This window comes from Myotis daubentonii, chromosome 3 (assembly GCF_963259705.1).
Source record: "Myotis daubentonii chromosome 3, mMyoDau2.1, whole genome shotgun sequence".
NCBI lineage: Eukaryota > Metazoa > Chordata > Mammalia > Chiroptera > Vespertilionidae > Myotis > Myotis daubentonii.
In genome coordinates, this window is record NC_081842.1 from 107,885,890 (window position 1) to 107,957,978 (window position 72,089).

The 72,089-nt window shown below is 39.1% G+C and overlaps 1 protein-coding gene across 1 annotated transcript; it reads right to left on the reverse strand.

Moving 5' to 3' along the window:
* Positions 1 to 4,178: 4,178 nt before the first annotated feature.
* CPB1 (carboxypeptidase B1) lies at positions 4,179 to 49,425 on the reverse strand. The gene is made up of 11 exons (XM_059688199.1): positions 49,292 to 49,425; positions 49,102 to 49,177; positions 40,236 to 40,360; positions 24,801 to 24,900; positions 24,613 to 24,714; positions 23,651 to 23,752; positions 20,710 to 20,820; positions 20,531 to 20,621; positions 19,672 to 19,874; positions 6,204 to 6,288; positions 4,179 to 4,536 (listed from the first exon to the last, which is right to left on the reverse strand). The coding sequence occupies exons 1-11, from the start codon at positions 49,360 to 49,362 to the stop codon at positions 4,349 to 4,351; spliced, it is 1,254 nt and encodes a 417-aa protein (XP_059544182.1). The 5' UTR covers positions 49,363 to 49,425; the 3' UTR covers positions 4,179 to 4,348.
* Positions 49,426 to 72,089: the final 22,664 nt, after the last annotated feature.

Consider the following 72,089-nt stretch of genomic DNA (forward strand, 5'->3'; position numbering starts at 1 on the left):
CATAATTCAGTACAACTTTATCTTACTGCAGCAAGATTATCAAAGATCTTGGCAAATATATGGGGGTAGGATAGCTGTTGGATATCATATCATTTCAGGATTGGCTATGTAAGACAATATGCTTCATAGGTTAAATTAATCTCTTTGAAAAGAGATGTAAAATTGAATGCTTAACATAGCAATAATTTCCTATCTTTCTGGATCTCTATACTCCTAGGATTTTTCAGTAGTATATGTCTAACCCCGGTTTAAAAACCACATTATTTTTTTAAACTATGCTTTTCTGCATATTTTAGACATTATTGCTATAAGAGAAATCTCCTAAAAAATAAAAGTCAAAATTGTTTTGTCATTATTAGAATCCTTCAAGTAATTATCTGTCTTCAAATAGAATCCAACAAACTTCTGGAACACCTTTAGCTATTTCATAAAGGATACGGTGAAAGAAAGATTTGTTACCTGTAATTGTGGATGTTTGATTCTTAACATTGAAACAAAACTGCCCTGCAAAATGCTGGAGAGAAACTTGCCTTTGTTTGTTGCAGCAAAGGTAACATCTCTGGACAGAGGCCTGTGTGATTCATGCAGAGTGGGACCTGGCTAGGGGAGAATGACTACCTTATTAAGTGAGATGACCTGAGAGATCATCAAGACCCCAACTGGTGCCCAAATAACCTCACTAACTGAAATTCTCCCCCTACCAATTCCTATAGGTTAGCTGGCAAAAGCAGATGAATACATGGAGTGTGATTCCAAGAATGTAGAACTTCAATAACCCAGACAGGAAAACCAGTCTTGCTATTTTGTAGCCAAACCATTTGAGAAAGGAAAGATTCAGAGGCCGTTCTTGTGCTGTTGGTTAATTGCTGCTTTGGGAAAGATGAGAGTGTGGAACTGAAGGAGAGGCTCCATGCTGGGCTCTCAGGCTGGAGTAAGTTAAAGAAGGGAGGAGGAGAGGCACCCCACAGACAGGGGCCCCTGGGTGGGCAAGCCTGGGCTGGGACCCTCAGCAGTCGCAGGTCAGCTGTGCAGGCAAGCATGCAGCACCAATGCATTGGGAAGAATTACAGCAGACTCCTCTTTCTGTTTTCATTTTCATTTTTTTTTCTAGTTTAGCTCAGGCAAGTGACACTCTAAGCCATTAGCTGTTAATGTTGGCAAGAGACATAGCAAAAATGTCTCCAGTGCAGGAAATGTTGGATACATGGGATTTAAAATGAGAATATTTGTGTATTTGCTTTCCCAATCCTTATTCTTTTTAAAAATTCCTTGTAATTTTAGAAAAGCCCATTTATATTCATAATTTCTATTTTAGAACACTCAATTAGAGACTTTGGAGGGTTCTTTGTAGTTTACTCACATGATTTCTGAACTTTGGGCTATGGCATCCCACAGAGGCAGGGTAAGGGAGCATCTTGGGGAACTATCTGTGATTCAATGACATACCTCCAGCAAGAACACTCCACTCAGGTAACTGCGGTTGAGTTAGCTTTCCAATTCACAACATGGATACGACTTAAATATAGAATGGGGAAAGATAATTTAGCTAATTACATCTGTTTTTAAATTACCATCAGTATTGTTTACTAATTTATGAGAATTTCTTTTTTTTTTTTGCCCTTAAAAATGTCTCTCTCCCTCTCTCTCTTTCTTTAATCCTCACCAGAGATATGTTTTGTGTGTGTGTGTGTGTGTGTGTGTGTGTGTGTGTTTATTTTTTATTAAATTGACTAGAGGCCTGGTGTATGAAATTTTGCACAGGGGTCTGAGGGTCCCTCAGCCAGGCCTGCACCCTCTTGCAATCTGGGATCCCTCTCACAATCCGGGACCTCTGGCTCCTAACCACTGTCCTACCTGCCTGCCTGATCGCCCCTAACAACCCTGCCTGCCTGCCTGATTGCCCCTAACCACTTGCCTGCCCGCCTGCTCGCTCCTAACCACCTCTGCCTTGGCCCCACCACTACGGCTTTATCCAGAATGACATCCGGAAGGTTGTTCAGCTGCCTGGTCTAATTAGCATATTATGCTTTTATTATTATAGATTAGAGGCCCAGTGCACAAAAATTTGTGCACGGGGGGGGGGGGGGGGCGGTTCCCCAGCCCGGCCTGCCCTCTCTCACAGTCCAGGAGCCCTCAGGTGATGTCCTACTGATGGGGAGCGGGCCTAAGCCACAGTCTGGCCTCACCCTGCGGGAGGCAACTGGGATGATCAGGGGAAAGCGCCGTCCCCATCACCCCGCTGCTGCTGCCACTGCCGGCCGTGGCGGCTGCAAGGCCTGAACCCCAGCCTCGCAGCTGCTGGGTCTCGTGGCTGCCTGAGCCCCGGGCCTCACAGCTGCTATGGCTTTGTCAGATGGATGTCCACTCTAATTAGCCTATTACCCTTTTATTAGTATAGATTCTTATAGAGAGAGGAAGGGAGAGAAAGAGAGAGAAACATCAATGTGAGGGAAACATTGATTAGTTGCCTCCTGTATGTTCCTTGACCCAGGACTGAAACCTGCAACCTTTTGGTGCACGGGACAAGGTTCCAACCAACTGAACCACCCAGGGAAAGGATGTCTTTTTTTACCTTCTTCTTCTTTTTGTAAAAACTATTTTTGTATTGATTTCAGAGCAGAAGGGAGAGGGAGAAAGAGATAGAAACATCAATGATGAGAAAGAATCATTGATTGGCTGCCTCCTGCATGCCCCCTACTGGGGATCGAGCCACACCCTGAGCATACGCCCTGACCGGAACTGAACCATGATCTCCAGGTTCATAAGTTGATGCTCAACCACTGAGCAATGCTGGCCAGGATCTTTTTATCTTTTTATTTAAATAATGTATTACTAAATTATTTTGATGATTGTTTGAGAAATTGTAGCAACTTCACTGCTACCATCTAGTGGACAATGAATGCAATTAATCTTTCTTCATCTTGACAACTTCTAAACAAACTGTGTGACTTCAAAAGATTCTTTTTGTTTTGTTTTCTGTCATATACTATCATTTTTTAAAATTAATTTTTCTATTGAGGTAACACTGGTAAATAACATTATATAAGTTTCAGGTGTACAACATTGTCAATATCTGTATACTCTGTTGTGTGCTCTGGGTGGTGAGCACAAAATAGAATTCTTTTTTTTGAAAAGTACACTGTCATAGATATTTAACATATCCTGTTTTCCTTGAATCCACATAGAAAACAATGAACTAATATTTTGTTCTATGGTTTTAAAATAAGAGATGTTCCCAAACTATTAATAAATACACATTATTTTAAAATTTGCACTTTGCACAATATACTCCACCATTAGCATGACCAGTTCTAATTCTGGAAAACTTCAAGTCTTAGAGTGACTTTTTGTGCAGCCACGGTTCCCAGTACCTCTTGTTTTACTTTCAGTCTGCATTCTACAACTTAGCCTGGTGAGTGTTTTAAAAATTGATCACGTCATTTATAACTTAATGCCTTTCATTGCTTTCCATTGTTTCTAGACCAGTGTTCCAAATCCTTAGGATGACCTGCCTAATATGGTCCCTACTCCTACCTCAGCCCATACACAGGCCTTTCTTTCCTCAACTCTCTTAAGTTTCACCCTCTCTGGCTTCTTCTCTCAGGTTCTGAATAGTCACAGGGCCTGGAAGGGGTGTTCTTTTCATCAGCTAATTGTGACTTAATTCTTCAGGTTTCAGTTCTTCCTGAGAGAGCCTTCTCCCCACATCAGGTAGGTAGACCTTTTAAATTTTTTTAATGCAGTTTGTCCACCACTTACTTGCTTAATGTAAATTAATGGATTATTACATAACAAGTTAAATAACTATTTGTTTCACGTCTGTCTTTCCACATGGTCTATACAACCATTGAGGGCAGAAATGTTATCTTTCTTTTTCGTTGCTCTGTTCTCAATTGCTTAGCAAAGGGCTTGGCACATAGCACACAGCTCAAAAAATAACTTGAATGAGTTGAGTGAGATGAAAACTAAATCAAGATAGAGTCTTTTCACCTATACTATTGTTTATGACCCTTGAAAGCCCCCTTCATAACCTGCGCATCTCTGTGCTCTGCCAGTTTTGGCCAACACCCCAAGGGCTTTAACTCCCATGTGCAGTGGACCCACTTCATTACTGTGCACAGATTACTTAGTCATTTGTTCACTTCATTTTCCCCCAAAGAAGTAGGCAATCTGTCAACTTTTCCGATGATAGTGATTCACTTTTATTATTACTTTTTCCAACTAATTTAATAGACCCAAAAGCTTAAAAGAAGAATTGGGATCTGGAAATATCCAGGCAAGCAGAAATGAGAATTCAGGATAGAAAAGAAACAGTGAGCATTTTGGACTAAGGCTCTCAGATGCTCGACTAGTATGGGTGCTCCAGGACATAGTTGGCAATGTGCTTGATCGCCAGCATTGTCTCTTCGCAGGTTGGCCGAATCTTGGACTCAGGAAGGGCAAAGCCGTATCTGCCTTTATCCCGCAGTTCAAAGGTGAAGGAATATTTGATTCCTTGGTCATAAGCCCAGTCGTCAGAGCCTCCAGCAGCAGGATCTGAAATGTGCAAACAGCAGAAAACAAAATCTTTACATCTAGGAAGGAAATTTTTAAACACGCCAGCTTTCTTTTATAATTAAAAATGTTTCACTGTGCAAAATAATATGCTTGCCTAGTAAACTGGATCATAAAAATATAAAGGCTATTTTAAAAATTTAGACCATTGTTGCCACTAAGCCTCCTTTGTGGGAATGATGTGCTTAATACCCTAGGAAGTATGCAATTGTAACGTACAAACTACGCAGTGTGCTTGTATGCTGTGGTAAACTATGCCATAAAGTATGGAATTTGTTTACAAAATATATATAATTTCTTGGAAAAGAATATGTATCTTACAGGAAAATAAGAAAAGCTGCATGGTGACTGGTAAGAGGAGAGGACTCTCAGCCCTGGGATAGAACTGGAGCAGCCAGAGGGCAGGGCTATGCCTTCATTCTTGTTTCCTCAGGGCCTGGCCTATGTCTTGGCATGGATTAAGCAGTCATCCAGTCATTCATTCAAAAACAGTTATGGTGTTACTGCCACATGGATTATGAATTCATTTATTGATTCACTTGTTCTTTCGTTAGTTCATTCATTCATTCAATCATTCACTTATTTATTTAATTCAGTCAACGATGTACAGCCCCCACTGAGCAGCAAGCCATAGGCTCAACTCTGGTGATATCAGGACAAAGAAAAGCCTCTTCCCTCCCAGACCTTACAGTAGAATCACAAACCTCACTGGACTAGGCTGAATAAAATATACAAGAAGTTCTCAGTATATGAATAGGTGGGTTATTTCTGCTAGAACCCCTTAAGATAATAGTATATGTTGTCTGACTCAGAGCCGTTTTAAAAAGGACAAGAATACAGAGAACTGTATTCTACATAAAGCTTTTTTTCTTTTAAAAAATTTTTTAAAGCCTTAGGATTGGAGCATCTCTCACTGCACGGGGGGCCCCTTGATGATAGGACCTAGTCTTTTTCCTTGTATTTCCAGTCCTTTCGGACCTGGGGCAAAAGAAATTAGCAAAGGCAGAGAAAAATATTGGTAGATTTTGAAAACAGAGCCTGCAGAATGTGCCTTCCTAGTGACTCCAAGGCTCTGGGGTCCAGCCCCCACCTCCTTCTCCTGCTGCATGCATGTCTCTTGTCACTCGTTTGCACACCCGAGTGCCTGGCTTGAGCCTGAAGTAGGCCTCCCTCCTATGCTTTCCTCCAGCAACTGTTCTGTACCATCACCTGGGCAGTCACCCTTGACACAAGGCTGGGCTGGTTAGTCCTTGGGGTGCTCTCCTTGTGCTCCCTCTGGTCAGCTCTTAGCTCACCCCTATCCACAGTTCTTCCTTCCCTGCTGTGGGTACTTTGAAGACTGACTGGTCCCTTCCTTCCCTTCTTCTCTCTTTCCTACTCTCCACCCTTCCTTTCTTCTCCAGCACCCAGTAAGGTCTGGCACATGGTAGATGCTCAATAGGTGTTTATAGAGAGTGAATGTTTATGTGTGTTGAAAGCAATATACTTTTTTCTCTTTTTCTGAACAGAAATTGATGACATATTTTATAAAAAATTCACCCTGAGGCAAAACCACATGGTTTAAATGATCAGAAAGAAAAGGCTCTGGGAGCCATTGTTGCTTTCTTAGGCACAGTCTCTCCCTGGACAGTTCAGAAGCTGATACTCACAGATCGTGGTGGCTCCTGGGCCATAAGTGTACTTGGTGCCATGCAGCGTGGCCAACTCCTTCACAGTGGCTTTAGCCAGGGCATTCTGCAAAAGAACCAGGAGCGAGGGAATAAGAAACCAGCGTACACACTGACAGACCAAAACAAACACCCACACATTGTTTTGAGAACAGTCACAGTTCCATTAACATTTTATACTCCTTTAGCACCCATTCCAGTTTTCCAGCAAACTTGGTCATGAGACCCCAATGACTGCCTTGACAGGATGGCTTTCCCCAATGCCCCAAAAAGTCACTCAGTTTCCCTCTGTCCTACAGAGTGGTCATGCTCTGTCAACACCATTTGCTGGCCTTTAAGTCCTCTGTGACTTTTTCTGTCTTTAACTCAGTGTCCCCAGGGTCTAGTCCAGGGTTTGTCACTTAGAGGTTGTTCAGTAACTATTTGTTGGAACTCTGAGGATGGTCAGCACTCTTCTTACCCAATTATTTGGAATTAGGCCCTTTATTTATTTTAAATCACTGATACAATAAAGCATGAGTTCTAGGAATAAGCTCTGTTTTAGAAAAATCTTTTGCTTAATTTTTTTCCCCTGGAATTCTTATTTAGGCTTGTTTAAAAAAATTTTTAAAACCTTACTTCAGGCGGCTTATAGAGACCTGTAACTGATTCTATAAATCACCCAATTATAGAATTAAAGGCCTAGTGCCCAATTTATCTAATTTCCAAATCAGAGAGACAGGAAGTGGAGTCTATTCCAACTCCTCCATTTATTTGCTCAGTCATTTAAGGTATGAATGGGGATAAGAAAGGGACCAGGAAAAGCTTTTGGCCTAGAGACAAACATTCACAAAAGACCTCAACTTTAGACTTTTGACATTGTTTCCAAATGAGGTTATAAATCAAGTTTTAGACACAGATGCTTCTCATTTGACTCTAAACTTATGTCCCATGATTGAACCATATTACCTTTTGGATGCTATGAATTAAAGAAAAACAAACTCTTATAGTTACTTGTGAATATACAGTTATATGCCATTGTGTTTTTTTTAATTAAAATTATAATTTGCTAATATAAACATTAAAATATACTACAATTTTATGATCCTGTTGTGACAATTCTTTAAAATAATAATAGTTAAGCATTTATGAGGCGCTTTGCAGGAGACTTCACGACAACCTGGTGAAGCAGGAACTATTATCCCATTTACGACTGAGGAAACTGAGGCACAGGCATCCTAAGAATTATGCTCAGGGTCCACAGGTGATTAAGCCCAGAGCGGAGATTGGAGCCCAAGCAGTCTGGTTCTAGAGCTAATGTGTTCAAACCCCAAAATTGCTCTCTCAGTTTTAAAATACTCCACACATAGAGAGGGCTCCTTGTATTTCCTGGAGAAGGAAAAAGAAGGAGAGGACAGGCATGGGGATGATGGCAGAAAGGATGGTCCAGGGTTACCTGTGTGGCTGCTGAAACATCAGTGCAGCACCTGCTGGAGCAGAGGCAGATGAGTAGTCCAGACCCTGCCAGGCCCGGGCCTGTCTTCCTTGCAGTGTCCCAGTCCTGGCCCTTTGCTATGCTCCTGCTCCCTTCACTTTCTCCCTTTTGTTCCAAGCTCCATCCCCAACTTTTTGCCCCAAGATTCCTGCATGTGGGGGTCCTGAATCCTTTCCCCTGGCGTCTCTCTGGCTGAACTGCTCCCCACCCTCAGCTCCTGTCACTGGCCTTGGGCTCCTCAGTGGAGTCCAAGCTGTTGTGCCACAGTTAGCTGTGGGAACCTGGGGCCCAGGGTTTCTGTTACCTCAAGTTCCCAGGAGTGGAGGGAGAGAAGCCTCCCGCAGGAGGCAGGTGGCACAGGAAGCCCTGTCTGCACTCTCAGGGACTTGTAGGAGGGAGTGTAGGAGGGGCATCTGCACCCTAGGCTGTGTCATGAGCACCTACTCACGCAGCATTAGCTGACATTACTTCTGTGTGCATGTGCAGTGACATGGAGACAGTGTCATTCCCCAGAATGCCAGCGAGCCTGGTCCATGCAGACAGGCCTGATCACATCACAGCCATCTGAGTCACAAAGTTTTATTATTGACATTATAAAATGTCATTGTGAAGTAAAAATTAGGTCCTGTGTAAGGATTAGTTTGACAAATTTATCTTATCTCTGGAGCTTGAAAGAGAAAGGAGGCAATAAGGTTTTTATGGCTATTACACACAAACAAACAAAAGTCAAATGCACAGAAAATAACTCCAAACCAAAAACACAAACCACCTGGCAACATAGCAGGTTATAAAGCCAAGATAAAGTCATGACAGGACTGTGGGAGGTGGGGCAGGAGCATCAGAAACTACTCATGTGAATGACTGAGGGTCAATGCTGCGTTCAGTGCCAGGACAGAGATGCTTAGGCATTGGCAGTTCCAAGGATGTGGGGCAGTTCTGGCTTGGAAGAGTTTTAGATTGAGAAATTAGAGAACATTTATTCTATTTCAAAATGCAGAACATTTGAATTCCAGAATAAAAAATTAGGAAATATTAACTTAAGTGTATTCTTTCTTTTTTTTTTTTTAGAAATAGCATCACCCTCTCAAAAGACCTATTGCCCTCCTGCCCCTGCACTCAGTTCCCCAGGGAGAAGGGCTCTGTTCCCAGATCCTCCCTGCACTATAGAGGCCCTAGCATCCACTAATTCACTGCCTATTTAAATGAATCACTTGGAAAACAAGGCCTGCTTAGGCTGTCTGGAGAATACAGGTTTGAAAATCTGACTGTTTACTATAAGAGAATAAGCCACAATTCACTCTAGTTGTGAAACTGGCTATTATTTCACACTTTGGCATCATTATCATGACTTGTACAAATGCTTGGAAAACTGTGAGGTTGGTGATGAAATCAGAATAATTCTATTTACAAAGTAGCAACTTCCCTTAGTTCTTTTTCTATTAAAACCAGTTTAATAGAGTCTGATGTAAAACTGCTGAGGGCACGTCCTATAAGACTTTAAGGATTCCAGCTCCCAAAGAGTTAATGCTTCATTAACCAAGTGGTACATTAGAAAATTTAAAAAGAAGTATAAAATTTAAATCATGATTTTTTGGTCTGGTTGACTGAATTGATGCAATCAGCTTTTTGGAATTAACATATTATTCTCAGACTTTTGGACACTCAGTTGAAAATTTCCTTTTTTCCTAAACTGCTAAACTGATATATACTTTCTCCTACTGCCTGGCCTCGTTACTGATGCGATCTGTCTAGTTCCTGTTCAATCTTATTCTGACCCACACTGGAATCAGGTCTTCTTACCACCTGTTGCCCAATAGAATCGGAATAGTCTACAGACATTGCATCACGCTCCGGATAGATTTCAAACCATCTTTTAGAGATGTGAAACATGGCGAGGTACTCATTCTTTTGATAGGTAAACAATACGTTTTTACTGTTCTACAATTTCTCTAACTTGCCATTAACCAAAGACATCTCTAGTTATTTTTTTGTAAGGCAGAATCTCTGATTCTAAAAACCTTTTACTTCTTCCCTAGTTACCTTTTTAAGGCTTCTCATCTGTTCTGTTTTTCTCTCCATAAGCCTTGAATTACTACTTTTATTTAGTAGGAATATGACTCTAAAAAGTTCTGGTGATCTAAGGTACAACAACATGACTATAGTTAGCGATACTGTATTGAACACTTGAAGGTTGCTATGAGAGGAAAGCTTTAATGTTCTGTCCATAACAATAACTGCAACATTGTTCTGAGGTAAAGGATGTGTTGACTAATGTGGTAAATGTTTCACAATATGTACATGTATCAAATCATCATATTGTACACCTTACACTTACACAGTGTTATATGTCGGTTATGTCTCAATAAAGCTGGGAAAAACCCCCCAGATATGACTCTTTAGGGTTAGTTTCAAATGTGAAAAGTTATGAAGACTAGAGAAGATTTAAGACAAGAAGATCATTGTCATCATCTACTGAACTCTTGTGTGTTGGTTGACCTTTAAGTCTCTCAATATATTTATTGGTATAACAATATTTGAATTATCCAACAAAACCTAAGGGGCCTACTCATGATCTGTTACTTCTTTTGACTTAATTAACTTATCAATTTATCCATAACTATTGTTGGAGTCACACAAAAGTTCAGTTTGCCTTTTCTGAAACAGTTGCTGTGCCTTTGATATTGAAGCACTATCTAAGATTGATGTTACCTTAAAACTGCAGTTATTTTGCTTTGTCACTCTGCACATTGCAGGAACATTTAGTTTGGGCCTCAGCATTGGCTGGCCTAGTCTGCAGTTGCTCTCTCATCTGGACATCTATCGCATCATCACATCTGTCAGTGGCTCTCACTTTCCTCCTTTCTGGGTTTAAGAGTTTGGGCTAGTGAGTCCCTCCCTTTTCTCTCAGGTTGCATCACTGACTGTGCCTCCCCCTGTCCCTTACTAGCTAGGTTCCCTGAACTTATCCCTGCACGCCCTTCCCTGCCTCCCCTTACCTCCTTGACCTTGGGTGTCCTTCTTCCTTTGTTGGACTCTCCTTCCCCTCCTTATTCACATGGTTCACATGCTATTGTTCTTCAAGTTTCAATTTTAGTGTCATCTTCAAAGTTGCCAAAACTCTCTTAGGAAGCACTGAGCCCCCCTCTCTTGTGAGGGCTCATCCTCTATTAGAGTTCCTATCACTCTGTGGATGAAAGGGGCCACATGCTAACCTGATGAGCTCAGGGAAGGCTTGCATGACAATCTTGCAAACTCAAAGATCTAAAGTAACTACAAAGGATGGTCTGAAATTGAACTTTATCTAAAAGCAGTTATGGTGGATAGTCACATCTTAGGCTGGTATCTTCACTGACAAAGTCAACCTTTACCTTAACTAAGCCTATCTGTCTTTTTGCATCTATGATAACATATCCTTGAAATGTCTGGGTAACTTGTAACTTCCCTTTTTCCGGACCCCTTGGGGCACAACCTAATGTGCCTGGGCACCAGGACAGATACACAAATTCATTCATTGTTATTGTTATCATGTTAATTGTTGACTGTTAACTATCCTGCACCCACCTAAGTATGTGTCTATCATTTTACCTTTTATCCAATCCCAGAGGTTTCTCCGCTTTGCTTTCTCCCGCCTCTCTAGTCTATCACCAATGGATTTCATGTAACCCACCTACGTCCCCCTCCTTTGATTGCAATGTATAAAAATAGATGAAAAATCGCCATTCTGTGGAGCATTAGCCAAATCCATTGAGATACTGCTTCCCGGCAATTGTCGACAGTTTGGCTCAAATAAACTCACAAAAATTCTTTACAGGTTTGAATGTTTTTACATTAACAACTCTGCTGTAGTAACTTCTTTTTGGCATTTAATCTCCTTGTGAGGAGGGATTCTTGGCTTTTCATTTTGTATCTTCAGTAGGTTGCATAGCACCTACCACATGGTTGGTTGATTGAGTCTAATTCTGGGACTTTGGGGCATTACAGATGAGCCTGATTTGGAAGGGGGTTAGAGTGCTGAGCTCCACAAAAAGGCTGAACTGTGACTTGCCTGAGTGGAGATTGGGATGCTTGTGGGGAGGGTGTCAGGCAGTACCAGGTACTGATGGCATTGACCTCTGCTATGGACTTTATTTATTTTTATTAATTTTTAAAAATGAAATCTGTGGACCCTAGCCCCTCAATACCAAGAGACAAAAAAGTTGGAACTGACATTAGTCAACCAAAATATCATCTTTTAAATTCCAATGATCATAACAAAAATCTTTGGAATCAGTGTGGGTCTTTTCTTTTAAAGAGTTCAAATACTTTCACAAATGTTAGTCATTTATCTTCTCAACATTATCTGTCCACATTTCATCGACATGGAATTTTCTAGCAGAATAGAATGCCATGGGGGGCAGTGTGCTTGGTGGGGATGTTTCAACTAAGCTAGTAGTGACTGACCCCTTCCAGGAGTGGGAATGTGGGGGGGGTCCCTGTATTTGCTAAAATGTTAGAGTGGTAACTCCTTTTCCTGTCTGGCTCTGTATAAAGGGATGAGGAAAGCTAATGAAAGACCCACAGAAGCAATAGCTCATCAGAGTGTGATCTACATCTTGAAAAACTCCAATTAATGACACTTTCTATACAATCTGTTCTTTGAGGGACATGTTACATCTTTGCTCAATAGGTTCAAAATGAGAACTAACATTTACATAAACCTTAGACTCTACAAAGAACTCTTGCTAAGAGGTAGGTATTTTTATCCCCATTTTTCAGATAAAAGAACTGAAACTCAGAGAGGATAAAAGAACTTGCCCGAGGGCATGCATTCCTGGTAAGTGGCTGACTTGAGCTAGGCTCTTCTTGCTTCAAATCTGTGCTCTTTTTCACTTCTCCCTGTGGCTTTCGAATACTTTAAAAGAAGTGTTGCTGGAGCTGGTTTTACCAATTGTAAAGAACAGAAGAAAGCTAAATATAAACCAGCCTCAGAGAGAACTTTGCTTTCAGCCAAGGCCAAACATGGCCAGCCTTTATTAATCCTTAGATGAATTTCCTACCACATCTTATGCATGTTCTCTTTTGTCACCTGTTTTCTTAGAAAGAGGGCTTGGTCATACAGCAAAAGACAGTGACAGTCCTGAGTGTCACATCTAACTCAAAGCCCAAGAGACAAAAGACCAATTAGTATAATGGTTCCCCAGGCTCTGAGCTCCAGGGTGAGATGAATAGAGTGAGGGTGTTTCTTCCCACTGACCTGTGTCCCCAGGTGACATGTGATCAGGGACCCCCTGACTTAGGACTGTGCTTGTGGTCCTCATTGCGGCCTCTATGCACGCAGCCAGTGTCATGAAGGGAAGCTGCCTTCTAATCTTCCTCTGGTCCTTTATTCTGGTACTAGAAAACAGAGGCCCCAAACTGACAAGGGCTTTAAACTAATTCAAAGGACATTTTCTTCAGAGCCTTGCTTCTCACTTGAATTTAACCATCCCTCTGGGGGAAGACATGTGATAATGGAAGCATCAAAATGATCTTTAACGGCAGTTTCCTTCCTTCTGTCCTGTGATAATGGGGAACTCACACCAAGGGACCAATGAGGAATTTAACTTTTGTAATTTTGGTGCAAAAAGAGAAGCCAGTGCTGAGGAGAAGGCCTTTGGGATTTTAAAAAACAAATGTGTTTCTGGGAAAAACAAAGAGGGTAAACAAGCATAGGCTCTGGTTGCAAAGCCCTGAGATTCAAAAAAGGCAAGGAGTTAGGGATAGCTTGGCTTAGGCGAGAGGACCTGTCCATCTCAGCAGAGCCCACGGGGAGTGTGGGAATGTTTTCACTGATGTAAACCAAATTTTTTCTTTGGCTGATCTACAGACATATTTTTAAGCTCTTTAAAATTCAAGGAAAATGTGAAGCATGAGTCAGCTGAAGTTTCAAAGTCCAGAATTTTTTTTTTTTTGTGTGTGTGTGTGTGTGTGTGTGGAAGGGTGCTTCTTTTAAATAAATATTAAGAAACAAATGCTACAGAATGAGGATGTACATGTACTTCAGATTTGCAGAACACTGTAAACTACGCATGAGAAGGGTGGGAGATGCTGTGAAAGCCAGGAACCTTTGGCTAGAAATGTGACTCCATTCTTATCTCTGTTTAAAGCAGGGTTTCTCAACCTCAGCACTCTGGACACCTGGGCTGGATAACTCTTTGCCTTGAGGTTGTCCTGTGCATTGTGGGATGTTTACCAGCACCCCTGGCCTCTACCCACTCTATGCCAAGCACTCCCACAGTTATGACAACCTAAATTACCCCCGCCCCCCAACATTACCAAATGTCCCTTCAGGACAGGGAAGGGAGCAAAACTAGTTTACAAGGAAAGTCAAATAAAGGACATGATTATGGCAAAGAGTATATTTTATAGAAAAAAATTAAAAAGGAAGATAACTGGTTTTAAAGGTGCTCTGAATCCTTATTTTCCTGTTGACAATGGTATGTGTCTCTTAACTACCACTGCTAGGTCAGTCCTGCTAAAATATCACATTGCTAACAGGGTTGCCAGATTTAGCAACAAATATGGGATACCTGGATTTTGGGGTATCCAAAATATAAAATTCAGGTAAACAAGTAATTTTCAGTATAAGTCTGTCACATGCAATATTTGGAACATACTTAAATACTAAAAATGATCTGTTGTTTTCCTGAAACTCAGGTGTCACGGCGTCCTGTACTTGACCAGGCAATCTTATGTCTCAGGTGCCAACTCCAGGGCCTGGCTCCCACACAGCAGTTATCTGACATTTAAGAGCCCCTGAAGCCTGTTTGCCTCCTACCCACTCTTCTCTGGCAGGAACACACAGCACAGGAGAGCTTCCTCTCTCCCATCACCCCCACTGCCCATTGCACTGTGGTGCATTCGCTGGCTCTTCTCTCTGCCTCAAGTGCTCCTTTCCTTTGCCACCCCAATTCTGCCCTTCCTTCAAGGCTCTGTTTCCTCTCTGTAACCTGCATTGAATAACTTTACCACATATTGCTATTTCCCCGCCCTGAATGCCTACTATTGTGCCTGGTTGGAAACTGCCGTTCTGTCCTCCTCACCATGTCAGTAAGACCTTACACTCTCTATCGCAGGAGCCATGCTCTATGCTGAGCACTCAATAGGGGCTCAATAAAATTTCTGGTCATTGCCTGATAAGCCATGTACTGACTGGGAATTTTAATAAGCCAAGCAGTCACTGAAAATGTATAGTGGTAAGTTAGCAACTAGTTTTTCTAATCAAAGAAATTCTGCAGTTGTTATTTGAAAATTTTTTGTCTTCTAAGTGAGATTGCAAATTCTGTGAAAATTTCTGAAGCAGATGTTTTGTGCCTCAAGTCCTGTCTGCCTCAGCTGCTGGTAGCCTGCCTAACAGTGGGGCTATGGCCTCATTGCTCTTGTTACTAGGCAGAGATGTGGTGACAACTGTGATTGGGTACGCTCATGACCCTGCAGCTGTCCACTCCTAATCACAATATTTATTTCCTTTGATTTTTATGTTTATCTCTAATCAGAGCCTTGCGCTGTGCTCACATGCTTGGTTGGAACACTGGATTTCTATCTCGGTGGCTCATTAACTGAAACTTTAATTAAGAAGTAGTGAGGTGCCACAAGACTGGAAGGAATTAGACTTTAGAAAAATATTTCTATCTTTTTGTTTAAGTTTAATAATTTTTCAGTAAGGCTGTCATTTTTCTCCAGTTTAATCATAAAAACTGGGCTCTGAGAAGTGAGGCATCTCAGCTGACCAGTGTAAATCCTTAGCAAAGTTAGGGGCAGAGGCATGAAAGACTATTTAATGAATAATAGGTAGAAGGGGTACCAACCTAGAACATGGCCACACCAGTGTGTGTGTGTGTGTGTGTGTGTGTGTGTGTGTGTGTGTGTGTGTTTGGAAATTAGGGCAGCCTAAGAAGTTCTTTAGGATCTAATAGTTCCAGGCCCTAGGCTGCCTCTACTACTGCTATTGACTTTGCCAAGCCTTTATTATCTCAGCTGGAAAACAAGAAGATCAGAGATATTCCAAGATTTCCAGCTGTAGAATTCTGTGCTTCTAATGCAGAAATGTGGTGTGAGATGCCTGCCCCTTCGTGTACTTTTGTGGAGTGCACATCAGCTTTCCATTTGCTCAAGATACTTAGTTGACCTGTTATGATGCTGGGTTCCTACTTTTGAACTTAGAAGTGGTGTAATAATAATTACTATTATTAACAGTGCCATGTAGGCCTCTTTGGGAGGAAGGTGTACCAAAGATTGGGAGCTTCTCCATACTCAATAAATGCAAAGATATGAATAAGTTTGGGAGCCTTTTCAATCATGTCTGCTAGTTTTTATTTTCTGTGACAATAAAGAGGTCATACAATTCACTATTTCATTATCCTTTAGAATTTCGAAAATGTAAGTGTATTCTTTATCTGGGCCTTAAACCTTCCTTTGAAGATAGTGATAGCTTTATAGCGAAGAAGTCAACACCAAGGAACCAGACAGTTTATTAAACCATTGGAAACTTACAGTGCACTTCCTATGAAAGTGATTTGCAAACTGGGAAGCAATGCATGTAAGATACTTTTATGATTTATCACACTTTTTTTTACTGATCTGCTGAAGATATATTTTTGTAGCCTTCCATGTCATCCATGCTGTTACTTATGTTTTTCTACCTCATTGGTCTTTTGCATTCCTATCTCTGCCTTTCTTCACTCTGAAAGTTGTCTCATGATATGGGCAACTGTCAGGCAATCTGCATCTAAGATCTTTCAGAAATGAAGCCACATAAATTTTCATCATGACTCAGACATCAAAGAATTGCTACTTACAATATGTCCTAGATTTGGGCTAAGAATGCTAATATAAGTAGAGAATAATTTCCTTCAGCCTGGAGTCTTATTCTCTTTGAATATTTTTTCCCAACAAGTATAATCTTATAAACTTTCTAAGTATATAGAGAAATTAGAATTACACACACTCATGCCAAATTTTGTGTAAGACAAAATCTGCTTTGCATTACTTTAAGAAAATTCTGACTTATCTATAATGTGGTATGCCCATAATTTATCTTATTAATTTTTCCTACGTTTTATTTCCTACTGTGGTCACATTTTCCTAACTGAGAATTAATTTGGAGGCACTAGAGTTGGATGGAACATTCATCTTTCTAGATCAAGACTTACTTTTTCCTTGATATCCATATTACAAATAAAAACCACAGAAAAGCTAATGTTTTTCTTTTTGAGAGACTCAAATTGTCTTTCAGGTACAAATATATTTATAATAACTCTATAGTCATGAGCTGTCCTAGCAAAATGTGCCTAGGAAATAAGTAAGTTGAATTTATACAAAATAAGAAAAAAGTTGAAAGTATCTTTATTTATTCAAAAGACTTAAAGTTGCTTTGGAATGCCAACCAAAATCCAGATCCCAAAAGAATCAGATGATCAAATAACATCCACCTCAGATTTCACTAGTGGCATTTAAAAATTTCTTTTAAGATATGAGGCAAAAGTTTAATTATAGAAAACAATTATAAGAAAAAAAGTAACTTTTAAATGAATGAGTGTGATATAAGTAAAATTATATTTTGCATTTTAGTTACCTATCTGATTATGCTCTGAAAAATATAAGAAGTCACATGTACTTTTCCTTGAATTTATTAGTTTTGTGAATGTAAAAATAAACATCCAACGTAAGATTATTTTGTGGTTTGTGCTCTTTTTGAGAATAGACTGTGAATATTTTAGTTTGTTATAATTCTGTTTATTACACTCCTTTGCTAATTAGAATTTAAAAACAATTTTGGAGGGCAGGATTTCTAATATCTTTTTGTACATTACCTCTCTTTCCTTGATTTTAAATGAAGGGGTGATTGTTAGAGAGGAGCATTAGTGGCTCGCTCTCTAGGGATCGGTTTCACACTGCTGGGGGCATGCATGAACTGGCCCACCAAACCCACTAACTCGAGCCTTGAGTCTGTTTCTGGGTGAGACTACCATAGGAAGAAGCAAAAATTATTCAGGAGATTCTATAAGTAGAACTTCATTTTTTTTTAAAAAAAGGATAATCTGTAGCAGTGGTTCTCAACCTTCTGGCCCTTTAAATACAGTTCCTCATGTTGTGACCCAACCATAAAATTATTTTCGTTGCTACTTCATAACTGTAATGTTGCTACTGTTGTGAATCGTAATGTAAATATCTGATATGCAGGATGGTCTTAGGTGACCCCTGTGAAAGGGTCCTTCGACCGCCAAAGGGGTCGCGACCCACAGGTTGAGAACCGCTGCTAGACTTTTAGAGTAGCCCAGATAGTATGTTATTACTATATGGAGTGACAAAGTTTTCATCTTAAAGGGTTTACATTTATTCTCAAAATAAGAAAAAGCATTGAAACTTTGTGAAGCAGTTCAATTCAAAAGAATACTTTGTCTTAGTCTTAGAATTTATGTTTAAAACTATTTGCTATTAAGCAAACTGGATATCCTGGTTTTTGTTACACTTAATATGGTTTATAATTTTAGTTTTACTATTTTACTTACCAACTTATTAATGCTTAGTTATTATGGCTTTGTCTTTTTTATTTTGATGCGGTACAATTTAAACATATTCACATTAATTAAGCAAACAATACATGCCACCACCTCTCCATTGGTGACCAGAAATCTAGGACTGAAGTGAAGAGCTGACCACACCCATCTCTGGGACAGAGGGCCTTGAGCACCCACTGGGAACACTGAGTATAATTGGAACAGTGAAATATTTAATGGTTCCAACTAGTGATGTTTTCTTTGTTTTTTTTGGCAACAGATAGGGAAAATGGGAAGTTTTTTGAGAAATAGCATTTTTTAAAAAAGAACAACCTTGTCAGCTATTAGCTATCATGTTTTTTTTCTAAGAGCCTGAATTATTTTTCTGTTTTGCTCTTCACAAAACATTTACAGCATTACATGTTTTATTTGGTCTTAGAAAGACTGAATCTGAAAGTACAAAGCAATATTTTTCACTTGTTAAAGTTACCGGGTCTTCAAATTTATGTATGTAGGTAAGCCAAATATCTATGTCATTGTCTAAGTAAAATGCTTTTTTGGGGGGGGAATAACTCAAATGCTTTAAATCTTTTCTTTTAGATCACTGGTCCCAACTTCTGGCAGCCAGATGTTTCACAAATTTAAAAAAATATATTGTTTGAAGAATTCAAACCTCCTTATTTAAAAATAATATGTATTGATGTGTGATATTTGTTAATTTTAATTTAGCTTTTCATGTAGTTATATCTTGATTCTCCAACAAGATTGCTAGTTTTTTTTTTTGAGTCAGGGATATTAATTATTTCCTATATCAAATAAGGACCCATTCACATCATTTTTTCATTGACTGATTTACTTTTGTGTCTCACCTCATCAAACAGTGAAATAAGCAATTTTAGGATCTCATCACAATCCAACGTCAACCAAAATGTACCACATTCCTAATGACATCTGCCACACTCAGCCTATGTGAAATCCAGCTCAAGGCAACTTGACAAAATTGACTTTTGATTAAGATTATACATGACATGAGGGAACTTTGTGGATTATCCCAGATGCCTCTGAAATCGTCATGAGAGTGAACACTGTGGTGAAGCAGGAGGAGGTGGAACTATTGTCATTTTGAAGATGAGTGAATAAACCACATGTTGGGACCATTCCCTGAATCAAATCAGATTCAATTAAATTTAAATTTAATTGAATTAATTTATCAATTAATCAATTGATAAATTGATTAATAAATCAATTAATTGATCAATAAATCAATTAATTTATCAAATCAAATTAGATAATTTATTTAGCCACTTCTAGATTCTCTGTAAATTTGTTGTAAGTCTTTTGCTTCTATTACCAAAAATTATTAATGGAACTTCTAGAAATTGTTCTTATATTTTTTTCCAATAATAGAATTTTAAAAATTTAACAGTGAAATACCATATTTACTGTCAAGACTACTTACCAACTCAACATTGTTTTCCGTGAGTTTGTAATCATAGGAGTAAGGGTAAAGCATCATCTGGGAGTAGGAGTGGATTGTCAGATATGCTTTGATGGAAGACAGGTTGTTGCGGATGAAATTAGCCAGGGCCTTGGTCTCTTTTTCAGACTCTGCAGCAGGCCCACAGTAAGTCTCATCACAGGGGTTTCGAGATGCTCCAAGTTCTAGAAAACATATATTGTTAATGGTAAAGATCATCTACTAAAGTTCTCACAGGGCATATTTCAAACTTTCAAATCAGAGAGTTAAAGATAAGTGGTTTCCATAGGAGTACAAATAATCATCATCATGTATGTACACATTATAAACTGTGTACACATTTAGTCACAAGATTAGGGTAGTGTGTTTTTAAGCTGACAGCATGTGAAACCAGCAATGTTTCCCTGTGTAGTATTATACAGTGAGATCAATATAGTGTATGAAAATTAAAAAGTATGGAGCAAACTAATATCTATGAGAAATTTTCATATTATTGTAATCATTTACTGAGAATTGAATCACAAAATTATAATTCTATCACAATTTTGTTTAAATAGCTATTTAATGATGGTCTCCTCTCAATTATACATTCCATAAGTAGTAGGAGTATGTCGGGTTTGTTCAGTCTTATGTTCCAGCATCTAGCACAGCTGGGAACACAATAGAGCACATAACACATTTTTATGGACTGAATAAACTCTATTGTCTATGCTTTCAGAAATTAGAACTCTAAACTATAAAATTTTATTTTTTCTTGTTTTAGATACTATTATGTTTCCTATTTTATTTTTCCTCCTATGTTTCTTAACAGATACATGCAAATGGTCAGCCAGATACTTACTGCACCAACCAGCATCAAAATTTCTGTTGGGGTCTGTACCAATGCATTTAGTTCCATCGTAGGTGGAGCGAGTCTTTCTCCACATTCGGTTCTAAAAGTGGATTATATGGTTAGAACAAGTATAATAGAAAGTGGTTGGTTTTAATGTGATCAGTGCCTCTAAATAGTAGTTCATATACCTTGGTCCAGGTGTAGACATAGCCATCAATATTGACCACAGGCAAGACATAGAAGTCTAACTTTTGGAGAAATTCTGTCATGTGGATCTCACGTCCATAGGTGCGAACAGCCTGTGATGAATTACAAAGCAGAATTTCATGAAAAAATGGAATGCTGATGCTGCTAAAATTTACATAGATTAGATGATATTGACTTTGGTTAGATATTAATGTTTAAAAATCAATTAGCAAAATACTGCTGATAGTTTTGTTTAAAACACTTGTTTCTAATTTTTCTCTGTTTCCAGGATACTCTATTTCATCTCTATGTATTCCACATAGTTATTATTTTTATTTTAATTTTTTACTTTAAAGTTTAACAAAGATTTAACAAAACTAAAGACTTTTAAATAACATACATACTCACTTCCTTTGCAATAATAACTGTGATAACTTTTTTCAAAGCTAGTAAGATATGAGGGTAAGACCCATTCTAGTAAGCAAGGAATGTCTATGGATGGCTATGCCTGTTTCTCACAATATCATCTAGAAATTTATTTAATTTCTATGAAACCTCCTGTAGATGGTCTATCCAGTGTCTGTTATAGAAAAAGAATGAGAACCTCTTCCACTATAAATTGAGTTCACACTAATGGACTTTGGGGAGCATCTCACTGAGGCTCCAAGCTGCACAATGATGGAAGTCTTCTTTGTATGATTGTTTCTTAAGAAGGGAACTCTGTTAAGGGACTGGACTAGTTCTCCATGCTAAGAACACTTATCTGTGAATAAGGGCCTCATGCCCATTTATTATGTTCTCGTAGTCACAGTCCCTCAGGCCCGGAATTATTTTAAACTTAAATTTAACTCTCTCCTAAGTTTGCTTGAATAGACTTTATGGCATTTGAGGCTTTTATGAATTAATAGTTTTTATATACTCTTTGTGACTCTATGCATGTATGTTCATTACAATAACATGATAAAACATGGGCTTTTGAGGTTAGAGAAGCTATAGAACCATGTTTTTTCAATGGTCTACAATTTGGAGATAATCACAGTAATGATAAAAGTTCTTTCCCTAGAGGACAGATGGGGAAACATTCACTAAAGTTAAATGGTGGCAATTGGATACATAACATGTCTAGAAACCAAAACCATACAAATAGACACAAAAGTGCTTCACAGAAAAGAAATTATATTGTATATAATAATATTTTATATATTTAAAAACACTTTAATATTTTAAACCTTTATCTATATAAAACCCTAATATGCAAATCGACTGACCAGCAGAATGACCAGGGGAATGACCAGTTGCTATGATGCACACTGACCACCAGGGGCAGATGCTCAACACAGGAGCTGCCCCTAGCCTGCAGGCCCCGACCTGGCAGTGGTGGTGGGGGGTGGGGCCAGCGAGTGATCATCCCGCCAGTCACCCCACAGATCGGCCCTGATTGCCGGCCAGGCCTAGGGATCCTACCCATGCACGAATTTCGTGCACCAGTCCTCTAGTTTTGTAATAATTTTATAAGAGTTACAAGTACAGAGAGTTCCCATGTACCCTCCACTCAGCTTTTCCTAATGTTACCATTTACATAACTATGTTACAGGCATCAAAGTGATCCACTTTGGTACAAAATTTTTATTCATATTTCACCAGCTTTTCTACTAATGTCCTTTTTCTGTTCTAGGACCCCCACACTGCATTTGGCTGTCATGTCTCCATAGTCTCCTCTTATCTGAGACACTTCCTCAGTCTATCTTTGTCTTTTGTCATTTGGCACTTCTATTGAAGAGTGCTGTCTAGTTATTTTGCAGGAGGTCCCTCAATTGGGCTTCTCTGATATTTTTTTTTATATATTTTGTTGATTTTTTACAGAGAGGAAGGGAGAGAGAGATAGAGAGTTAGAAACATCGATGGGAGAGAAGCATCGATCAGCCGCCTCCTGCACATCTCCTACTGGGGATGTGCCCACAACCCAGGTACATGCCCTTGACCAGAATCGAACCTGGGACCCTTCAGTCCGCAGGCCGACGCTCTATCCACTGAGCCAAACTGGTTTCGGTGGCTTCTCTGATATTTTTAATAATTAGAGAAAGATTATGCATTTTGGTGAAGAATACCACAAAAACCATGTACCTTTTCAGTGCATAACATTAGAGAGCACATTGTATTGATTTTGTCTCATACTGATGATGTTAACTTTGATCATTGTTAAGGTAGTTCCTGCTAGGCTTCTCCACTGTAAATTTTATAATCTGGTACATATCTTTCAGTAGGTACTTTTAGGATGGCAAATATTTTATTTCTCTTTAAATTTTACCCCCAAATTTTTGTGCATATCCACTGATTTTCCTGAAATTATTATTACTATAGTGTTCTAATGGTAATTTTCTATTTTGCTCATTCTTTGTACATCTGTTAGTTGTAATTCTGTAAGAAAGACTTGTTCCTTCTTTCCTTTTTATTAACTTATTTAATAATCTATTTATATCAATATGGGCTCATGGATATTTAAGAATTTTAGTTTTTAAAGGACTTTCACATATATCTTATAATTAGAATTATAAGGGTTGAAAACAGTACCATTTATGGTAGGGAGCTATACGTACTATTTTCTTTTATTATAAGGCATGCAGTGATTAGTATCCAGAAGGTAAAGATCAAGTTAGTGTTTATCTACAATCATGAACTTTCATCCACTATACTACCTATTAGCCTTTCCACCAAAGGTGGGTGTGAAATTCAAGTAAATACAATTTGCTAACTGTTTTTATTTTAAAACTTGCTTTATGAAGGTCTTTTGGTGAGAGTTGCAACTAACACCCAAAAATAAGAACTTGAAATTATGATTTTTCTGTTATTATTCTCTTCTATTATAGCTAGGTTGTAAGGAATTGATTGAAGTAAAGTAATGCTTTCTATTTCTCTCTTCCCTAAATCATTTTACATACTGACCTCTCTCACAAACCACTGGCAGAATGCTGGGGAAATCCACTCTCTGGCATGGAAACCGCAGTCCATGAAAATAGCAGGCTTATTGGGTCCAGGTTTACCAACCTATTGCAAACAAAAGGAAAACTATTATTCATTAAATTTGGAGCTTACCAGTCACTACCCTTCTGAGCCTTAGATTTAACAGGTGAAACTTGACAGCAGCAAGAAATATATTCCGTGATTAAATTAAAACATCATACTAGCACAGTATGTTCTTGCCACAATAACCCAGTGTTTGAGCTGAAGGCTTATTGAGCCCTATCTGTGCTCTTACATGGTTGTTTATTACTTTTATTAAGCTTGATAAGCACATATTTTCAAAAGGTGCTTAATTACCCTGCTTAATTGTCCTCATGTGAAGCTTATTTTCAGCTGCTATTATTAGGTGACAGGTCCAAGACAACTGGAAGAATAATTAGAAATAATAGTGATTGTTGCTAATCTTGTAAGAATTTTTTCTTTTCTTCCACTTATTCCTTGTCTTTTTATATTATTAGAATTATATGACCTAAATGGTTTTAGAAGATGACAGAAACAAATTGTTGATACGCTTTGTAATGTTGTCTGATAGACATGAAGTTTATGAAACTCTTTAGCAAATGGATTTGCAAACATCTGGGGGAAAAGAATTTCATCAAGGTAGATGATCATTTACATTGCTTAGACTCGGAGGAAAGTGGTTAAATTTATAGGACATCCATTTTATTGCATTTTTTCTTTTGAATAAAAGTCAACATAATGATTTAAAAATCCATGTATGATAAAAGAAGCTGGGAAATCTGTTTGATTCCCTGGGGGATATAGGCAGTGAAAGAATTTTAACAATGTTTGGGATGAGTATATCTGGGAATAGATGTTAATGTGTTAGAATTCATCGATTTAAAGCCCTCAGATATGGCAAGGTCATGGTTAAAAACAATTACCTTGAGGAGGTACATAGTGCGTCCTTCAAATGTGGTGCCGATTGCACTGCGAGAGATGAGGTCTGGATTCTCACTGGCAACTTGCTGAGTCCAAGCTTCTATCTACCAAATGGAACCATATAGATTAATGTGGCATTTTTGGTTCAATCCCCAAAGTAATGTCTTACTAAATGATGTGCAAGTCCTACCGTTTCCCAGTTGTTGTACTTCTCATAACTGTGTCCAGTCGCACGGACCTGGCTGTCAAACTGAGCCTCCAGAATAGATCTCAGGTTGCTTATTAATACCCTGCAATGAACCAAAATGTGTGAACATAAGTACATTTCTCAGTGAACACAGGAGAAAACCAAGAGCCACTGCATAAATAGACGGTTCAATGCGTTCTCCATGGAGTCACATGTGTTCTCTGATAGTTCCTAACATCTTTCACATTGAGCTGATAATCCCAAATGGTTAGCAAATCACTGAGAAGGATACTGTAGAGTGTGAGCAAGATTGGCTCTTCCTGAGCCCAAACTTCACATTTTGGGGTGTTTTGGACTCTAAACTTGAAAAATGGTATCTGGAGTATTCTAAGCTAGGGCCTTGGCTGCACACAAAAGTGTGCACTTGAGCCCTATCTGCGGTCTCTCTTCCTCAGGACATTCCTGGTATTAGCACTAAAAGTCCCATGTCCCAGGAGCCTAGTCAGTCCCAGGTAAACTGGGACACGTGGTCACTGGAGGTCTTCATGTTTTTGAGAAAAATATCTTGGGTGGAAATTTAAAAATATTAAGACTAAAGATTTAGTAGACAAAAGAATACTGGGTTTAAAGACCTTGTTTGTGCCTGCCTGTCTTTCGAGTGTTCAAAGAAGTCTAAGAATGATTCTGTAGCAAGGTAATATGAAAATTGGTGATAGAGTCTCTGAGGCTTATTTCTATAAATGATTGTTCAGGTGAAAATTCCTGCTGTCAAAGGCAGGCCTGAGGGTGTGTGTATGTATGACTTCATTTCTCTTTGCTACTTTTGAGTGGAAAGTGTGTTTTGAAGGGACAACATTTTATGAACATCAATGTCTTTAATCACAGCACTGTGAATGCTATGGACAGAAGCCAGCTTGCAAAACTTCTATTAACCACAGTCAAACCTTGAAATGTTTTTATCTAACACACTGAGAATTGCAGCCCCACATCAAAAGTCTGCCTCTCCTCCGGCTGCCCCAAGGGCACTCTGATGAGGAGCGGCAGCAACATCCTCTGAACTCCCTCTTGTCGCTCCTTCATTTGGTTAACTTGGGCATGAACTTGTGTCTATTTATGGAAAATGCAATAAATTAATACAAAATGATATTGCTTCCTAGCAAAAGGCAAATACTGTCTTAAGGCAGATATTTTTTTAAAGGAAAAGGAGCAGGTTTTAAAATGTATTCTGTGGAAAAAGAATTTTCTGCCATCAGGACTCTGTCAGTGCATTGGTTTCTATGGCTGCCTTAAATTACCACAAACAACATGGATTTATTATTTTACACTTATGTGGGTCAGAAGTCCTACACAGGTCTCTGGGCTAAAATCAGGAAGTCAGCAGAGCTCAGTTCCTTCTGGAGGCTGAGGAGAGAATCTGATTCCTTGCCCTTACTGGCTGCAAGAGGCACATTCCTTGGCTCTTTGCTGTGCTCCCCCACTTGGAAACCAACAGCTGAGGCTCAAGTCCTTCTCACATCGCAGCATCTGATCTCCTCTTCTGCCTCACTCTTCCGACTTTAAGGATTCTTGCGATTACAGTGGACCTATTTGGACAATTCAGTATAACGTACCTACTTTAAGGCCAGCTGCTTAGCAACACTAATTCCATCTACACCACTAATTCCTCTTTGTCAGTTAATATAATATGTTCAAATGCTCGTGGGTTAAGATGTAGACCTTTTGGAGGGACCGTCATTCTGCCTGCTGTGGTTAGGTGCTATAATGATATTCAACATCCACATTGAATTGTTAGGGAAGAGCGGAGAAGTAGAAAAATCCTAAATTAGAAATCAAGATCAGAGTCATAGTTTTGCCTAACTCATAATTTTATAATTTTTGGAATGGGAGCATTTGATTATCTGGTATTTAATGTTCTTTTCAGTTCTAAGATGCAATGACTTGACTCAAATCTATGGACCTTGGTCATTTACATAGATGTCTTCCAAGGTTTATGAAGAAAGAATTAAACTATGGTAAAATTGCTAGTTACCATTTTCATAAAATTCAGGAAAACACAGAGAAAGCTAATGTCTAGAATAGAAATAGTTTAAGAAAATGATTTTCAAATATAACTAAAAACAAAACAAAACCCTGAAAACTTAAAAAGAAAATAAAAAGCAGAAAATTTAAAGAAAACAACTACATTCTAAAATCATCAAATTGAAAAAGAACAAATCCTACTAAATAAGGATGAACTTGTCTGACCAAATGACAAAACTAAAAATCCCAGGGGAAACCGTAAATGATATCTATTTTCACTTCACTTTAACAGATTTCCCATGGTCAGTGAGCAGGTACTATAGTATATGGGTTATAGAGCTTCTTCGTGGGGTGCCCAATGAAAAGAAGTTATCAGTTAATTGCTTCCAGGCATTCCACACCCTCAGGACTTCCATTAGACATTTGTATCTAAGACCATAACCATGGCGATGATCACTCATCTATGGGGAACCGACTCTGATAAAGAGGCCACAGAGCTCCCACAGCACATCCTGCCCTTTTTCCTGTACCTGATCATCAAATTCAAATTATTTAGGAGAATCAGTGGCTGTGTAGGGATTGGTGTTTTGTTCAGTACTAAGACAAGACATTCTGTTAGCATTGTTACTGTGTTAAATATTAAACATTTTAATCAATAACCAGAAGCATAAAAATAAGTTACATTTAAGATGACCCCTAAAAGTAAAAGTATCCTTGGGTAACTTGCAAAACAAGATGAGGTTGAAATATGGTGCTGAGTTTTGCTTGAAGGCTGGGGATTGACCTCAAATGATCTTTCCAGCCCTATGATTATTTGATTTTATTAGATTTAGGACAAAACACTCTTTACTATATTACAAAATATTATTACTAAATAATGAGCCTCTATATTAGGAGATTAAAACAATGCCTCTTAATGTAATAGAGAGCATATTACGGCTCCAAATACAGAGGCATGTACACTATTTTATACTTTCATATGTTCCTTGTATTTTGCTATCCAACTTCTTTTTTAAAAATATGCAGGCAAATTAGATAATAGGGACTCCCAACAAAGCAAGGAGTACAGTGGTGAAAAGGAGAGATGTGACTCCATTCTCTCCACCTTTCAGGTCCCTGGAAAAGGAGCATTTGCTTAGTCTGGAAGTGTGCCTACCACTGTGGAAGAACACTATGATGCACTCACTGCTCTCTGAAGACATGTCCCTGAACGAATCTGAATACATAGAAAAATGATGTTATAGGCTGTTAGCAACAATCAGTCTTCCCTGGAGTGGAGGCTGACACCATCCAATTCCTAGTCTCTCTATATCTAATAACTATTTAAAAATAGTTATTTTTCTGGGTACACACATTGTGATTTTTTTCCCATGGTAATTCAGAATCTGATTAAAGTTGTCAAATGATACAAGTCTTGTTGAAGAGGGTTGGAACCACTGAAACATCTGAAAAGCTATTTTTCTTGGATTTATGCCTTAGAGTATACAAACAACTACAAATTCTTGTGGCAGGAAATAGACTAAACTCTAAACACAAATTCGTTACCATATGAGGTCATAATGGGATACACAGGGACTGCTTGCAGCCCTGGCAAGGATATTGCTGGTGTGCTTCTCCAGGGTTTCTAGGGACTTATTATTATTTAACTAGAGGCCTGGTACATGAATTCGTGCACATTGAAAGGTAATTAATTAGAAGAAATATTTTAGAGGCCAGGGAGGGGCCGTGGGAGGTTGGCTCCAGGGCATAGGAAGTTGGCTCCAGGGTGTGTCTGGCCGCCTCTCCTGATAGGCAAAACCTTAGCAGCAAGCTAACCTACCAGTTGGAGTGTCTGCCCCCTGGTGGTCAGTGCATGTCATAGCGACTGGTCAAGCAGTTGAGCATATATATATACACACACACATATATATATATACATATACATATATATATATATATACATATATATATATATTATTGCCTATTAGGCTTTTATATAGAGAGATATTTAGAAAATTATATGCTACAAATGTGTGCCACAGTGAACAGAGAAGCAAAAAGTAACAAGATCTTATCCCTTAGGGAACGTCCTGTGTTCTAGGTAAGAGTGTTCACACGGAGTTCCCAAAAAGTTTACCCACTAAATAAATACATGGATTTTCCACCCAATATGAGGAGATTGATGTGTGATTAGAAGTCATTTTGCTAGTTTGTGAGATGGGTAGAGTTAGGACATCATTTGGGTGGTTAGGCCTAGCTTATCCTTTTTTCTTAAAAAATTATGAAGACACTGTCATCTTTTTGAATGTTAATGAAGCTCCTACAGACTAAGAATTTAGAAGTGTTTCCTAGTCCTATATAATCCTATCTAATAAAAGAGAAAAATGGTAATTGGCGTACGACGATACCCTTTTCATTAGCTAATCAGGGCTATATGCAAATTAACTGCCAACTAAGATTGGCAGTTAACTGCCAACAAGATGGCGGTTAATTTGCATATGTAGGCACAATGCAGGGAGGCGAAAGGGAAAGCAGGAAGAAGCCCCCTGCCACTGACAGTGATCGGAAACCCAGGGGGGAGCTAAGAGCTGGAGGGCAGGGCCGCCTTTGCCCTGTCCCCCAGCCATGATCGGAGAACCAGGCGCCTTTGCCGCCCTGGCCAGTGATAGCAGGGAGTAGGGGTGGAGCCAGTGATGGGAGCTGGACACGGTCGAAGCTGGCAGTCCCGGGAGCTAGGGGTCCCTTGCCTGGGCCTAAAGCGGAGCCCATGATCGCGGGGCCGCTGCAGCTGCGGGTCCCCGCTGCCCGGGCCGGACACCTAGGCCAGAGGTGTCAGGCCTGGGCAGGGGACCCCTAGCTCCCCGCGGTTGCAGGCTCCTCTGCTGGAGGCCTCAGGCCTGGTCAAGGGGCCGATCCGGTGATTGGTGATCGGAGGGTGATGAGGGTCAACTCCTCTGGCCGAGGCATCAGGCCTGGGTGGGGGGTGGAACCAGGGATTGGGGGGATATGATGGTCCCCTTGCCCAGGCCTGAAGCCTGGGTCAGAGGCGTCAGGCTTGGGCGGGGGGTGGAGCAAGCGATCAGAGGGAGATGGGGGTCCCCTGCCCAGGCATGATTCCTGGGCCAGAGGCCTCAGGCCTGGGCGGGGGCCAGAGCCAGTGATTGGGGGGAGATGGAGGTCCCCTGTCCAAGCCTGACACCTCTGGCGGAGGCGTCAGGCCTGGGCAAGGGGCTGATCAGGCGATCGGAGGGTGATGGGGGTCTATGCCTCTGGCAGAGGCGTCAGGCCTGGGAAAGGGGCCGATCAGGCGATCGGAGGGTGATGGGGGTGTATGCCTCTGGCAGAGGCGTCAGGCCTGGGCAAGGGGCCGATCCTGCGATTGGAGGGTGATGGGGGTCAACGCCTGAGGGCTCCCAGTATGTGAGAGGGGGCAGGCTGGGCTGAGGGACACTCCCCTCCCCACACACACCCAGTGCACGAATTTCGTGCACCGGGCCCCTAGTAAAGATATAATATGCAATTAACCATCATGCCCTCGCACAAGATGGCTGCCCCCATGTGGTCAAAGATGGCCACCCCCATGTGGTCACAAGATGGCCACCACAAATGGCTGGCAGGGGATAGCAGTTGGGGGTGACCAAGACTGCTGGGGAGGGCAGTTAGGTCTAACCAGGCCAGCAAGGGAGGGCAGTTGGGGGCAATCAAGCCGGCAGGGGAGCAGTTAGGCATGGATCAGGCTGGCAGGGGAGTGGTTAGGGGGTGATCAGGCTGGCAGGGGAGTGGTTAGTGGGTGATCAGGCAGGCAGGCAGAAGCACTTAGGGGCAATCAGGCAGCAGGCAGGCAAGCGGTTGGGAGCCAACAGTCCTGGATTGTAAGAGGGATGTCTGACTGCCAGTTTAGGCCCAAGGGGTCCTAGGTTGGAGAGGGTGCAGGCTGGGCTGAGGGACAACCCTCCCCCAGTGCACGAATTTCATGCACCAGGCCTCTAGTGTAATAATAAAAGCAAAATGTCACAAATATGAATCTAAATCACATTTTGAAACTTACTGTGTTATATCTTTGTTTTAAAAAGACAGTCAATTCTTTTTTTTTTAAATTTCTTTATTGGTTAAGGTATTACAAATGTGTCTTCATCCCCCCATTAACCTCCAGCCTCCCCCCCACCCCCACTCATGTTCTTATCCCCCTGTTGTCCATGTCCATTGGTTTGGCTCATATGCATGCATACAAGTCCCTTGGTTGATCTCTTCCCCTTACCCCCACCCTCCCCTACTTTCCCTCTGGGGATAGATAGTCTGATCACTGTTTCTTTGTCTTTGGATCTGTCCCTGTTCATCAGTCTATGTAGTTCTCTATATTCCACAAATGAGTGAGATCATGTGGTATTTATCTTTCTCTGACTGGCTAATTTCACTTAGCATACAGTCAATTCTTAAGGTCAAATTCATATTCACAGGCAGAAGCATATAGCTAAGCTATGAGAAGCATGATAATGGGATTAAACATAATACTTTCTGTTGACCTTTAGAAAATGTACAATCTCCCTCTTTGTATAATATTAAACCATAGCAGCATTCTTAGCAATAGAAATATTAGATGCAATATATTTACATATTGTTTTATCTTCACAACTGCCCTTTGAAAAAGGCATCATATTCTCATTTTATACAGAAGGAAATTGAAGCTCAGAAAGGTTAAGCAAATTGTCCAAACTCACACAGCCACGAGGTTGTAGAGCCAGGATTTGAATCTGATTTGCTTTTTTTCCAAAGCATTTACTTGTATTATGCTGCACCACTTCTGAAACAGGTACAGATTTTACTAATGAAAACACTGACATGTTCAGTAGCATAGATACTATACTATATATTTAAGATGTGAAAAATAAGAAATTTTCTGATAAAATGATGTAGGTCACATTTTCTCAAAATATAATGAAGAGTTGAGCTTGTGATAGGGAATTGTTGGATAAACGTTTGGATGTTCAGGACTGGAGCCTGAGACTGCTCCTTTGCTCCATGCCGACCCACTCCCTGGATGAACTCTGTTTAGGACTAAAGCCTCATTTTCTCCTTCCCTGTAGAATAAATGCCTTTAAGTTAACATGGTCTCTCCAGTTTTAAGCCTTAGCATATAGTCTGTTCTCTGCATAGTATGATTTTTTCTTATCTTTGTCAGGCTAATTACTACTTATCTTTCAGTTCTCAGCTGAAGCCTCATTTATTAGGGTGCCCCTTTCTTTTATTCATTTATTAACTTTTATTGAATGTATTAGGGTGACATTAGTTAATAAAGCTATAAAGGTTTCAGATGTACACATCTATAATACATCATCTGTATTTTGTATTATGTGTTGACCATTCCAAGTCAAGTCTCCTTCCATTACCATTTATCCCCCCTTTATCCTCTTCTACCTCTTCCCAACCCCTTTTCCCACAACTGTTTTCTATGTCTATGAGTTCTTTTTAAAATTTGCTTAATCACTTTACCTTTTTCACTCAGCCCTCCAGCCCTCCTCCTCTCTGACAGCTGTCAGTCTATTCTCCATATCTATGATCTGATCCTATTTGTTAATTTATTTTGTTTATTAGATTCCACCTATAAGTGAAATTATATGGTACTTGTGTTTCTCTGGCTGGCTTATTATTTTACTTAGCATAATGCTCTCCAGGTCCATCCATGCTATCTTAAAAGGTAAGGTTTCCTTCTTTTTTTTATGGCCTAGTTTTATCCCATTGTGTAAATGTACCACAACTTTTTTTATCCATTCATCTATGATCGGCACTTGGGCTGCTTCCAAATCTTGGCTATTGTAAATAATGCTGCAATGGACATAGGGATGTATGTTTCCTTTTGAATTAGTGTTTTGAATTTCTTTGGATATAGCCCAGAAGTGTAATTTCTGGGTCATAAGACAGCTCCAGTTTTAGTTTTTTGAGATAACTCCATATTGCTTTTCACAGTGGCTTCAACAGTCTGGATTCTCTTTTCTGCACATCCTCCTCAGTACTTGTTGATTATTGATTTACTGATGACAGCCATTCTGACAGGTGAGAGGTGATATTTCATTGTGGTTTTGATTTGCTTTTCTCTGATGATTAATGATATTGGGCATCTTTTCACATGTGAGTCCTCTTTGGAGAAGTATCTATTCAGGTCCTTTGCCCATTTTTAAATTAGGTTATTTGTTTTTTTGTCATTGAGTTGTATAAGTTCTTTATAAATTTTGGATATTAACCCCTTATTGGATGTGTCATTGGTAAATGTGTTCTTCATTCAGTGGGTTGTCTGTTCATTTTGTTGATGGTTTCTTCTGCTGTGCAAAAACTCTTTAGTTTGATGTAATCCATTTTGTTTGTTTTCCTTGCCCAAAGCAATATATCAGAAAAAAATATTGCTACAAGAAATGTTCGAGATTTTACTGCCTATATTATCTTCTAGGATTTTTATGGTTCTAGTCTAGCATTTAAGTCTTTAATCCATTTTGAGTTTATTTTTGGGTATGTTGTAAGAACGTGGTCTAGTTTCATTTTTTTGCATGTGTCTGTCCAATTTTCTCAACACCATTTACTGTTTTTATCCAATTGTATGTTTTTTGCCTCCTTTGTCAAATATTAATTGGCCATAAAAGCATGGGTTTATTTCTGGGCTCTCTATTCTGTTCCATTAATCTCTATGACTGTTTTTATGCCGGTACCACACTGTTTTGATTACTATGGACTTGTAGTATTTTTGATATCAGGCAGCATGATTACCCCAACTTGGTTCTTCTTTCTCAAGATTGCTGTGGCTATTTGGAGGTCTTTTGTGATTCCATATAAATTTTTTGAATATTTGTTGTAGTTCTATGGAATGCACTATTGGTGTCTTGATAGGAATTGTGATGAATCTATAGATTGCTTTGGGTAGTATAGACATTTTAATGATGTTAATTCTTCTTATCCATGAACATGATATATGCTTCCACTTATATGTATGTTTTTCAATTTCTTTCTTCAGTGTCTTATAATTTTCCAAGTACAGATTTTTTTACAACCTTGGTTAAATTTATTCCTAGTTATTTTTTGTGATGCAATTATAAATGGGATTGTTTTATTAGTCTTCCTTTCTTTTGTTTTTATATATTGTTATTGATTTTAGAGAGGAAGGAAGAGGGAGATAGAAACTTCAATGATGAGAGTGAATCATTGATTGGCTGCCTCCTGTATGCCCCCTATTGGGGATCGAGCCCACAACCCAAGCATGTGCCCTGACCGGGAATCAAACTGTGATGTCCTGGTTCATAGGTCGACGCTCAACCACTGAGCTACACTGGCTGGTCTTTAGTTTTCTTTTCTTATAGTCATTACTAGAGGCCTGGTGCATGAAATTCATGCACTGGGAAGGGGGTGTCCCTCAGCCCAGCCTGCATCCTCTCCAATCTGGGACCCCTAGGGGGATGTCCAACTGCCGGTTTTGGCCCAGTTGGGCCTAAACCAGCAGTTGGACATCTCTTTCACAATCCGGGTCTGCTGGCTCCCAAACACTTGCCTGCCTGCCAGCCTGATCACCCACTAACCACTTCCCTGCCAGCCTGATCAATGCCTAATTGCTCCCCTGCTGGCCCGATTGCCCCCAACTGGCCTCCCCTGCAGGCCTGGTTGCCCACAACTGCTCTCCCCTGCAGGCCTGGTCACCCCCAACTGCCCTCCCCTGCCAGCCATCTTGTGGCAGCCATATTTGACCACATGGGGGAGGCCATCTTGTGGAAGGGTGTGATGGTCAATTTGCACATTACCTCTTCATTATATAGGATTGGTGTATAAAAATGCAAATGATTTCTGGATATTTATTTTGTATTCTGCTACTTTACTGAATTCATTTATCAGTTCTAATAGTTTTTTGGTGGAATTTTTAGGGTTCTTTCTCTATTGCTTCATATATATATATATATATATAATGACTGTTTTACTTCTTCCTTTCCAATTTGGGTGTGTTTTATTTATTCTTCTTGTCTGATTGCTGTGGATAGAACTGAGTAAGAGTATGGTAAAAGTGGACATTCTTGTCTTGTCCTGATCATAAGGGAACGAAGCTAGTTTTTGCCCATTGAGTATGATGCTGGCTATGGGTTTGCCATATATGGTCTTTATTATGCTGAAGTATGTTCCCTCTATTCCCACTATGCTGAGAGTTTTTATTATATATGGGTGCTGGATTATATCAAATGCTTTTTCTGCATCTATTGATATGATCATGTGATTTTGGTTCTTCATTTTATTTATGTGATGTATCATATTCATTGATTTGTGGATATTGGACCAACCTTGCATCCGCAGAATAAATCTCACTTGATCATGGTGTTGTTGTGTTTTTTTTTAAGGTATCGCTGGACTTGGTATTCTTATATTTTGTTGAGTATTTCTGCATCTATGTTCATCAGAAATATTGGTCTATAATTCTATTTCTTTCTAGTGTCTTTATCTGGTTTTGGAGTTAGGATAATTCTGGCCTCATAAAATGAGCTTTGGAGTCTTCCTTCTTTTTAATTTTTTATAATAGTTTGAGAAGGATAGGTGTTAGTTCTTTAAATGTTTGGCAAAATTTACCTGTAAAACTATCCAGTTCAGGACTGTTGTTTTTTGGGAATTTTTTGATTACTGCTTTAATTTATTAGTTGTTATCGCTTCATTCAGATTTTCTTATTCTTCCTGATTCAGTTTTGTAAGATTGTATGTTTCTAGGAATTTATCGATTTCTTCCAGATTGTGCCATTAGTTGTTCGTAATATTTTCTTACAATCTTTTGTATTTCTTTGGTGTCAGTTGTTACTTCTCTTCTTTTATTTATGATTTCATTTATTTACTGCTTTTAAGATTCTTTCTTTGCCTTAACCTTTGCCATTTTAATTATAATGTGTCTTGGTGCGGGCCTCTTTTGGTTCATCTTGTTTGGGACTCTTTGCCTTTCCTGTACTTGTGTATCTTTTTCTTTCACCAGGTTAGAAAATTTTCAATTATTTCTTCAAATATTTTCTTGATCCATTGCTCTCTCTTTTTTTTTTTTCTCTTTCCAGTACACCTATGATGTGGATATTGTTACACTTTATGTTGTTCCAAGGGTCCCTTAAACTATCCTTACTCTTTAAAAATTCTTTTTCTTTTGCTGCTACCTTGTCTTCCAAATCATTGATTCAGCCTTCTGCTTCATTCAACCTATTGTTTATTTCTTATAGTGTACTAGAGGCCCAGTGCACAAAAATTTGTGCACTAGGGGGAGGGGGGTTACCTCAGCCTGACCTGTGCCCTCTTGCAGTCTGGGACCCTTGGGGGATGACCACCTGCTGGCTTATGCCTGCTTTCCGAAGGATTGGGCCTAAGATGGCAATCAGACATCCCTCTGACAGCCCAGCAGCCCTCAGGGGATGTCCACTTGCCAGCAGGGAGCAGACCTAAGCTGCAGTCGGACATCCTTAGCGCTGCTGAGGAGGCAGGGGAGGCTCCCACCACCACCGCTGTACTGGCAACCATCAGCCTGGCTTGTGGCTGAGCAGAGCTCCCTCATGTGGGAGTGCACTGACCACCAGGGGACAGCTCCTGCATTGAGCATCTGCCCCCTGGTGGTCAGCGTGTGTCATAGTGACCAGTCATTCCCAGCCTTTCTGCTGTTAGGGTCAGTTTGCATATTACCCTTTGATTACATAGGATAGAGGCCTGGTGCATTGGTGGGGGCCAGCTGGTTTGCCCTGAAGGGTGTCCTGGATCAGGGTAGGGGTCCCGCTTGGGTGCCTGGCCAGTCTGGGTGAGGGGCTGATGGCTATTTGCAGCTAGTAAGACCCCTTCAATGAGGGGGGTCCCCACTGGTGTGCCTGGCCAGCCTGAGTGAGGGGCTGAGGGCCGTTTTCAGGCTGGCCAGGACTGAAGCTCCCAGCCTCTCCTTTTTTTTCTTTTTTTTTTTAATTCTGGGATTTATTTACCTTCTATAATTGAAACTTCATTGCTGTCACTGGAGCTGAGAGCCGGCTCCAGCTCTGAGGCCACAGCCTGCTGAAAGCAGGTATCTGGGGTTTGTTTAGCTTCTATAATTGAAACTTCATTGCTGTCACTGGAGCTGAGAGCTGGGCCACGGCAGGTGGGGAACCTTGGCTTCCTCCATCACTGGAGCAAGCAAGCCTCCTGCTCACTTCAGCTGTGTGGTTGCCAGCCGCCATCTTGGTTGGCAGTTAATTTGCACATCACCCTGATTAGCCAATGGGAAGCGTAGCGAAGGTACGGTCGATTACCCTTTTTGTCTTTTATTAGATAGGATTCTTCATTTCAGATATTGTATTCTTCAGTTCTTACTGGTTCTTTTTATGGTTTCTATGTTTTTTTTAATGCTTGTTATCTCTTTGTTTAAGTTCTCACTAAGTTCCTTGAGCACCATTATAACCATTTTTTTGAACTCTATATCTGGTAAATTGCTTGCATTTGTTTCATTTAGCTCTTTTTCTGGAGATTTTTTTTTGTTCTTTCATTTGTGGCATATTTCTTTGTCTCCTCCTTTTGGCTGCCTCTTTGTGTTTATTTCTATGTATTAGATAGATTTGTTATGAGTTCTAGGATAGGTTAAGTGGCCCTATGTAGTAGGTGTCCTGTGGGACCCAGTGGTGCTATCTCCTTGATCATCTGAGCTGGGTCCTCCAGGAATGTTTTTTATGTGGGTTATGTGGGCCCTCCTGTTGTAATTGAGTCTTGATTTCTATTGGTCTGTTTGTGTGTAGGGCCAAACCTTAGGCTGGCTGATTGTGAGGACCAATGTGTTTCTCAGTGTCCTAGCTGCTGTGCAGGTACGAACCACATAAGGCAGATTACACCTCTGCAAGGTCTGGAGTCTGCCAAATCTCCTTTTGGATCTGCCATTTGTGAAGCTAATTGGATCCTTCTTTGAAATTATCTGAAGCTGGCCACTGGTTATGTGGGTTCTAGGGCCTTTTGGGAGGGACCCTGGTGTAGACCAATGTCAGATGCTGTCTGTGACTAGCCCTGGCAACCTATTTGAAGCTACAAAGTGAACCACAGTTTGTTGCTGCCTCTGCTGGCCCTGGGTGTGTGCTGAAAGGACCATGCTACATATCAAGGCCAGATTTTACCACCTCCAGGCCCAGGGGTAAGTCAGCAAAAGGTCCAAGGGACCCTGAGATCAGCCTCCGCCTGCTTCCACTAGTTGGCTGCCTGTTAGTTTCAGTCACTGCAAGAGCCTGTGGTGGTACTCAAGTTGCATGAGGCAGGTTCTCAGTGGGTCACCAGATAGGAGTGAGTGGTATTCACCAGATTTATACAGGTTCAAACTTGGTGCCAATGCTGGGTCTGAGGCCACTCAGCAATGTTCCAAGATATACCAAATCTAGTTGCCACTGCTAGGTGCTTGCACACCTTCATGGTGGTGCAGGGTCTCAGTGAGTTGTCAGGGTGTGGCCAACAGAGTTTATCAGGCCCAAACTGACTAATATTTGGCTGTGTGAAGGGAGGGCTCTGTACTACTTGAGCATATAAGGAAAAAATGGCCCTTGTCTTAGAGCCACACAACTTAGTTTGTTCCAGGCTCTGCTAAGAGCCCAGTCTCAGTAGAGGAGGGCTGCCTGGAGTTGGGAGGATTCATCTAATGCAGGGGTAGAGAACCTTTTTTCTGCCAAGGGCCATTAGGTATTTATAACATCATCGTGGGCCATACAAATTATCAACTTAAAAATTAGCCTGCTATATTTGGTCAAACATTTAATTAACTCACCTCTAATGCCTTGGCAGGGCCAGACCAAATGATTTTGCTGGCCTTACATGGCCCGTGGGATGGATGAATCTCCCAGGAGAGGGAGGTGCTAGTCAGGCTTGCGGGAAAGTGGGGAAAGTGGCTCCCAACTGCAGAGCCACACAGCTCAGTCATGACATATTTGAGTCTGCCTACATCTCTATATACTGGCCCAGGCAGCTGACACCTCAGCAGGGTGCAAGCTCCTCAGGGTGAGGGCTGCAGGGAGTCTAAAGGCTATAGCTAATGCTTTCCTCCAGGCTGATGCTATATGAAGGGAAGTGCTCCACCCAAGGAAGATGGCATGTACAGTGTGGGAGAATGACTCACCACAGGTATCTTGGTGACTATCTCTCTCCCCAGAGCCACAAACCCTAGTATTTCCTCACCTGATTCTACTCCACTCTGCCCACCCATTGCTGGAGCACAGGGTGAGTGGTTGTGAACAAAATTTATGCATTTTCCCTTTAAGAGGGCACCTGTGTCTCTAGTCTCTCCTTGATGGGCAGAATCCCTGCTGATGCTCTGGTGCTCTGGGCTGGGGAGCCCCACATGGGCTTGAGATCCTATCTTCCCAGAAGGAAATTTTGCAGCTGAGATATCCCTCCAGAATCTTAGCTGCCACCCATGGGAATGGGGCCTGCCCTTTTTGCATCTTTGCCCTTCCTCCCAATTTCAATGTGGCTTCTGTAAATCCTTAGTTATAAGATTTCTCTGCAGATAGTATTCAGTTGGTTATTCAGGCTTATTGTTCTATATTTTAGTTGTAATTCCAGTTTGGTTCCAGGAGGAGGTAAATGTAACATCCACCTACTTCATCGCCATCTTGGATCTTAAAAAATCAGGTGGCCTTTTTTAGCCCTTAGACTTGATCTATTTCCCTGCATTTTGAGCTCTTTACTTTTCTTGACATCTGTTACACATTATTGAAGTTTAGTTTATAATCTGGTTTCCTCAGAAATGGGTTCGGTTATATTTTTCCTTTTTGGTACTTGGCATATGTAGGCACTCACTATTTGTTGGATGAACAACTGCCTCTACTTAGGTGAACATTCTCATCTTAAAAGATTTATATGGACCAGTGTGCTATTTGGGGAAAGGAGGCATGGTGTGATCAGCTTAGTCAACTCTACTCCAGGCCTTTAGAGAATGACTTTTCTTTTATTTATTCCTTCTATCCATATCTCTCTTACCATTAGAGATAGTCATGGGGCCTTTGGGGACAAGGGACAGAAGGACCACTCAGTCTGACTCTAGTCTGGTCCTATTATAAGATATAAATAGCCCTAATGTCTCATAATAGGTCTGGCTGCTCACCTAGAAAGGCGATGATTTGACTTGGGACTAAAACTGTGTATAACTGATGATAGATCATCAGTTGGTTTGGCCTATAGACTACTATCACTTATAAACCAGTAGCAGGTCAGATTTCTGACTGAAGGTTTGGGGTTCAAGAATCAAAATCATTTTTATTGGAGCAACAACTAAACAGAAAATTGACCAGGTCTGAAGTCTTAAGATTTGGAATTCAGGTCTAGCTCTGTTATGACCTATTTGTGTGGACCTGGGGAAGCCATGGTCTTGGTCTTATTTTTACCTTCCCAGAGTTATTCAGAGGCTTGGATGACAGCATACATGGGAGAAAATTTTAATAGTTATAAACATAAACTTACTCATATTGTAGCTCATTCTGCTCTAGAAAGTCTTCCACAGTGGAAATATCTTCTGCTTCAACACGGAAGTCAACTGTACTGTGAGGTTTGATTTGTGTGACAGAATCTGGTTTCCAGAAGTCGATCTGAATATGGAATAAGATATGTTATTTTGGAGTGTTTCTAAGTTGCCTAGTAAGAATTTTCCTGCCATGAATGTTCTACTCTTCCTCAACTACCTGTAAACTGCCCATTCTCACTTCTGAAATCTAATACCCTATGCCCACCACCCTCTCCTTTGTCCAAAAATGTCCTATGTACCCAATGTTGCCTCACTGCCTTAGAATTTTCATGCTTATGTGAATTCCTCATGAGCATGTATTAAAAATTGGATTTTCTCGATTTATTGGAGAAACCAAGATGGCGGCATAGGTTGGCGCCAGAGATTGCTGCCTCGAACAACCACTTCAGAGAAACAACTAGAGACGGAGCGGACATCATCCAGAACCACAGGAGGGCTGGCTGAGTGGAAATTCTACAACTAGGAGGAAAGAGAATATCATACCCAGACTCAGAGGAGGCGCAGTGCTGAAGTGAAATACTGAGGTGCGGAGTGAGCGCGCGAGCGGGCTGGCGGCGGAGGGCACAGTTGTTGTTTTCAATCGGGAGGGAGTTTCAGACTCTGAGCTCCAGATCCCGGCAAGTCTCTAGGGACCCAGACTCAAACGGGAGAAGCGGGACTGTCTGGCTTCAGTCGGAACTCGAAGGCAGCTTTCTCTCCGAGGTTTGCAGCAGTTGCTGGGACTCTGTGAGGCAGAGCCCCTAGGGACGGAACTGAGAGCAGCCATAACTGCTCACTCCTGCCCGCCCTGTAGATCCCCGGGGACCCGCCCTGACCAAGCCCTGCACAGAGCCATTTGCCGGATAGCCTCAGGCAAACGCTAGATTAGCACCGCCCTAGAGATCCAGCACAGAAGCTCTCCCACTGCAGACACAGCGGACTCTCATAGCCAGTTAGCCTGGAGGTCAAATAACCACCGGTATTGCCGACATCAATCAAGGCTTAACTACAACAAGACTGCGCACAAAGACCACTAGGGGGTGTACCAAGAAAGCATAAAAAATGCGGAGACAAAGAAACAGGACAAAACTGTCAATGGAGGATATTGAGTTCAGAACCACACTTTTAAGGTCTCTTAAGAACTGTCTAGAAGCTGCCGATAAATGTAGTGAGATCCTCAAGAAAACTAATGAGACCCTCGATGTTATGATAAAGAACCAACTAGAAATTAAGCATACACGGACTGAAATAACGAATACTATACAGACTCCCAACAGCAGACCAGAGGAGCTCAAGAATCAAGGCAAAGATTTGAAATGCGAAGAAGCAAAAAACACCCAACCAGAAAAGCAAAATGAAAAAAGAATCCGAAAATACAAAGATAGTGTAAGGAGCCTCTGGGACAGCTTCAAGCGTACCAACATCAGAATTATAGGGGTGCCAGAAGATGAGATAGAGCAAGATATTGAAAACCTATTTGAAGAAATAATGACAGAAAACTTCCCCCACCTGGTGAAAGAAATAGACTTACAGGTCCAGGAAGCGCAGAGAACCCCAAACAAAAGGAATCCAAAGAGGACCACACCAAGACACATCATAATTAAAATGCCAAGAGCAAAAGACAAAGAGAGAATCTTAAAAGCAGCAAGAGAAAGAAACTCAGTTACCTACAAGGGAATACCCATACGACTGTCAGCTGATTTCTCAACAGAAACTTTGCAGGCCAGAAGGGAATGGCAAGAAATATTCAAAGTGATGAATACCAAGAACCTACAACCAAGATTACTTTACCCAGCAAAGCTATCATTCAGAGCTGAAGGTCAGATAAAGAGCTTCACAGATAAGGAAAAGCTAAAGGAGTTCATCACCACCAAACCAGTATTATATGAAATGCTGAAAGGTATCCTTTAAGAAGAGGAAGAAGAAGAAAAAGGTAAGGATACAAATTATGAACAACAAACATGCATCTATCAACAAGTGAATCTAAGAATCAAGTGAATAATCTGATGATCATAATAGAATCAGGGACATAGAAAGGGAATGGACTGACTATTCTTGGGGGGGAAAAGGGTGTGGGAGATGCGGGAAGAGACTGGACAAAAATCGTGCACCTATGGATGAGGACAGTGGGTGGGGAGTGAGGGCGGAGGGTGGGGCGGGAACTGGGAGGAGGGGAGTTATGGGGGGGGGAAAGAGGAACAACTGTAATAATCTGAACAATAAAGATTTATTTAATTAAAAAAAAGATATGTTATTTTGAACACCACTAATCTGATGGATGGATTATTATTGGCAAGAATACTATTGCTCTACTCCATTGAGTTATTTTCAAACTCAAATTATTTATGAAATCTCTTAGAGATATATTCTTTGAGTGAATAAGAGTTGAGAACAAGCAGTTGCTAATAAAAACGTTTACATATTTTCATAGTCCTAATTGATTATCAACAAGCATGAAAAACATGTAATTATTTCCCAGAGTGCTAGTCAATTGCAGTACCCTATAACTACTCTTTTCTATTTATTGATTTCCAGGAACAGTTACTTATTGGAATAGCAATGTTTGTGGTAATGGATAAAAGTGCTGAATGAGTGATGAGAATTTATCTAGAACAGCGGTTCTCAACCTGTGGGTCGCAACCCCTTTGGCGGTTGAACGACCCTTTCACAGGGGTCGCCTAAGATCATCCTGCATATAAGATATTTACATTACGATTCATAATAGTAGCAACATTACAGTTATGAAGTAGCAAAGAAAATAATTTTTTGGTTGGGTCACAACAATAGGAACTGTATTTAAAGGGCCAGAAGATTGAGAACCACTGATGTAGAGCCACAAAATTTAATAGAGAGAAATTGAGCTTTCCTTTTTAATTTTTAGTTACTTTTTTTTTTATGAGGAACTCAGCACTGTACATGTCAAAGTAATATGTGGACCTGGGGGCATTTCTGACCTGTGGAGGATACATAAGGGAAGAAAAATGTACCCTTCCATAGTGGTCATCTAGGTACCATGACAAAAAACAAATACTCTTAAGGATCAAGTAATGTACTGACATTTTCATTTGTTCAGTTATTCATAAACTATTATTGAGGACCTACTATGTGTTAGGCTCTGTGACTGAGACTATTGTGAGCAAATATAATACTGAGCAAATCAAATATGGCTTCTGTCCTCATGAGAGATATTTTAGAGAAAATTGTGCTCAAAAATCACAGGATGTGTAGTTTCAAATCTCCTTTTTCCATGGAAAAATAATAACTAAGGACATGCCATCTCCTGTAGGTGTCTATTTTCCTGTTCCTTTCTTGGCCTGAGTAAGCCTGATGTGAGCCAGACAGTAGGTCTTTCTCTACCTCTCTGTCTTGCACAATTCCTGTTTTGATGTTACAAGCTAGTCTCAGGCAGGAGATGTGACAGGTGGAGATATTTAGACCATTGCTTGGGAACTTGGAAGGAAGTTTGGGCAGACTTAATAGGAACTGGTGAGGTAAAATATTAAGATGACTCAATTTTAGATATACCTGTGGGTAATCCAATAGCCTATATCCTGTCCTGGTAATCTTCAAACCGCCGAAGATGTCTAATGGGTGCTGAGTTATGAGTTAGAGTCATAGGGAATATCAGTGCAATGGGGAGACAGGGACACATGGATTACATCAAGAGGGATTCCAGAAGAAAAAGTATGAGTGTGGTTGTCACTAAGGTGTTGAAAGGAGGGAGTATTGATGATTTGGTAAGGACTGGCTACAGAGTGTGACTTAGTGAATCAACAATGGGAGGATAAAGATGAGATGTCAAAAGGTAGTGGAGGAAGTACAAAAGTATGTTGTGATAAGGATATAGAAAATAAAGGACTAGTAATGAATTCTAGTTAGCCAACGTTGTAAAGAGAAGCACAATGAAGACAAGCACATTATAAGAAAAAACATACTTTAAAAAGTTAACCCTGAATTTGTGTTTCTAATAAATACTTGGCATTCTAAGGTGGGATGAGAGAGGGTGGTGTATTTTCATAGACACAGAAGTTTAGAATTGGCAAAGCACATAAAATCTTCCAAGTATCTGTAGCAAGTTGGCAGTGCCCCACCAGTACATAATTCTGGGACTCCCCATTACCAAACTCTGCATCTCTGTTGTTGAAAGCTAGTTCCCTGAGAATTGGAAAAAGCCAAGCTAACAGTTCAAAGCATACAACACGCCAAAACAAACAAACAAAGAAACAAACAAAACAAAAAACAAACAAATAAAACCTCTCTTTAGAGAAGCGCTCAACCATGACCCTGGAAGTGGATGTCTAAATACTTCAACTCCGCATTTCTCAGGTGAGATAATTCAGAGGCATCTGATTTGTGCCCTTTCCTAGAGTTTCACTGTAGCATTAAGCTTTAGTCATCATCTGTGGTAACTGACTTAATAAGGACCGCTTTGTTGGCTTCTCTGTAACCCTTCTCACTTCTCTAATAGTTCTCCCTGCACTTCCCAAATGAAATCTTTGCCTGCACATCTTTGTCTAAGGGACTGCTCTGGAAGAACCTATATTAAGATGTAGCTTCCCACTCAGAACAATAAATGTTTGCACAATATCCTTTGTAATGGTTCTAATATAATCTTGAGTACATCTAGTACCACTTCAGAACAGCCTAATTGTCTTAGAGATAGTTTTATTTTTCTCAGGAAGTTGAAATTTGCCTTCCCTGATCTCCCAATCCCTTGTCCATTCATCTTGGCTCTGCCAAATTTTGCAAGGAATGAGGGGAGAAATATATTTATATATATTATTCTGCCTTAAGAATTATGGGTTTTTTAAAATAAGGTGGAGGAATCTCATAAATATGTTTGACAGAAGACATGCAGACCTAACCTGAGGTTCCTTATCAATTTCATCTTGGAGAAATCTTTTAGCAAACACTGACATCCAATACTATGGAGCCCTGTAAGTACGGCACAGACTTATTATACTGAAGTTACTCCCCAGTGCTTAGGAGAAATGGAGGCAAAAATCAAGAGCAACACTATAGGCACATAGATGTCTACTAATGTATCAAGTATGGATACAAATAATAGACTCAAATTATTAGCACAAGGAAATAAATATAAATTTCAGTAATTACCAAGACCTTGTGAGTGAGATTATGTCTGAAGTATGGAAATGGAGTAAAATATATAATATGAGATATGGAAAATTAAATTCTAAGTTAAGAAGTTATACAACTGAGGTCATAAAATTGTAATACAGAAAACTGAGTGACAAAGAACCATAAAGAATAATTGTTGGAAGATAAAAGAATATCTTTAGATGATAGCACAGTGGGAATATCAACTTAATTAACCAGCTGGTTAATAACTTAAGAGCCATTCCTAAAACATATCACAAAACTACTGCAATAACAGGATAAAGTAGTATGTCCATTACTTTATCTTAAGTACATTTTTTATCTTAAATTCGATTGGGAATAAAATGGGTGTATAAAACAATATTGATGTTGAGGATCTTTGGTTCTTATACAAATTTGTTTCTTCACATTGCATTTGACCAGAAATTTAGCATCTTATAGAATCTTCATTTATCTTGATGAATTTTCCTTTCTTTTTGGAAGTAGAAGTGACTTCTATTCTAGACCCGATTCCTCCTGATTCCATGGAGGAACTTACTAATGTAGTGGGAGTAATGAGAACATTGAAAACCTGTAACCAGGTTACTCTGGGCACAGATAAACATTTACCTTAAACTAGAGAAACAGAAATTTAAAAGTACAGAGAAAACAGTAGGTTTTATGGTGACTGTCTCCAATGAAGGAACAAATAGAACTCTGATTGCAAGGAGATAAAGTATTTACTATATAATTACAGATGAAAAGGGGGAGGTGGCTAGAGTCCAGTGTGGTCACAGATCTCTCCCATGCATTTAACTTTCAAAAGGACATGTTCAAAAGCTGGGAGGAAGGACACATGGCCAAGGATGAATACAAAGACTAGATGCCCTTGTAATGATCTTATCAGGAAGGCTACAGTTCAGAATATGCTGTACTTGCCGGATTGTTAAGGAGAATAAAAATATCTTTCAATCATGTAGGAAATAAATGAATAAAGAAGAAACATGCAGTTCCACTGCATGGAGCTATAGCCTGGTGTTTGCAGCTAGAAGAAAGTAGCCCTATGTAACTCTTGTTTAGCTTTGTTTTTTCCCAAGGAGTTAACACTATCTCTTCTTCTTATACAGAGAGATGAAATTAACATGAATAAAGAATTTGTCATGTTAAATTTTAGCAGAAATAACTTTCTTTGGAGAGAGAACATTACATTGAGGCCCACAGTAGATGAGGAGAGAGGGGATTATACTGGCTGTGTAAATTGCCTTTCAAATTCCAGATGTAACAAACACTTATATAGTTCTTATTATATATGTTCTTTCTAAGTGCTCTACTTATATTAATTCTTTTAAATATCACAACAATCCTATAAGGTAAATACTATTATTCTCCTCATTTTATTAACAAAAAAGTTGAGACCCAGAGAGGTGACCAAGATCCAGCTAGCAAGTGGTAGAGCCCAGTCTGAGTCCAGATTATCTTCTCTTGACCACCATAAAATGCTGAATTTTAAGTAACTAAAAAATACTGCAGATGTGATTGCAGAACTTTATCAGCAGTTTTGGAGTAATTAGAGTTTGAAGGGATCTCTAGGAATGGATGGGGCAAGTTTGGGATTTCATAAAGAGAAAAACAATTGAATCTCAGTTATAGAAGCTCCTGGGCCAGGCATGAATTCTGGCAAAGCTGTAGGGTATACAGGAAGCAGATGGATTGTGAATGCTCAGAAAAAGAAGTTGTGATCCCTGGGAGCCAGCATTGTCTAAAATAAGAATAAGTTAGGCCCAATTATTTCATCTTATTATTGGAAGAGACCTCAAGCCTGCATGTTGAATTTGAATCTCAGCAAAGCAATTGACAAAGTGTTTTCATTTATATTCCTCTTTACAAGTTGGAAAGCACAGTGTTATCTGTAGGTTACACCACAGTAACATGGGTAGTTGAGCGAACTTATCCAAGAAGAGTTGGTTAATGAATCACTTTCAGTACTTAACACTATGTCTGGCACATTGGAGAGTGAAAATAAATACATATTGAATGAATAAACCATGAATGAGGCCACTAGTTCTGTGCTGACCCCTGACTCCTTAATCTTTTTCTTTATAAGTGACAAAGATAAAAGTTGAGAAGGAGTACTTATCAAACTTGCTGGTGATGCAGTTAGGGAGAAGAATTATGATCCTGGATGACAATTTATTTTTAAAATGATCTCAACAGGCTGAAAACAGGCTATCAAGATAAATTTTCTCAGGGGTAAATCTAAAATCTTGCATTTAGTTTAAAAAATCGCAGTCACATAAGGAAAAATATCTTACTTGAGGATGACTCATGTGAGAAAATATTACCTAATGGTTTTGATGGGACACAGGTTTACTGTGAGCTAAGAGTATTCAATAACTGTTCAAGATGCTAAAAAGAATTGCAGACCCCATTAATAATAATGTCTGCTTTACAAATGAAGGTAGACAGTGGTCTGTGGTATGTATTAATCATAGCACACCTGGAGGTCCACTGTCAATTCTGAGAACTACATTTTAAAAAAGAAATACAGACAGAAAGCTTAGCAATATTTAGACGTGACCAGGATGATCAAGTGCCTGTAAACCAGTGCTAAGATAAATGATGGAAGGTCTGGAAAAAATAAATCATAGAAATAAGACAATATTTATCTCAGTTAGGTCCAAGTTAGAGAAGGTACCTTCGGCTTCACATAGCAATTAGAATGCTGTTTAAGGCAAATGGGCTACTCTGAAAAGCAGTATTCTCACTGTCCCTAGAAGTACTCAAACAGGTTTTATTAGGGCTAGCAATCAGATGCTATTTCTATGGAGGAAATTCTAGATTTGAGTGGAAGGCTGGAATAGATGACTTTATATCATCTTTTAATTCTCAACTTCTGAATCTGTTCATGTTATGACACTGTCTACCTTTTTTTTTTTGCCTCTATACCTTAAAAGGTAAAAACAAACAAAAAAAATCTGTAGAAAGAAAAGATAGCTGGATAGAGAGATGGATAGATATTTAGGAGCTAGTAGATTAGATTATATATTCATAAAGAAAGAGTTTTGGCCTAAGTGAACTATTTGTGATCAGCAATAGCTTACTGCCACATGACATGCATAATAAAAAATGTCAGTTTTTACTCCATGGTCAGTGAATTTTTTAAAGTAGCATAGACATTTTGGTTTCTTGAAAATAAAAAGAAAGCATGGAAATCACCCATATCTTTTTACCTTGTCTCCCCTCTCCCCATGTCATATCATTAAGAGGGCCTGAATCAAGGTCATGAAAACTCAAACTGTTTGATTTGGAATGAAAGAAAATCAAAGAGAACAGATGATACATGGGATGTGGAAATGAATTTCAAGTTGGACAAAAGCCCAGTTTTTTAGTAATATTGAAGTTGATTATTTTTCTTTTTTGCTTAAGAAGGAAAGTGACTGTACATTAGATTTTCTATGATATTTGTGACAGGCCAGTTCATCCAGTTGTCATGCTCTACCAGCTCTTAAAAAAGTTACCTTGGATTTATAACACTGTAGGATTTATGGCAATCTAATTTAGGCAGAATAAAAAGATATGATGCACTTAATGTTTTTCAAGTTTTTACTTCTTGCAACAAAAATGCTATAGCTAATATTTCAAGTAATTCTTCCTTTGATGGAAGAACAGTGCAATCTAAGATTTTAAAGTAAGTATGAATCAAACCTATAGTACAGAATTGCAATTTACCTGGTTGGTGCTGGCCAAGGCATGGAGCAAGTTGATGTGATTTTCATCTTCAACAAAGACACGGAACACCTTCTCACTGAATGGTGAGAGAGCAGAAGAAGAAGAGAAAATTTTAAATTGGGTAATACATTCAAACTTTTTGAGCTACCAAGGAAGAAGGACTGACTTATTTAAGGAGTTGTTTACTTACCCTTCAAAGTGCTCACCAGAATGGTGAGCAGATGCTAGGGCCAAAGTCACGAGAACCAAGAGTGCCAACATTGTGCCTGACTAGGTCTTTTGGGTGTGTTTCACCTACTTTTATAATCCAGGGTGTTTGTTTTTTTTCTTCTGATTGCAAATAGGCACTATCAAATCATGATTAATTATTTTCCTGGCATTGCTACTTTGGTAGCTGTGTAAAGTCTGAGAGGATATCTCTCTCCACACCTGTGGAAATAGGACAAATAACCTCAACTTCAACTTATCTAATTGGATGTCAGACCTTGAACAGTCTGAAGGTCAATTATTTTTACATAAAATCTATTTTACAGTCTGTTTTTTTTTCTCTCATTTTGAATTGAGAATTACTTACAATAGATTCTATAGATTTAAGTGTAAATTTTGATGAGTTTGACAAATGTATACACACATGTAATAATCATCTCTATCAAGGTATACATTTCATCACCCTAAGAAGTTCTTTTGAGTACTTTTAGTTTGTTTCTCCTTCAGGCAACCACTATTTAGATTTCTAGCTTCATACATTAGTTTTGACTATACTAAAACTTCATGTAATTGAAGTCACCCCATATATATTCCTTTGTGTCCAGCTTCTTTCATTCAAGATAATGGTTTTGAGATTTATTAGTATTTTTGTTTGTATTATTGGTTTGTTCACTTGTATGAATATACCACAGTTTACCTATTTTACTGTTGATGGATATTTGTGTTGTTTTTAATTTTATGTTATTATGAATAAAGCCTCTATAAAAATTATTATACAAATCTTTTTATTAACATATTTTAATTTTGGAAGGAGGTAAAAAAGAGTGGAATTGCTAAATAATGTAGTTGTATTCTAACATCATAAGATTTTACCATTTTTCTACAGTGGTTGTACCATTTTAAGCTTTCACCAGTATCCAGTTGCTTTGCATTCCAAACATTTTTGTATTATTAGTCTTTAGTTTTGGTAACTCTAGTGAGTGTGCAGTGGTATCTATTTGTGGTTTTAATTTGTATTTTTCTGAAACTAATGATGCTGAACATCTTTTCATGTATTTATTGACCATTTGCAAAATTCTGTTTAGTAAAGCATCACTTGAAGTCTTTTGTCTTTTTAAAGAAATTTATTGTTTGCCTTTTAAAATAGTTTTATAGCAGGTCCTTATACATTCCATATACAAGTCCTCTATTTAAACTATATCTTGCAAATATTTTCTTCCAGTATGCAGCTTTCATTTTCACTTTCTCAATATTATCATTTGATTAGCAAAAGTTTCAGTTTATCAATGCTTTTCTTTTATAATTCATGTCTTTTACAATCTTTTCAAAAATCTTTTACTATTCCAAAGTCTCAAACATATTTGCCTATGTTTTCTTATAGGTCTTTATGTATGGAGTGAAGTATGGATCAACTAATTTTTAATATGGATATTCGATAGACCCAATACTATTTTTTGAGAATTATTTTCTTTCCCTATTGAATTACATTGGTTTTTCTGTCAAATTCATTTGGCCATATATGTGTAGGGGAATTTCTGGACTTTTTATTGTGTTTCATTGGGCTATTTGTCTAATTTTATACAATTATCACAATATCTTGGTTGTTATACTATATAGTAAGTCTTAAGGTAATATAGGATGTAAATCCTTCAACTTTGTTCTTTTCCAAGATTGTTTTGACTATTCTAAGTACTTTGCATTTCAATATATATATTTTAGTAACAATTTGTCAGTTTCTATGAAAAATCTTGCTGGGATTTTGATTGGGATTGCACTGAATCTATAGAGCAATTTTGGGAGAACTGATATAATTATGATATTGAGTCTTTCTACTCATATACATATTATCTTTGTATATTAATAATTATTATGTATATTATGTATATTATTATGTATATTAATATGGGTCTTTGTCAAAAAGTGTGAAGGGTCTGATATTTTATTATACCTTCAAGGTAAAAAGTTATCTTGCCAGAGTTTCATAGATGCTGGCAGAAGACTCCTGGGTCAGAATCAAAGGACTTTATTATTTCTGACACAGTGGGCAGCATAAGCTTTACATTTGTATCAGTCCTTTTACACCCCAGTCTCATGGGCTCAGGTGGATGTTTGGTATGCAGGTTTATGTCATGATTGAGGTATACTAAGTTTAGGAAATTTCCAATTTTATGAGGGTGCTGCTAGCAAATCTGCCCAACCTTTGTTACAGAGGAGACATTAGCTTTGTTATCCTGGAGTGCAAATAGGACTTTCCTTTGCTCAACAGGCAGACACTGTTTCTATCTTCCAAGCTGTTTTCTATACAAATATCTTTGAAAAGATAGTTTGGAATAAAAGTTGTCCCAAGTTATGCAGAAACAGAGGCTCCATGGATAATTGTCTCTCAACAATACCTACCCCTCTCTATATACTCTTGACTTCTGGTGAATTTTCCCAAGAATATCTACTTTCTTGGTCACTCTGATAATTCTGACAGGACCAAATCCATTCAATTTACCTAATGTGGCATTTCATTAAGATGAATATCAGCAGGACTCCAAGCAGCATGAGGTTAATCTGTAACATTGATCTCTGCCATGCTTTCCCAGGGTACTAGACCCAACCAGCTGAACAAATTCCATAAACCATCAGTGTCTGCTTTAGAAAGCCAGGCAGCTTTCCTCTTAAATTTCAATATTGACTATTTCCCTTCACCTGAGGCAATAATACAGGTACAATAGGATTTATTAGCTATTGCACAAACTTCACATGGACTACAAGGAAGGAATCTAGGGCAATTCTATCATGGAAAACAATCCTGGTCTCAACTCGCTAAATAAAATAGAGAACTCATTTATGTAACTGTAAGTTCAGCAATAGTACTGGCTTCACAGATTCAGTTGATGATGTTTGTTAATCCTGTTTTCGGTAAATTCTGCCATGTGATAATAGAATGGCCACTATTGGTCCAGATTTGCATCCTACTGAGTTGGCAATCTTATTGGAAAGCTAGTTTCTTCTTCCCCAAAATTCTATCCCAAATTTTCAGATTGAATCTCAGTGGACTGAGTTGGCACATGTGCCTCCCTGTCTTTCAAGCAATTCTGTGGTCAGGATGATGAGATATATGTATGTCCAGGTATAAGTCATATGACCAACCCTAGACCCTTGGCATAAGCCCCACACAAAATATCTAATAGAGCTCTTACTGCTGCTCTTGCTACCTTCCTCAGGGTGGATCTTGAGCAGTCCTCACTTGGACTCCTAGTCATGGGAGTCCTAGTCAAAGTCATGGTCATAAGTCAGTGTCCTAACTACAAGGGAGGCTGGGAAAGTGGGAGTCTGACTTTTAACTTAAAGAGTGGAAAGGGTCTTTGCCTATTATGGCTCTTAAACTAGAGCATTTTGAAGTCTTAGAGAAGGTGTTAAGATCTGGACGATAAAAAGAATGACAAATACACTGAAGGAGGACATCATCATTTGAGGGTGACTTGTGGTGTTATACTTGGAACTGTAAATATGCTAGCAGGTTTATTTCAATGGATACTGTTTGAATCCAAGTGGAGAACAATTGGGAATTCCAATTAGTAAGTAAAATTTGTTTTTGTTAGTTGCAATAATTTTTTCATAGATATTGAAATTTCTGCTTCCCATCTCATATTTATATATTTAATTTCTTCTTTTTATGTACAACTTTGGCTATTAATAAGCCAAGGGGCAGCTTTGTGTCTGTTAATGGGTAACAGTGTGAGATTTTGAAGTGTCTGTAAACTGCTCCATGATGTTATGATTCATCCTATGTGATGTCTCAGTTTCTGGTAAAGCATTTCCTAAACATATTCTATGATGTTAAATAGGAAAGAGTGCTGAGGTCAAATGCCTTTGCTTTAAACTAAAACAGACAAGCTCTTATACTGCAGGGCTTTTTAGAGTCTTTAATGTATATTGTAAATCTTCAAAAAGGGACTGTGATACAGCATATCCCAAATATACCACACAGTAGAGTGCCATGTTAATTATGTCCAGCAAAATCTAGAGGACCTAGGACCATTGCTACACTCCAGTGTGTTTGGCTGTGGAACATTTTCTTCAAAAGCATCACTTAGGCCCACTGATTTTGGGAACACATTTTGGAAAACTAGACTGAGTTCACAAATGGAATCACATTAAATTAAAAGCTTGTCCCTTTGGATTCTTGGTGTGTTTTGTTCAAGGCAAGAGAGTTTGTTTTGCTTTAGAGTATGGGTTTAACAATTAGGTCAATCGATGATTTTGGGTAAACCATTCCCTCAACCTAAATGCAACCTCAAACTGATAAGAGAGAAATAGTAAGTGCAAGAGAGAAATAGAGAGCTCTTTTTCACTATAGGAACAGATGATACAGGGGGAGAGAGATAAATCAGGGAATGTGTAATTTCTCTTAAATCAGAGAAAACAGTTCTAATGACTTGGAGGAGTTAAAGTGTTTTGTACATATATTTGTGTTTATTGCATATGGAATAGAAAAGATTTATATAAAATTGATACTTTCAAAAATCCTGTGTAGTCATCTCCATCATTATCTTATCCTATTATCAACTGGTAGATCATTTATTATTGACATAGTGATCTCATTTTTGGGAATATATCTTAAAACCCCAAAACCCCAATCAGAAAGGATGTATGCATACCTATGTTCATAGCAGAGTTATTTGCAATAGCTAAGATTTGGAAACAGCTCAAGTGTCCATTAGTAGATGAATGAATAAAAAAGCTGTGGGACATTTACACTATGCAATACTATGCAGCTATAAAAAAGAAGGATCTCTTACCCTTTGGGACAGCATGGATGGACCTGGAAAATATTATGCCAAGTGAAATAAGCCAAACTGAGAAAGACAAATATCACATGATCTCACTTATTTGTGAAAGTACTGAACAAAATGAATTGACCAACAAAGTAAGACCTGAAGCAGGGAGGCATGGAACAGACTGACATACCTCAATGTGGGGTTGGGGGGACAAGAAGAGATAAACCAAAGAACTTATATACTTACTAGAGGCTCGGTGCATGAAATTCGTATACCGATGTGTGTGTGTGTGTGTGTGTGTGTGTGTGTGTGTGTGGGGGGGGGGGTTGTCCCTCAGACCAGCCTGTACCCTCTCCAATCTGGGACCTCTCGGGGGATGTCTGACTGCCAGTTTAGGCCCAGGATTGGGCCTAAATTGGCAGTCAGATATCCCTCTCATAATCCGGGACTGCTGGCTCCCAACTGCTTGCCTGCCTGTCTGCCTGATTGCCCCTAACTGCTTCTGCCTGCCAGCCTGATCACCCCCTAACTGCTCCCCTTCCAGCCTGATCGCCTCCAACTGCCCTTCCCTGCCAGCCTGGTCCCCCCTAACTGCCCTCCCCTGCTGGCCTGATCTTGCCCCCAACTGCCTTCCCCTGCCAGCCTGATCTTGCTCCCAATTGCCATCTTCTGCTGGCCAATTTGGTTTTGATTGGTCAGTTTCTATGCCAGTCAGCATCAAAAGCTCTGCCTCCTAGGCAGCTATTGGCTCCTCACACTTCACCAAGATTTGGTTCTGATTGGTCAGTTTCTATGCCAGTCAGCATCAAAAGCTCTGCCTCCTAGGCAACCATTGGCTCCTCGCACTTCACCCAGATTTGGTTCTGACTGACTGGTTTCTATGCTAGTCAGCGTCTCTGGGCCTGTCAATGGGGCCTGATCAGAAAGGCAGGGCTGATCAGCAGCCCTGGTGGAGGCCTGGAGAAAAATGCTGGCCAGGCCAGGAGAGAAATAGAGAGGCAAGTGCTGATCAACAGCTGCAACAGAGGCTACAGATCAGACCCTGCTTATCTCTTCAGGCCTCTCTCTGGGCCTGATTCGCAGCCCCCTCAGCAGTCAGTGCTGAGTCACCATGCCTGCTGCCATAGCAGTCAGTGCTGGGTCGCCCTGGCAACCCAGTGCTGACTGCAGGATTGACTTCCGGTTGGTCGAGACTCCAGTTGTGATGAACCCAGGGTTTTTATATATTAGGATATGCATAGCCCATGGACATGGGCAATATGGTAGTGAAGACCTCGGTGGGGGGAAGGTAAGGGCTGGGAAGAAGAGGGGAAATATCTATAATACTATCAACAATAAAAAATATATTTAAAAATGAAAAAAATAAAAATAAAAGAAGAAAGAACACTGTTGCTTCAATTCTAATGTTAAAATGCAAAAGGTTTTAGAGATAGAAGAAGGAAGCTCCTAAATGAAAAATTATTTCTGAAAAGAGTTAGCTTTTGTTTTTGTTTGCATCCACTCAAATAAACTAATTTGTTCAGTCAATTCAGTGAAAATACTGCTCAAACCTTTATCTTAACTGAACTGTCCCGATGTTTATGAGGCAGCTAGTTTCCCTGTAACTTGATGGGTGTAACTGATTGATGACCCAATCTATAGGTATTCCTCCAAAAAAGGCCAAAAACAACCTGAAAATGTTATCCAGATGCACCAGTGGCCTATTAGCTTTGTGTAATTATATTTAGTATTGTAATAAAGTACTTTTTTATGAATATGAAGAGGGAGGCTAGTAAATATTTTCTTGGGTGGATTTTCTCTCTTGCATTTACTTGCATATATATATATGTGTATATATATATATATATATATATATATATATATATATATATATATAATCATCATCATTAATGGGCATAGTCTGATAGTCTGGTGGGAATATTTGTTAAGAACTGCAGACCAGTATTTTTGAAAGCTGGGAGATAAATTGGACAATTTCATCCCAATAAATCTTACCACCTGACTCATCAATTTGAGGTTCCTTATTGAAACAAGGAAAACGACTTTAATCATGCAAATATTTGGAAACTGCAAGCATATCTCTATTTGGAATTTGAGAGATAATTAAAATGGACAAGTTATGATTGATTAACTCATGAAGAATGGGTTAGTTAAAAGGCAGTTGGTTCTCTTTCCAGCCTGTATCAATACTCCATCAACAGGAATTAAGAAAACAGCATAACTAGGCTCCATCTCCTTGCTGAGGGCAATTAATCAGAACAGAGGCAGGGGGAGGTAAGTTGGAATGGTGACAAATAAATCAACCTATTTTTGTACCTACATTTATCTTTGTTAATTCTTAAATACCATCTTAGTATTTTGATCTTTGATTTGTGTATGAGATGATGGATATTAGGAAAAAGTTCCCATGTGTTTTGATTTATTATATGAATAAATTATGTTATATTTCCATATTAATATCTTTACTTTATGAAAAATATTTATTTAACTCTAATTTGTAAAGTAATGGGGAACTATTTTTATTCTTAAAATGCTGTAACAGAACCTTAAAGCTCCTTAAAATTTTTTGAAGAAAAGGCAGAGTTTTCATAAATAAATGTTAATAATATAAAATGTCATATGGGTAGAAAAATAAAAGCATAGAATCAATTTAACAAAGAAAATGTCAATGTTTTCTGACAACCTGTTTACTCTTTACCTGATAAGAATCTTAATAAGGTCTTAATAGCTCCAGTTCAATTTCAATTTATTCTTAAAATTAGTTTGGAAAGGCAACCTCCAGGCACACAGGTAATGCAGCTGATGCTGTCTCTTGGCAACCTGGTTCTAACCAACAGGTGGGTTTTTCTGTTCTAAGTCACTGGGATGCTTGTGTTTCTTTCTTTTCTGTTAGTATGAGGAATGTTATAGGCTAATCCTATGATAACTTCTCTGGTTGACACTTGAGAGTAACAGGTAGAGAACCTGGAGTCTTTAGAAAAAGTTGACATTTGAGTGCTGAGAAAGATGATCAGTATGTTCGATTTTTATCTGTTAGGAGTGATACATTTTAATGTTGGAATGCTGTACAGTCTCTTTGGAGGACTAGGTATTATATCATGATTTTTAAATTATAAAATTCCTCCAAAGAACTCTGAGGATTAAATAGCTAAACTGACGCCATGATTGAAATGTAAAAGAAGATTCCAAAATCTTTGTTTAGTTTCCTTTTACCTCAGAATTTTGGTCTCCAAATGCAAGGAGGGTTGAACTTGCTTCACAATTAATGATCTAATTTTGCAGCACTGCATGCTGCTCCCAACATTGATCTGACTCAGAGGCAAGTCTGTTAAACATGATGTCAGCAGGAATTATTTTCACAACTGCCAGAAGCAGTAACATCAGACTCAAGAAATTTTCATTTCAGGATGTGGTGGTCTAGTATATTGGACTGATGTTTACATGCTAATGGACAATCAAATACAGTGTTCAAGAGAAGAACCTATAAGGAAAAGTGATCGAACAAAACACCAATTTTCTCAAGGAACATTGGGAGGTAAGGCTGAAACACACAAAGATCCCCTCTAATTTCAAATTAGATCAGCAGAATCAAAGGCACATTCTTCCTCTTGATGGTCTCTGGTATTACTTTACTGTCATGAGTAGTGATTCCAAACTACATGAAATGCCATCCCTGATACACAAGGCATTGATTGTTGATGTGTTCCTTTAATCTGAGGAAAGTGCCTCTTGATGAACTACAGTTTTCATCCTCAGGATTAATGAACCAACATCAGAGTATGGTCTTGTGTTTTTAACAGTGCAGATAAACATTCACTATCTACATTTCAGAGCGGTAACACAAGGATAAATCAAATAGCAAATTAAATTTAGGTATGCCATCTGCTGCCTCAATTTTATGAATTCCAGCCCATAGGACATTGACTGGGCATGGATGTATAAACCATTGTTTTTTATTATTGGACTTACAGCAAACATTGGAAAAATGTTTACCCATGCTGCTAGTTTTCTTGGAAATAGTAAAATTCAGCAAAAGTGAATATTTTTGGTTATTGTTAAGTTTTTGTTTTAATAAAAATAAACCGCAACAGAAGAAAAAACAGCATGTATGCGTTTCTCTGAATGCAACATCTCAGCAGGCTGTAGAAACCCATTCACAAGGGGTAAATAATTTAATGTGTAATTATAAGCAGCATTGTAAAAAATATATTAGGTCTCCATGATTTTATTCTCTTCTTCTGGTAAAAGGTCATTACTATTCTCTGGGCCCCTAATGGTTAAGTCTTTTAAAACATTTCCATTTCCAAGAAAGTTCTTAATTTCTTATGATGGTGTGTCTTTGTTTCACAGTTGTTGTTTTTTTTGTTGTTTGTTTGTTTTTATTAATATGTTTTCCCAATGTTTCTAAGAAAATTTTCTTATTCTTTTTTTTAAAACAAATTTTTAAAAGTCTCTGATTTCAAAGGGTCTATTTTCTGTGAGCAGTTTAATGTAAAGTATGAAATTACATTTTGGTACTATCCTTTGCAGGCATTTTTATTTATCAATGTCTGTTGCCAACGTGGTTCTTTACAGCATTTGCTCAGATGCAGGGTTATCAGGACTGGTAAGAGCTGATTTTCAAGGACTCTGTAGATTTTTAGCTAACAACATAAAATGAGTTCTCTATTTCTGAGGATAATAAAAATCTTAATGATATGTACATCCAACAGATGGGACAGAGGGCTGTTTTGGCAGTGGGCAGTTGAAATCTGCCCTCAGTTGTTTGTATAAGGCTCTCACTAAAATCAATAAAAGGTAATTTTCACACACAATTTAGTTCAGTATAAAATGTGGGGAAGAGTAGCTGGTTTAAGTCCAATGGGCATAAGGGTGGCAGTTGGTAGAAGTTTTGTTAGATGGCAAATTATAACTGGCAGACTGACAAGTTGATCAAGAGAAATACAGGACCAAGTTATAAATTGTGGATGATGGCAGAGCTTCCTTCAGAAGGACACAGCTGCAGCCATGATCCTAACTTCTTTGGCATAAGCCTTGATGATAAAAAAAAAAAAGAAACAAAAAACCAGAACTCTCTTTTTGTTTCCAGTCTTCTGCCTTTTTTTATTATTTTTAATTTTTTTTATTTTTAATTTTTCTTTTTATTGCTTAAAGTATTCTTCTGCCTTTTTTTATTCTCTCACTCATACACATGTTTGAAGCCACTCATTTGCTTATGTTTCTACTTAGCATTTTGTCCAATGAACAAAATGTTTACATATATATATATCAATACTGCATTGTAGGAACATCATAATGTGCATCAGTCACATCCAGAACCTACACTGCAGCCATACGGGATCAGGTATGTGGTGCAGATCTCCTGAGGGAAAGAGAGATCTGCACCAAATACATTCTTCCTGGTTATGGTGAGGGAATACCATGTTTAATGCAGATAAGGCTTTAATGAGGCTGAGAAACAATGTGGAGAAGAGGTTCATAAGTAAAAATTATGTATAGAAACCATCAGTGACTTTGCTCTTTCATGCACTAATTAAATGATTTGTTAAGATTTATACAGATCAATAGCTTACATGTATTTTGGGAATTTTAAAAAGTGAACAATGGTTTTGACATGCATTATTTTATCTGATGCTGGTGATTTCTGAATATGGAAATGTACACATGGCAGCCAGCAGGACAGGTTCATGTTCTGGCTCTTACTGTTAAATCTTTGAAGAGAGGTACTGCAACTCTATATGCCAAGAATACATGACAAATGAATTCTTGCCACCTCACCGCCACCAGGGCCTGCCAGCTGGTGGGGAGGGATGGGGTCTAGTGGCTGGGGGCAGGGATCGCAGAAGGTTGGCCAATCAGCGGTGGCTGGCTGTGGGAGCACATTGACCACCAGGAGGTAGCTCCTGAATTGAGCATCTTCCCCCTGGTGGTCAGTGAAAGTCATAGCAACTGGTCATTCGGTCATAATGGTTGCTTACGCTTTTATATATATAGATAGATTATAGTAATAGATTTTCATATTATAACTAGAGGCCTGGTGCACAAAAATTTGTGCACTTGGGGGCTCCCTTAGCCTGGCCTGTGCCCTCTTGCAGTCTGAGACCCCTCGGGGGATGTCTACCTGCTGGCTTAGGCCCGCTCCCTGGGGGATTGGGCCTAAGCTGGCATTCAGACATCCCTGTGGCAGCCCAGGAGCCCTTGGGGGATGTCCACTTGCCAGTGGAGAGCAGGCCTAAGCTGCAGTTGGACATCCTTAGCTCTGCTGAGGAGGCGGGAGAGGCTCCCGCCACCACTGCTGTACTGGCAGCCGTCAGCCTGGCTTGTGGCTGAGCAGAGCTCCCCTGTGGGAGTGCACTGACCACCAGGGAACAGCTCCTGCATTGAGCATCTGCCCCCTGGTGGTCAGTGTGTGTCATAGTGACCAGTCATTCCCAGTCGTTCTGCTGTTACGGTCAATTTTCATATTACCCTTTGATTATATAGGATAAAGGCCTGGTGCATGGATGGGGCCAGCTGGTTTGCCCTGAAGGGTGTCCTGGATCAGGGAGGGGGTCCTGCTTGGGTTCTTGGCCAGCCTGAGTGAGGGGCTGATGGCTGTTTTCAGGCTGGCCACACCCCTTTCAGGTAGGGGGGTCCTGCTGGGGTGACTGGCCAGCCTTGGTGAGGGGCTGATGGCTGTTTGCAGGCTGGCCACAGCCCCTTCAGGGTGGGGGTCCCCGCTGGGGTGACTGGCCAGCCTTGGTGAGGGGCTGATGGCTGTTTGCAGGCTGGTCACGGCCCAGCCACCCAAGCTCTCAGTGGAGGCTGGCTGGAAGCAGGTATCTGGGATTTATTTATCTTCTATAATTGAAACTTTGTTGCCTTTAGCAGAGGCCACAGCTGACCAGGGCAGGCGGGAAGCTTGGCTTCCTCCATCCCCAGGGCAACCAAGCCTCCTGCTTCCTCCAGCTCCTTGGCTGCCGGCCGCCATCTTGGTTGGGTTAATTTGCATATAGTCGCTCTGATTGGCTGGTGGGCGTGACTTGTGAGTGTAGCGAAGGTATGGTTAATTTGCATGTTTCTCTTTTATTAGAGAAGATTACATGAATGGAATGTTATATTATTATTATATTATATTAATGGAATATTGCATTATATTATTCCAGATCTTTTGTACCTAGCTTACTTCATTTAATATAATGTTTTTGAGGTTCATCCATCTTGCAGCATTTATCAATAGTTCATTTCTTTTTTAGTGTTGAATAATATTTCATTGTCTGGATGGACTACATGTTGTTTGTCCATTCACCAGTTCATGAGCATTTTGTATTGTTTCCACTCATTAATATTCATATATAAGTTGTGTGGATGTATGTTTTCATTCTCTTGGGTAGATATTGAATGATTTCTTTATCAAGCTATGAATGCTTATCTCAAGAAGAGAATGTTATTCTATAGAGAACTTTGAAATTTTCTTTTTATGTATGGTTATATTGAAACTTTGTATTGAGTTATATACCTAAAAATTAAAATACTAATGAGTAGGTGAATATGAGAAGTGTATATAAAAGCCTGTTCAAATTTACTGGTACAATTTACTGTCATTCACTAGTAACTACCTGCAGTCTTCCTGTCTGGAATAAAAATGAAATACATTATATTTACTACTCTGCTAATACCACCAAAATGCCTATCATTTGTCATTTCCAGACTGACTGCTGGGAGGTGATGCAGCAATCTAATTCTTTAAAATTGTGGCCTTAAGTGTATCATTTTATCTCTTCCCTTTTTGTCTTTTTATGATAAAGGACAGCTCACATTTGAAAACTAGGATTTAGGTTGATTACTAAAGGGGCCAAATATCAAGCATATCAACATTTTCATCATGTGGTGCCAGAAAGAGAAGAGAGAGAGCAAAAAATAAAAAAGCATATTTGAATAATGATTGGAAACTTCCCTAACTTGGTGAGGGAGAGAGACAAATCCAGGAAGTGCAGAGAGTTTCAAGCAAGATGAACCCAAAGAGGCCCATACCAAGACACATCATAATGAAACTGTAAAAGGTTGAAGATTAAAAGAGAATCTTAAAAGCAGCAAGAGAAAAGCAGTTAGTTATCTATAAGGGAGGTCCCATAAGACTGTCAGCTTATTTCTCAACATAAACTTGGAAGGCCAGAAAGGATTGGCATGAACAAAAGCAATAATAACTCTACCAACCAAAGTTATTATTTAGAATTAAAGGACATATGAAGAGCCTTCCAGACAAGAAGAAACTAAAGGAGTTCATCATCAAACCAATATTATAAAAAATGTTAAGGGGTCTTTTTTAAAAAGAAGAAGAAAAAAACTGAATAAAATGACAATAAATACATATCTATTGATAATTACTTTAAATGCAAATAGATTAAACATTCCAGTCAAAAGACATATGTGGATGCATGGATAACAAAATAGATCCTTACCTATACTATCTATAAGAGACTCACTTCAGATTGAAAGACACACACAGACTGAAAGTAAAGGGGTGGAAAAAGATATTTCATGAAAATGGAAACATACAAACAAAAATTGGTGTAGCAATACTTATACCAGATGAATTGGACTTTAAAACAAAAGCTATACAACCAGAGACAAAGAAGGACCCAGCAATTCCACTTTTCTGAAGAAACCCAAAATACTAAATAAAAAAGACATATACATATATATATCTTCATTGCAGCACTATTTAGAGTAGCTAAGATATGGAAGCAAACTAAGTGTTCATCAATAAATTAATAGATAAAGAAGAAGTGGTGCATATATACAACTGAATATGACGCAACCATAAAAAAGAATGAAATCTTACCATCTGCACAATATGGATGGACCTAGAGGGTATTGTGTGAGTGAAGTAAGTCATACAGGAAAGACAAATTTATATGTGGAACCTCAAAACTTATGTGTGGAATCTCAAAAACAAAATAAACAAGTTGAACAGAAACAAACTCATAGATACAGAGAACATTGTTGCAGTTGCCAGTTGGGAGGGGGTTTGGGGGAATGGTGAAAAATGTGAAGGGATTAAGAAATACAAATTGGTAGGTATAGAATAGTCATGGGGATGTAAAGTACAATATAGGGAATAGACTCAATAATATTGTATTGACTATGTATGGTGTCAGATGGGTACTAGATTTATTGGGGTGATCACTTAGTAAGTTATATAATGTCTAACCACTGAGTTGTATACCTGAAACTAATATAATATTGTATGTCAACTGTAACTGAAAAATAAAAGTTAAATTAAAAAATATGATCTTCATCCATTTATTTATGCATTCACTAAACTAGCCTTTTATAATTTCTAAAGATATTTATGTGGCCTCTTCCATGTGCTAGACTCTGAGCTAGGCCCCTAGATTACAACTGTGGACAGCTATTTAAATTGTACACAGTAAAGAAAGAAGCTATTTAGCAGATGACTTCCCCTTATAATTAGAAAAAAGTTAATTTGCTTTAGAAGAAAAAACTTACAACTTTTGGTTACTTGATTTAAAGATCTTTGGGGCTTCCCTTCAGTTCTTTGGTGGATTACTTATTGGTCTTTTCCCCGAATCACCTGTGGGTTTGCTATTGAGCAGGTTCTAAGACCAGGAAAAGCATGACCAAGGATGAAGAGAATCATTCTCTAAGTTGAAAGTTCCAACACCTCCAAGATGAGATCTTCTGAATCCTACATCTCTTGTTGAAATCGAAGGAGAAAGATGTAAATATTCACAAATAACAATGATAGGTTAATTATAAACATTTAATACAAAATAAAAATATTGTTCTGTCCTATTCATCTAAAATTCCTACACATTTCCTTACACTATTGATCTTATACAAGATGCTTAATGTTTAATTTATTTGAATGTGACATGATAGATCCTTAGTTAAAAATGTTTGTTTTCTTGGGTACCAGATCCCCCGATGAAGTATGATTTAATTTTAAAATCAAAATGTTCTGTGTCAAAATGAGTTATTGTCAGGTGACACCTAGGGAGTGAAACTTTTTATAAATTGAAGATAATGCTGTGCTCAGTTGTGGGAAGAAAGCCTAGAAACTAGTGATGCTATCATGTAAGAGAAAAGCCATCTTCAACATAGGAATATGTCAGGTTACATCTCAAACTTATCAAAATCTAATTCAAAGGGGTATGGAGTTAGCCAGTGACCCTACAAGGACAATCTCACCAAGGAAAGTCTATAAAACTATATATTTTCCAAAGTCTGGACATCCATAATATTGTTTGAGCTACACCAAGATCACTCCTGTTTCTTTTTAGACTTTTCTTATGTAACATTAACAAAACATTGAATTCCAGTATTGTCATATTGTGATTTATCAAAACAAAGAAAGATGTATTTGGTTTTTGTTCCCATTCCTAGCACAGAGCTCCTAAAACCCTTGGAATTTGTTGAGTGATAAGAGCCATAAAGTTTCCTTGATATTCAGAACAAACCCCTTTCAACCACACCTGAGTGTATGTTAGTGAGGTGATTTTTGGAAAGCATCTAAGGATGGGGGCTGGTGGCCAGGGGAACCAACTGTAAGATTAGAAAGTTCGAATTTCTTAAGTAATAGTGATATTTAAAACTAGGGAAATAATTAAAAATCCATCTCCTTTATTTAGCACATTCAAATAGTTAGCCTGACCTCTGGGAAGAGAAAGGAGAGAAGGCTTAAATCAATTGCCAGTGGCTAAGGATCTTATAATCCCTATGTATTGAAGCTATATAAAACAAAACAAAACAAAACAAAACAAAACAAAAACCCCAAAGGACAAGATTTGGAGAGCTTCTGGGTGAGTGAACATGTGCAGTTTTGGGGAGAGTGGTGCATCCAGAGAGCATGGGAGCTTCAAGCCCCTTCCCACATACCTTGCTCTATGCATCTCCTCCATATGGCTGTTCCTGAGTTGTACCCTTTTATAATAAACCAGAAATATGAAGTAAAATATTTCTCTTAGTTCTGTGATTAGCTCTAGCAAATTAATCAAATCCAAGGAGGGGGTCATGGGAACCTCTGGTCTGTAGTTGGTGGGTCAGAAGCACAAGTGACAACCAGAACTTGCAATTTGCATCTGAAGTCGGGGAGGAGTCCAGTCTTGTAGGACTGAGTCCTTAATGTGTGGGATCTGGTACTATCTCAAGGTAGATACTGTCAGAATTGAGGCAAATTGTAAGAAACTTAGCTGATGTTACAGAATATTGTTTGGTGCTATTAAAACGCGCGCACACACACGCACACGCACACACACACACACACACACACACACACATGCCCCAGAAGTATTAACCAATGCCAATTTAGTAAGTGCACTTTTAAAGAATGTCAGTGAATAGCTTTTATTCCCCCCCACCCCCCCGGCCCCGCCCCATGCCCTCACCCTAGCTTTTAAATAGAACTGTGTTTGGTACTGAAATATCAGCATAGAAATACAACTGTGTTCATTGTCTGCCGGGAATAGGATCAGAGATGATCTGAGTTCCATACATTTGCCTCCACTACCACAGGCCCACTGGAGAAAGTGGGGTTTTGAATACCACAGGAAACAGGCCCTGAGGAACACTCAGCCTCCTGTTTTGTTCTGGTGCGATGCATATGCTGATAGTGGCCAGGTGGAGGATTTGGCTAGCCCAGCTAATTGTCTCTATCTGGAGGAATAGCAAATAGTGCTGTAGCAGTGTGCTGCCCCCAGATACAAATTAAACTGCACTCAAGTGCACTTAGAAGAAATTAACAAAGCTCCAAATGGAAAGTGACTTTAAAAAATTCATTTTTCTTTTTATTTCAATTTTACGATTAATGGGAAATGAATAAATAGAAAGACCAAGGAGAGAGAGAGGAGGTAGTAAAGGATTAATATCACAACACAAAGCTTTTATAGATATTATATTTGAATGTGCTAAATAAAGGAGATGGATTTTTAATTATTTCCCTAGTTTTAAAGATCACTATTACTTAAGAAATTATTTATTTTGAAATCTGTTGGCTAAGCCAACGTACATTGGATTTTAAAATACAGAAATAACTGAATGTTAACTTATTCTTCCCATATAAACAAAGCTGAAGCCATCTTCTCTCTCCAGGTTGTTTGTGTGTGTGTGTGTGTGTGTGTGTGTGTGTGTGTGTGTGTGTGTGTGTGTGGTGGTGGGGGGCTGGAGAGGGGGGGCGGTTCTTTATGTTGTATCAAGGCAGATGACATAGTCCTTGGCACTGTATGAGCTGCTTTACTTAAAGTGAAAATTATTCTTCTACCACACCATTGGTATATATTTTACCAAATATAAAGAGAAGAAAACAGATTCCTAAGCAGAGAAAAGGCATTCCACATTATACAAAATTCAACTATGCTTCCTTCTCATAGTTTGAAATATCATCTGGTCAGTTGGATGGATCAACTAAAGATTATTATTTATTGAGAACTTAGTCCATGCCAGGCTCAGTGTTAACAATTTAACATGGATCGTCTATCTTGATTTTCATGTCTGTTCTATGAATTACTCCTCTCTTATATTTGAAAAAACTGGAATTTAGAAGAAGAAAGTAAATGCTTAAGGCCACACAATTAGGAGAGCCAAGATTTGAATCAGAGACATCGTGTTTATTTGTACTTGAAACATTAGGAAGAGAGACCTATGTAATCTGAAAAGGGATGAGTCATCTGAAAAAAAGTGTGAATTCAGGTGTGACTTTCACACTTATGCTTCTACCTGCTTCCTGGCTGGGTCTTTTTCATGATGGATTAAGAACAAAATAACACAAAAAACGTCATGTCAGAGAAATAATGTGATTTGAACAGATCTCATTTTCTTTGCTAGATAGCATACTATTAAGTGATTTTCCTCAATTGGCATTCTTATAAATTATTATTATTTTTTTCTAGACAGTTTTCTACCCAGGTGGCTAAATTTTTATTGCAAAATTAGTTCAGATAGTTTTATACAAAATTACATTAAATGTTACACGTGCTTTATTGAAATGAAACGATTAACATTTAATGAATTCCCTTTCCTCATTGGTAAGTCTAATCTATCCAGCACAATTTGAAAACAAATTTCATTCATGAGCCTCTTGTTTACTATTGTTTCTATATTGATTCCGTGTTTTTCTTTAGCAACTTACTGGGGTATTTAACAGACTTCTGGATTACTCAACAGTGGCCCAGAGGCCAACCAGAGAATCCAGTGGCCTCTAAGGTAATAATCAAATAAGATGCTTCTAGAATATTATTTGAGGAGCAGGGTGGTGTGTGTGTGTGTGTGTGTGTGTGTGTGTGTGTGTGTGTAAAGTATTATTATATTTTTGAGTGTCAGTGTATGGTTGTGTATTTGAGGTATTTGGATAATAATTTTAATTGCTTGAGCTTCCCTACAATCTTTTTGACTATCCAGAAATATTTCTAGGATTTTGCTAATGCTAATTTCTATTATGCTGTGGGATTAGCTAATGCAACCTTAATTTCTATAGGAAGAGCTTGATATTTAAGTGATAAAAATAATGTCTGCAAGTATTCTACTTTCAAGATTGGATAACTACTGGTTGGATATGGACTAAAGGTTGAAAACAGTAGCCCCTTTTCATTCTGAGCTGTTGAAGCTGCTTTCTTTCTTTTATTTATGACAAAGAGATCTGGCCTGGTGCAAGCTGCACTCATCTCACACCTTGACTGCACTCTGAGGTACATTTCCGTCTTTGCCCAAACCTTCACTGCTTGCAAGGAAGACCAAGTCAAGGGCCTGCCCCAGCAGGGCTGCTCACATGCTCAGTGTATTGAGAGGTAGATCATGAAAAGTGAGAAAAGAAAATGCATTTGCGGAAGAGAATGGGAGGAGGAACTAAGGAAAGAAAGAAGGGAAGACAGATACGGAGAAGAAATAGCAAGAAACTGCAGGAAAGGGGCCTAAGAGACACAGGACACATCTGGGAAAATGGAAGAATAGAAAGCAGCAGGGAAGACTCTTTTTTTACTGAACCTTTCTTCTTCTAATTCAGGGTCTCAACTTGAGGTCCACGGAGAAAACTCAGGGCCCATGAGTTGGGATTTGAAAATAATGACATCCTTATTTTCTCTCACTTCTAATTAAAAGTTGGCATTTCCCTCAATTATGAATATAGGTCACAAACCGCTGTAGTAATAGCAACACCCATTGTTCTTCAAAGGAAACCACACTTTTTCAAATTATCTTATACAAGGTATCTTTATAAAAAGCTCTGTGAACAAGGAGGCTCAAAATTTCCTGGGAAGAGTTCCAGAAGTGAGTTCCTGGAACAAGAGCCAGGGAAAGGGAGGCCCATTCAAGGGATGCTTTTTGGCTTCTTTCGTGGGACAGGGCAGAGGGTGGGCTGGTTCTTCCTGAGAAAAGTACTTCCCATGAGTCCAGAGATTATTTTCTATTTGTTTGGGCATAAAGTTCAAATGACTTTGACCCTGCACATATCCATATCTGACCTGTAAAATTTTCAATTTATTAAGTTATATCTTGTAGAGTATAATGTGACACTGTGTTTAAACTTAGATAGGTATAAAAGGACTAATTTCTTATCAATGTCCAAAGTATCTTGTGAGCAGTTTGACTGATGACTTCCTCTTCATGTAGTCAATTTTTAATAATTTCAGAGTAAACTCTACTTGCCACTTGGTAGTGTCTAGTCTAAAATGTGTATGCATGTCAATTTTGCTTCAGTTTTTGAAAAATAGTATTATTCTAGTAAAAGGTCAGTGTAGGTGAAGTTTTCTCAATGATACTTGATGTCTGAGTCCATAACTTTTCAGTAAAAGGTTTTAAAAGGAAATGGAATCCTTTTCTCTTTAAACTGTAACAAGCAGTGACGGTCCAAGGACCATACAGAGTGTTACACTCAGATGAGTACTGGAGTACAGAACAAGATCACTAACTGGCCGTCAATGACATCTCCTGTTTCTCAGTATCTAGGAGACTGAAAGTCATTTGGTTTCCTTTATCTATATCACAGCTGTCTTCGGTCCGATTCCAATTATTTTGATCTAGTGAGGTTTCTTGTTGGCAACATAAGTGCAGTTGAGGAGGGGCTGTAATGACATAGCAGTGACAGCTAACATTCCTCATTTGATCTAGGTGATTGTTCTTAGAAGTGTTGTTGGAGCCGTTATGCTTATTCCTCTCACACGTCTAAGAAGTTTTTTAAAAGAGACTGAAAGGTATGTTTTTCTCCATTAAACTCTGGACAAAGAGCAATTGTGAGCCAGAGTTTGTTAATCCATCATATCATAAAGCAAGAAAATCGATAAACTGAAAAATGCAAAGTACCCCTATGTGCCCACCAAGCCCTCATTTCCAAGGAATTCATTCATCAGGAGATGAAGCTTCACAACAGATTTGTTAGCCTAATTATGATTATAATTTTAACCAACTTGTATGCAATAATTGATCAAAAATCTTCATAACAGGCTTCCCAGAGCAATTCATTAGTTCAGTAAAAGAGTATGAGTAATAGTTGGAGCACACGTGCTTCATAATCATGTTGCTAGGGGGAAAAAGCGGAGCAGCTGCAGTTCACTGTAGATGGCCATCAGAAACAGTTGATTTATCAAAATCAATTGATCTTGGCAGTTTCCATTCTGGGACTTCGATCACAATTAGAGTTCAGTGCTGCTCACATAGCCAGAACTAAGTAATGTTGGCTCATTTTCCACTAACATAATGGGTTACACTAGATAAATAGAAAATTCAAAATTTACCCAGCCGACCAGATTAAACTATGCATCTAAGTGACCAATACACAGAGTAAAAACATTCTCTGCTCTCCCTCCACAGGGAAATGACAGTTAAATACCTTCTTTTAAACCTGGACCTGCTATCCCATCCTAAAATATAGAGCACCATTAGTAATAAAACGCTTTTCGGCATACCAGGAGAACAACGGATGGAAAGAATTAAAGTTGAGCTTGCAAAATGACCCATCCTCCCCACCCCCCCCAATGAAATGGATTATTGCTTGGACCCTCCATAGAGTTGCACTTTGGGAAAACCCTCAATCAATTAGTGCATATAATCTTGATTTTTAAGCATCAATCATAGCCATGAACAGCTGCATAACATCAAAATTTCTACCTTTTCCAATCCACACTCTCTCATCTTAAAAACTGTGGCCTGATTCATTTGGTTTAGCAGCTGCCTCCTTACAGCACATGCCTCTCAGATACACAGATCACATCCATAGCCCACCATCTGTGCTCAGCAGTCACCCTCACCAGCTCCACATCTTTTTGGCTTCTGTCTCCAAGCTCAGAGGGGTACTTGACCCTCAGGTATTGGGAGGCAGAGATGTAGAGAACTTTAGACCACACACAGGGATGCAGAGCCCAATGACTTCATGACAGTGGCCTGTGTGGGAGTGTGACCATTTTTTTTTAAATGCAGAGAGATGCTGCAAATAACTCAAACTTATGTTCACATTGCCTACCTTGTCTTGCTTAAGAGGACCAGACCAATGTTCATTTGTTGTTGCCACTAAACTTTTAAGGTCCAAAGCAGGCTCTCCCTCACACTGCCAGGAAGAATGCTCAGCTGAATATATTATCTGCTTTTAGTATTTCCTCATTCTGGAGACTTTGTGGTCTGCCTAACTACGTTGTCTTGGATGCGATGTCTGTTCTGCAGGTACCAGTTGAAGAGCTTGGCAGAGAAACAATGAACTTGCTCAAATGCTAGGAAAATCATGGGGCTAAGGGAAAACAGACCTAATCCCCAAATCCCACAGTGAAAATTTGTGGTTTGTTGCTGAAGTCAGGAGTAAAAGAACCACACTGAGCTCTACTTAGAGGAAAGTGCATTGCACCTATTCTACTTCAGGTTGAACAACATTAACCTCCAAGAACTGCCAAGTTTTTATGACCAAGTGCATTCATGAACCACAGTGCAATGGAAATAAACTAATATCTGGAATAAACAGAACAAAACTGGAGAGTTGATTTGTACACTGTTACTCTGCTCTCAGTAATAAATAGCCCTATTGCACTCTCTATTGGGCAGAAGCCAATCTGATGAAATACGTGATCATGAGGATTGTGTCCAGGATCAGAGTCACAGCTGCCTCCAGAGCTAATCTGGGTTTCCAACCTCCCCTGGCCAACGATAAGAGGAAAACTGGGATTTGTGATGACTGAGCAATAATGAGTTCCTCGCCCTAGCCAGTTTGGTTCAGTGGATAGAGCATTGGCCTGTGAACTGAAGGGTCCTGGGTTGGATTCTGGTTAAGGGCACATGTCTAGGTTGTAGGCTTGGTCCCCAGTAGGGGGCGTGCAGGAGGCAGCCAATCAGTGATTCTCTCTCATTAATTATGTTTCTATCTCTCTTTCTCCCTCTCTCTTCCTTTCTCTGAAAAAAAAAAAGAAAAAAAAAGAATTCCTCTACTTAAAGGTTTTTAGATCATGTGATTTTTGGGGTGTTTTCAGCATTTCACCCAAATCCTTTGCAGTTGATTAGTAACTCTTGCCAATTGATTTTCTCTGCTCATGTGTTCCCCCACCGTAAAATGTCTTCATGGATGTGACCATTTTTAAGGGAACCACTATTGCCCACCAGAGGAAGGCCAGGAAGAGATGCGATGGCCTGGGGACAGAGCGCTGAGCTGGGGGCAAGGTGCACTGGGTACTGTGTGATGTTGGATGAGCCACTTAATTTTTCTGAGTACAGAGTTCTCTGAAAGATGATAGGGGTCCCTTGACAGTCAGATCCTAGACAGCAAAATCCAACAATGCCTGATCCTTACAGCACATGTAACGGAAGTACATTAGTGTTTGTAAATATAAGAAGCATGTGTTAACATCAACATGGCATAAATAGAAAATAAATATTCTGTCTTGGTATTAAAAAGTCAGTGTATTTTTTTCACCCTCTTCACATTCTATATCAATTTATAGCTTTGCTATTCCCCAGGAATGCTAAGGATGCTGTTATTTAATATTAGCAAGAATTAGACAATCAAATATTCATGGTGTGGTTGTCTTTAGGAGTTTATGAGAA

Bases quoted from the DNA above. Each gene is read 5' to 3' on its own strand.
- CPB1 (XM_059688199.1), bottom strand. From the start codon at position 49,362: ATGTTGGCACTCTTGGTTCTCGTGACTTTGGCCCTAGCATCTGCTCAC. The intron at 49,178-49,291 runs GTAAGTAAACAA...CTCACCATTCAG, and splicing joins TCTGGTGAGCACTTTGAAGG to TGAGAAGGTGTTCCGTGTCT. The intron at 23,753-24,612 runs GTAATTGTTTTT...TGTTTGCAATAG, and splicing joins GCACTATGTACCTCCTCAAG to GTTGGTAAACCTGGACCCAA.